This window comes from Emydura macquarii, unplaced genomic scaffold (genome assembly GCF_026122565.2).
Source record: "Emydura macquarii macquarii isolate MOO-44397 ecotype Brisbane River unplaced genomic scaffold, CSIRO-AGI_Emac_v2 contig_320, whole genome shotgun sequence".
NCBI classification, from domain to species: domain Eukaryota; kingdom Metazoa; phylum Chordata; order Testudines; family Chelidae; genus Emydura; species Emydura macquarii.
In genome coordinates this window covers 303,765-375,853 of record NW_027130457.1, presented here as the reverse complement: position 1 = coordinate 375,853, position 72,089 = coordinate 303,765, and the positions used below count along the sequence as shown (strand labels likewise).

General features: G+C 39.6%; 1 long non-coding RNA gene across 1 annotated transcript; it reads right to left on the bottom strand.

Moving 5' to 3' along the window:
• Window positions 1–17,679: 17,679 nt before the first annotated feature.
• LOC137167148 (uncharacterized) lies at window positions 17,680–51,943 on the bottom strand. Its single transcript, XR_010924026.1, has 5 exons — window positions 51,495–51,943; window positions 24,057–24,128; window positions 19,738–19,819; window positions 18,905–18,948; window positions 17,680–17,871 (listed from the first exon to the last, which is right to left on the bottom strand). It is a non-coding gene; the product is annotated as an uncharacterized lncRNA (long non-coding RNA).
• Window positions 51,944–72,089: the final 20,146 nt, after the last annotated feature.

The window sequence follows — 72,089 nt, the reverse complement described above, 5'->3', positions numbered from 1 at the left end:
AATAGGTTTTACAGAACATAATGTAACATAATTGTTACATAATAGTTAGACACAAAATTCAATAGAAAATGACATACTTTATACACCATTCTGTACAATTCCAAAACAGGAATATAACTCTTTATTTACCTTTTGTTCAAACTATCCTCTAGGAAGGGTATCACTTTATAGAAAAGTCCTGTTGAAATTAATATAAAGGCAAATGGTAGATAGCTTAGTGAATTCAAGATATCATAAATGTAAGCCCTCAATGTAAAGAGGTTTCTAAATATGGGACTGTCACATCTGAAGACATGTCTATTCATGGTTGGGTTAGAAACTGCACCATCTCTTTTAGCATTGTAAGCAATTTTGCGTAGTCAAGTTCTAGATATATGGAAGAAGCTTAATATTGTTATCTGGAGTTGAGCCCAGGGCTTTACTAACTGATAGTGAAATCAAACAGGGAAGTACTGCATCCTTGGCTGTTTTAGGTTGTTGATAACTCACTAAATGGAGGGCCAGAGGCCAGCATTCCCAGGTGAAATGCTTCACTTTTGCTCAATAAATTATCTGTTCAGATCACAAATATTGTTAACTATTGGTGTCCCTAACCAGACATTTATGAGAAATGGTTAACGGAATTGGTTGAAATGCAAAAACTTGTTCAAATAATATGTCAAATTCACAACAGGAGTTTGATTTGTCATTTTTGTACATCAATTTGCCTGGGTCATGGATCAATACACCATGTGCTAAGCACTGTACAAACAGAAGAAAAAGGCACTCCCAGCTCCCAAAGACTTACAGTCTAAGACAAGAGAAAACAGATTGCAGACAGACAGATGGGGAAGTACAAGGCAACAATGAGACAATATTGTCTCAATGGAAAGACATTGTCTAAATGGGAAGGCATACAACACACAAGCAGAGTGAACGATGTGATGGGGCAAATGTCAAGATAGTTCCACTTTTTTTTTTTTTTAGAGGGGGCAGGGAGCTTCTTCAGAGGGAATCAACCAAATGGAAAGAAAAAGAAGAGGAAGGAATGAGGACAGAGTAGGGGAGGAGAGAGTAGAAAGGGCAGGTGTGGATAGAAGCTGAGGTGAAGACACTGTGAGGAGGGAGGGGAGGATTGGAGTAAACATCCAAACAGCACAGGGCACAAAAAGTGAGACAACATTCTACTGTTTTGTCTAAAATGCTTTGGCTGCTTCTGATCCTACCAGCTGGAGTTTCTTCCTTGCTCCTCTTCGCAGCCCACAAGGTCAGTGGGAGAGGAGACACTGCCTCGGTCCTACTATATCCCAATGCCAACTATTAAAAGTGTGTACACATTTGCAGACTAGGTGGCAGTAAGAAGCATGCAAATTTCTCTTTTATTCATAGCTTGTGTTGAAGCACTATGCAGCCTACTTGGTTAACAAACCCTACTTTTTCATGATATAGAGAAGGCCATATTCTAGTGGGTTACCTCTGTATAACTTCATTGGCTACACTCATTTACACAAGTCAATCAAGTTAAGAATCTTCCCCCACAAGTTTATTATCTGGCTGTTCAGTTAACGGCATTGTCCAATAATTACACAAGGTAGGAAGTTACAGTAAGAAGCCAAAAATATCCTGCACTCTGACAAGAAGATAAAAATGGTATTCACTGCTGAATGAATACAGCAACACATATCAAACTACTAATAATGTTTCTCTGTCAATGAGACCAAGAAGAAGTTCATCATGGAAGTGTCCCTGGGCAGAATCCAGTTTTTCAGCCATCACCTTCTCTCTGTGCAGCACAGCAGGCAGCAAAAGCCACTAACTTAGCCATATATGAAGAAAGGGCCCTCACATCAGATTTTTGGTGGATGTTCCAGCAGTGAGAGTGAATGAAATGCTTTCATTTCTTTCCCTACACCAAATGCAATAGCCTTTTCAGTTCACATATCAGAACCATGATTTTCCTGGTGTGAGTATATCAAAAATCCCTTACAGTGTACTAATGGCATTTCTAACTGTCTCATTCTTGCATTTCACCTATAATTGCAAAGGATTGGCTAAGAACTGTCCCACATCCAGTATAGAAAGAGAATGGACACAAGACTATGCTCAGTGGCATTGGTGGTGGACCAACTAATACTGCCATTACATTATAAATTAACAGATGATATTGTAATATATTCATATTTCAGAACACAAGTCAGCAGGCACAGATAAAACCTATGATATTAAAGAACTGGGAGTTAGTTTTGGACATCACAAGGTATCTCAGCACCCGAAGTATGTCTATATCTCAAAGTGATTTATTTGTTATTTTTGAGCTTCAAAAATGTTGGTGTCACATTGAAGACCTAAAGAGACAGCCACCTTGGCATGCTGATGTGTACTGCACATATCCATAGTAAAGCAATATCTATATGTTGCCACTCAGAAAAGGTAGAATGGAAATGTTTTAACTTTTGTTCTTGGGGAGGAAGGACATACCTAATGATTAGGATTTGATTAAGTTGGATAAAGCTTCAATGTTTAGCATAACAGAAGGAGAAAGGGGAAAATGAGGACCACAAGTGGACATAGGAACGCAATAAGTAGTTATATAAACATAAAATTAGCCACAATACTGGAAACCAGGAACATTTAATTTTTAACCCTGCCTTGACATGAACTCTGATTTTGGGTAAGCCATTTAATCATTTTCCCCAATGTTCCCATCTGTGAAATAAGGGTAGGAAACATAACTGTTCCACAGTGTGCTGTGGGATTCAGTTCATTACTGCATTTCTTCTCTTCAAAATGTTTTACAAATGTTGTCTAAGAATTATTTCTATTAATATTAACACAGTTGTCAGGAAAGTCATCTGAAAATTAGTAAGCAACCCTAAAGTTTAAGATTAACAATCCACCCGGACTATGGAGAAATTCTGGAAGTGTTCAGTGACTGAACAAGTCACAAGTTTTGCTTGTTACCCTGTATACCCATTTTGGGAATTATCCATCCCACTACTGCATGCACTTGATTTTTTGTTCAAGGTCACTGCCAATATCAGCAGAACACTTACCATCACCGGTTGTTTTCATCTCTTTAATCTTGGTATTAGAGGGATATATGCTATACATGTTCACTAGCTTCTATACAATTTAAAAGGACTGAAAGCCAAGTCATTATAGGGAAGCAATATCTCTAAAACATCAATGTGGATTATAAAGCCAAAGATGCAGAACGCATAGGGGGATAATACGGAGTTCACCATTTAGTTCTGTGCATGTAATTTGTGAAGGCTTCTAGTCAGTCTCACATTCCAGATGAGACACACTTAGCATTCCAAGGATATGATTTGAGAAAGGTGAAAGAATAATACAAGTACCAATTCTTTGAAAAAATGGTCAAACAGCTTTCATTTCTTCCACTACACTTTAATAAGTGTAATAGCCTTCAGTTCTTTCATTTAGACATAAAGTCAATAAATATATGACTACCTCTAATGCAGTAATTCTACACAGCACAAACCTATAACGTACCCACTGACTCATACTAGGAGATGTAACTGGCATACTCTGAAGATATGTGTAGACATGTTTGAGACTTTAATTATGGACCTGATTTAAAGAACATAATGGAGTTCGCAAAGGACTTCAGTTCTAATAAGTTTGAAGTGTAGATGCATAACTTTTCTTAAGGCCAATTCTGGCTCTAAGACACTACAAGAATAAGAAATCATTACTGTGCCATCTGTGAGCTCCTTTGGCATAAAGAATTGTAGAGAAGGAAACACAGGTTAACAGTTTCTGTACCATACCCTGTTCTGAAGCTTGGCTGAAGGGATCCAGGATACTGACAGCTGCCACTGGTGATGAGATGTGGAAAAGAATGGGGCAGATGGTTGTTTTTACCTCCCCCTCACAGAAACTGCACTGCTCCTTTAAGAGAGAGCTTTGATCTGTGCTGCAGGGTAGACAAGCAGCCACACAGAGTTTCCACTTGGAACTGGATGAGGGAGGCTGACCTATATCCCATTAAAAGGTCCAGCAGTCTTGTCTGGGCTTCGAATCGGCAGAAGGTGCGTAATAGCACAGTAGCAGTCTGCCTGCTTTATGCTTCACTGGCCCCAACGGCTTATATCAGTTCTGTCCTGTCTGTAGATCTGTGTATTCACCTTGAAAGGCTTTTCCTTCAAGCAATGCCAGAAAAGAATGGAGGGAGTCCAAGAGGTTTCCCCTGCACCATTTCCTCCACCTCCGCTAGGCCTGTATTCTGAGCACCCAGGTGTCTGGAAGATGGTTCTTCAGGATTAAATAGCTGTAACTTTTCAAATGCTTAATATTTTTAGTTATTGCAAACCTGATCATACTATGTTAAAGTATACTTTAATTCAGGCTAAAGTTATGCTTAAATGGGAGGTGCTGCCCTCACACGAACATGCACTAATAGTTTTATTTTGTTTTTCTCTCTAAATCCAGACACTAATGTGTTTTATGCCAGGACATGGAGACAGCATGTCCCTTCTAGAAGTCCTAATTCCCTTTGCTTTTACCGTGTGATACAATGGTCCATTGGGTGGGAGCCCGGGGAATGGCAATTCCTTGTAGAGATAAGGGGGGCAACTAGTGGATACCTGGTGCACCACAAAAGGTTGTGTCATCATTTTATAGGGAGTAAGGATAGCATTCAATAGTGAATTAATCTGTTCATCTGTCACTTCACTGTTATTCCCAGATTTACTAGTATTCTCTCTGTTTTTATTTGCAAATTTCCAATATTTGGGAGGCAACATTAAAGCAACTTCCAACCCTAGACCACATCTGCAAAAATATAGTTTTGGTAGCCTAGAAAATCATGAATTACACAGTTCGTTCTTTCTAAGGATAAGACCAAGATCTAGCTAGTAAGAGCGAACCTAACCTGAAAAGTTTGACACTTGTTTCTTGCCTTTTACACAAGCCTCTCATTGACACAAGCAATTCAAAGAAACAGCTACAGTTTTTGGATCCTACGTGTGGTTTACTTTTGGCTCAAAACAAATGATGTATATCCAGAAAAGTAGTCTCAATTACTTCAACAGAGCAATCCACATTAGTATGTATGGATTACTGACATGAGTACAGTTTGCAGACACTGCTTCTGTTTTTGCCTGCATGTTCTGATACACATGGTAACAGACTGCAAGTTATGGCACAAAGTGCAACAAAACACTGGGTTCCCATTTGTAAGTTATTTGTCACACACTGAGGGCTTTTCATTTTAAGTTGAGAGATAGGGCTACAGGATCAGGACCATTATGGCTATGTCTACACTGCAGCTAGGAGGTGTAATTCCCAGCCTAGGTACATGTACATGTGCTAAAAGTAGCAGCATAGTCCCAGTGGCATAAATCACATGTTTTAGTTAATTAAATATAAGAATAGGGGTCAGGAGGTCACAAGTTCTATGCTTTATTGGTCAGTGACTGGTCTTAATACTGTAAAATTGTAATCCACTGGTCAGCATATAGTACAGGTCCCACACTGTGTCTAATCCGCAGAGAATATGAGTTATGAGGATATGATTGTTAGTGTAGACTGTAGCAGCTTATGCTTTTAGCTCTGGAAGTCCTCAGTTCAATCCTTCGTGTGTAGGCAAAGAGAAAGGGCCATCGCACTATTATATAGTATTTTGTAAACATTTAGTCATGAAGTACATATATTCTCACTACCACTTTTTTACAAATGGAGGTTCAGGGCTTATAGATAAGAGCTGAGGAGACACAGCAGGTTACCATTAGAGATAGAATTAGAAATCACATCTCTTGATTGCCAGGACCATGTCATACACACAAGGCCATAGTGTTTATCAGGCAAGTCACTTGGCTTGGATTTTCAAAACAGCTTAAGCCTTTGGCTTCCTTAGAACCAGTGCACAAGGAACGTAAAGGAGTGCTACAGGATCCTGGGCTACTGCATTCTGGTAACCCCTGGCTGGTAGAAAAGCCCTTGAGGACAAATACCAGGAAACATACTGTAGAGCGGCCCAAGGCAAGTGTGGAAAAGTCTCCAAGGAAGCACAGTCAGATACTTTGCAACCCCCCCCTCCCAGTACTACAGCACAGAATCTGGCACACATTTAAGATTCAACCTCAGGTAGGTAAGTATTAGCCCTTTGATGGAAGGCAATAAGTCAACATTATAGGCCTCGCTAACCACTCCCACATTACCATCTGAGTCACTTCTGGGTTATCATTAATAGCGCCAGGATGGACAGGAATGCAAAACCATGCTCTGAAGTGTCCCTAGCCTCAGTTTGTCAGAATCTGAGAATGGGCAATGGGATGGATTACTTGATGATTACCTCCTCTGTTCATTCCCTCTGAAGCATCTGGCATTTGCCGCTATCGGATGACAGGATTCTGGGCTAGATGGACCATTGGTCTGACCCAGTATGGCTGTTTTTATGTTCTGAAGCACTGTCTGCCATAGTAACCACACATCTCTATGCTCCCTGCTACTGCATGAATCACCATATGAGGCCCATATCTTGGAAAGATGTATTTGACCTGTTTTTAGGATATGGAAGGGAAGTTCAACTGCAGTGCTGCAGAAACATGCTTCTAACTTTAAGTGAGATATGGGTAGCATGAAAGACATTGTACAGTTAGCCATTCTATCCTTTAAAATCCCATTCAATCCCCAAACCTTTTTTCATTCAGTTTTTCTTGTGTCCAGTAAGCCAACAGGAGTTTATTTTCCCTGCTTGAGAAAAAAATAAAGGCTAACATCTTTTTCCTCAGTATCAATAGCTGTGAACACTTCCAAATGCTCAGGAAAACATCCAAAGCTCTTCAGTTTCGTTAATTTCAGAATCCTCAACTACGTTACACTCAGCCTTTTAAAAAGTTCTTAAAGACCTATTATGTGGGTGATATCCACAACAGTATGCCTGAGAATCAAAACCAGAAATCCTGTCACTGATCCACCCTTACTGAACCTAGATCGCATTCTTTCACCAAATATTTCATTGTGTAATCAAAAATCACAAGGTATTCACATGGATTATTTTGACAAAATGTTTTAACACAGAAAAACTGTAAAGGCATCACCTATTCTTGTTCTGAGCCTGTCAAGGGGCACACTCACCGCAGGAGCACCTCCTCATGACCAGGAGTGCATAGCAGCTCTCTCCCCATATGATGCCTCCTGCTGACAATTATTCAGTCACTCTTCCCACAATTTGGTCCTCCAACCAAGTCATGCTTTAGTCCTTCCCTCCTGGGTAACAGAGAATCCAATCAAACTACATGCAAACCTTATTGCAGGTCTACATCCCAACTTTCTCAGTGGCTGGTATGGAAGCCCAGGTCCACTCTGTTCTCTGGGTTCTAGCCAGGACCAAGAATCTGGCAATCAAGGTCTACTCCTTCAGACTCCTTGCTGCCTCCCTGGACAGCTTCTTACTTCTTCTATCCCTCAGAGAGAGACTGCAGCCTCTCTGCCTGCAGTCTCTTCTTCTTCTTCTTGGGCTTTGTGGCGTCGCACACATGTTTTCTGAGTCTCTGACCACCATGCACTGTACTTAGTATATTATTTATAACTTGGAGTCTCACACTTTTCTTGGTAATCTTAAAGAATTGCAGAGGCTTTTTTTTTAATTGGGCCCAATTTTCCTTGTATTCTTGATATATGTCACATGGAAAATTTTGCTACTTTAAGGTCTCAGAGTTTTCTGTATAAACACCTCTTTTCACTGATATAGTCTTTATAATCTCAAATGATATGTTGTTTCCCAGACTTTACATGTTATTCATAATCCATCTTTATGCTTGTTAATTAGAAATAAATTACTATTTAATCCACAAATTTGTTAAAATTCTAAATAGAGCCACTTTACTCTTTCTCTCAGGGTCTTGGATTATATCAACATTTTCAACAGTTGAGTATATTTCCTGGAATTCTTCCCCTTCATTTTATTTGCCCACAGTTCTTGCCATTCCTTCCTTGTTCATTTTTTATTTGATGCTCAAATTCTAGTTTTTTATAGAGATTCCTAGATCAACTTGTTTGTGATTAGTAGCACTTTGCACCTGTTTGTCCACCAACTCATTGCCTAGTATCCCTATGTCCCCCAGGATCCATGCTATTACTATGGTTATATCCATTTTTGCCAGTGCAGGACCTGAAACCCTGATAAGGAATCAGACAGGATGGCCACAGCAGCTGGCCACATATCTAAAGCCTGATATAGCATAAGTATAATCCCTGTTAGCTCAGCTGTAGAGAAAGATACAAAATTAGTTAGCTTTATGACTTTCTTGAGTCCAAATAAGAACAGCATCATTCTGCTACAAACTTCCTGACTTTATAATCACAAGCCAGCCCCTACCCAGCTGCTCTTCATTATCAATTAATCCTGGCTTTTTTCTCTCTCACAGGTGCTGCCAGGTATGTTAATTGGCCTCTCAGGCCCACATTAATACCTTCAGGGCCTATGTCGGATACACACTCCATCACAGAACCACATATGGTATAATCTTTAACCCTACAGGTCAATTTTGCTTACACACTTTAGATGTCACCAGCTTTCACGAGAAAAAAAAAGGGATTTAGGGGAGGACTGTAACATGAAAATAGCCTCACAACCTTAGACGATAGCAATCTTGTTATCAGCTTTCAACAGCTCTAAAATTCTTTATACAAACTAATTAGATAGAGTTGTAGCCTATGACATTATTTACACCACTATATAACTTTAATTGTTCTCAGGCAGTTCTGGCCCACAGGAAAACAGCAACTTACATGGATACCAGTTCAGCACTTGTTGGCATATTTGAACTGGGAGAGTAACTGATTGTTTAGTTCACGGGCAGTTCAAGAAATTGAAAAACGCAAATCTCTTGCCTCAGCTTGAATTGAATCCAAAAACTGCAAAACATTTCAGCGAATAAAAAAAAATACATTTGATTCAATAGTCTTTGGAGCAGGGATTTGATCTTAGTTATCCTATATCCTAACTCAGTGTCCTCACCATATCAATGTTATTCATAGTGGAAGTTTTTAGTCAATGAATAGCCAGAATGACTCTACAGCCCAGTAGCTATTGCACTCACCTAGAGTGGAAGACCCACAATAGAGCTTCCCTGACCTTAAATATCTTCGATTTGCAACCCCTAACTAAGAGGTAGGAAGTCTTATAGGTAGCTCCTGTAGGTCATATTGTTGCTTCTCATCATATGCCCTTTGGTTCTTTAAAATTGGCAGCCATAGTCCAAGGGCTGTAACATGCACACTGGTGCACATGCCTGGGTCCTATGATCCATGGCCTGTTACAACTTAGTAATAAACTAATGTCACAGAGTTATGATCTCCATGAAGTTTCAAGATGAGGAAAAAAACCCAGAGTATGAAGTTTTTATTCCAACACCTTGATATAAAACCTTTTTTGACAGCAATTTCTCTTTTGTACTTTAACATTTCTTTTCAATTATGTCTGTATGAGAAGAGCGCCTTCAAACAAATGTATTGTGTCTAATCTGTATTTCTAAAATTAACTATAATTTATCAAATTTAGCATGCAGTGGTCTGAGAGGGTTTGGTTCCCAGATCAGCTACAGTAGTGAGTTTGTCATTAGAATGAGGGCCTTGAGGAGTACACAAGAAATAATCCAATACCTTCTTTCTTATTAGCAATTTTATTAACAAGACAAACAAAACAACAAATACTGCTATATAATGAAACAGAAAGAGAGATAATAAAGAACGTCCAGCATTTGCATTACTCACATCCTCCCAAAGTAGGTGAGATGATGGATAACTCAAATGTCAGCAGGCGATCATCATTCTGGTGTTTCTCACGGCATACAGGCCAGATAACAATTTTTTACAATATGTTACATGGACACCCACTGCATCTTATGCATATTCATGAGTTCCAACCCTGTTTCCTTATCTGAATTTCCACACCCCACTTCTGTTAGGGTCCCCAATTCCCATAGGTAAATTAACCATTTACATCATATTTATTATAATTTATGTCAACTGACTGCTATATATCATTGTGGTCAACCTTTGTGAGTTTTAGTTATACATACATCTTAAAAATATCCTAAAATATCATTAGCTTGTGTTTGTGGTGTCTTGATTCATGCCACTCAGCTGATTTATCACACTTGCTGCTATATTTCATCTTGTGACTTAAGGTATCTTGCCTGTCAGTTACTTGTTTCAAGTAAAAACTGAGCCCTTAATTAACTCTAATAAGTGACCTATCTTGCAGGCTCCAAGCCTGCTGCTTCTTTGCTTGATTACAACATCAATCAATAGTCACACGTTACCTAGATACACTACAATATCAAATTAATGTTTTCCTTTTACAGAATAAATTCATTGTAAATGATTATCTTTAAATGTGTGATAATCCTCTTAAAATAATATTTTCTGATTACTCACAGTTACAGATTTTTGAGACTTTATTCCTCTGAGAATATATATAAACACCAATAAAAGACCCTTGTACTGCAGAATCTTTATAGAAAAAGCTACCCAACTACCCATCTTTCAGTAGGGCTACACTATTAGTCTTACAGTAAATGTTTGTCTCATTTTCTTTATAATACATGTCTCTAGGATGACAGCTAAAAGGTTATATACCCCATAAAACCTATGTTTGTACTATAACCTTTTAAATATGATATGTTTTGATTGGCTAACTATTTTCCCTTTTATCCTCAGAGGTTGTAAGTGCTGTAAAAGCAGAGAATGGTCAACCATTAAAATAAAGAACACTGAAAAGGTCAAAATCGCACTGTACTGCTGGGTTTTTTTATACAGTGTTTAAAGAATTAAAAACGTCATCCTTGAGGTAATGACTACTGGAGAAGAAAAAGTACACAAGTAACACAATCTTCAAAATTTTAATTTGCATGAGGCCTAGCTACTACTGCCTATCCCAAAGTGAATTTCTATCAACTGACTAGCCTGTTACCAAAGTCAATGTTGTTTTTATGCTGTTGCCTAGAAATAAGCTTATTTGCAGTTCCAAAAAGTTGAATTACTCAGCAGGGTGAAGACACCTATTTTAATTCAAGGACATTGGTAGCAACAGACACTCACACAAACCAAAGAAGAACCAGATAGTGTCATAAGCATAGTGCATTGAGCCTGCCCCTTAGTGTTTATGGTGGGATAGATGACAGCGTGTAGCATGCTGCTAATTACAAGAATAATTTGGCAAAATAAATTTTTACCAGGCAATAAAATCCAGTAAAGTTCAGAGAACTCCAAGGTAAACATAAACTAACAATTCACAATAGTTGTACAGAAGAAAAGTGAAATAATTTCCCCCCCCTCCCAAAAACAGAAGTCTCATTTTAACATTACAGTCTGAGCTGGGTGCTTATGAACATGTATGTGTCAAGAATGTAGGAGCACCAAAGTTACTGTCATTGTACTGAAGAAATTAAATGACATAGGGGTGTAGTTATAAGAAGCAGACATGGCAAAACAACATTTCCAGCTCCAATAAAGCTATGCTGAGGGCAAATGCATCACAAATATTCGAGGACCATATCAACTCAGTGGGCAGAGTTTGTCTTTTTAGATGGTAATGGAGAGAGAGAGAGAGTTGTTAATTTGGTATATGATTTGGGGGCCATTAGTTGGTCCCATTGCCTCAAATTTGCAGCTGTAAGAGCAAACTGGGCCTGATTTTCATTAGTGCTGACCACCCAAAAATCCAGTTGAAGTCAATGGTAGATGCGGGTGATTCACAGCCAGGAAAACCAGGTCCTAAATAATCAAAATATTTCTGTGGGTTTTGCACAGAGGAAAAAAAAAGCAGCTATACTATTTAAGAGACACAGCCTCCTCTTCTGCCATGTCACAGCTTACCCTCCCCTGACTACTTTGGGCCATCACACACCCTTAGCAGAACAGTTAGGGAGCAGTCTCTAAATACAACGACTATAATTCTTCCCAGCCTTTACAATGGCTGCACAAAGGGCAGGAAAGGCTAACTCCCTTCTATTTCTCCACCTGCACTGACCCCCAAGACCAGGGTATCCCTAAATAACTTGCCATAGACATAAGTTAACTTATCACTGTCAATGGCTCACGTTTTATCAGATGAATATTCAGCACGTTCTACCTGGCAGAACTTCCACTGGAGTGCAACCTCACGTTGGCCTCCAGACATGAGCCATATTAAGCATCTGAAAAAAGTGTTTTAAATGTTTCAAGAATTCCTACTTTGGAATCTTGATACTGGTGAGGGAGACTGACTAATCTTCCTTTGACCTGTAGGGATACTTTGCTTTGTGCCACTGGAGTGTTATGTGCTGAGCTTCTAATGAGATGTTCAATTCAGACAACATTTTACCATATTTTCAAAATAGCCAAAAGGTGAACTGGCAAAAATAAAAAAATTAGACTTGTAGAGCAGCAACAGAAGCTGCAAGATGAGCAATAAATTGACAAGAAAAAAAAAAAAAGCAAACCTACTTAATTTCAAAGTGGAAAGAAGTCTTCCTACATCATAAAGAAAGCTTTCCTCAGTGTTTGAGCATTAAGTACACATCTGTCGGCAAACATGAAGTATTACACAGCTGCCAGGCATGCAGTGTCATTATTGCAAGAAGGAACGTGCTCGCACTAGATTGTTTTAATTACCGCTTGATTCTGCTTCCCCTCCTCAAGCTGAGCAGTATTTACTCATATCAGTAGCCTCACTGAGCTTCATGAGACTATTCATGGAGTAACAACTGCTTAGCATGAGTATGTGTGATAATCCCTTGAAGTTTTCAGTTACAAATGTACATCAGTAGTACTGACGAGGAAGACGAGACGGTATCTGACTTATCTAGTGATCAATAAAGAATTAAGTGTGAAGATCTAAAACTACTTTTACCAAACTGTTCCATTTTGGTCTGGCTGCTGCACAGCTATATCATTAATATTTAAGTCAATAATGTCCACTTATAGCATATACTGACGACTACATATGTGACAGTGTTTAGATACCATAGTGACTGGGACTTTTTAAATAACAATGAAGGGAAAGATACAAGGCACACCATAGGTCTGCAGCGTGATGTTGCTCAGCACTAGGTACACATTCCCATTGTGGACCTGCTATACATACTGGCATACACCTTTTAAAAGCCAACGGTGGAGCTATATATTGCTCACTGCCTTCTTTTGTTTCTTTTGGATTTTTGTTTTATTTTGTTGTTTATTTGTTTGAGCAGGGAGAGGGGTTTGGAAGATTCTTGCCATATAGTTGAAATACCTTATTGAATTGAGTCTAAGTATTCCTAGGGGTCGTACTAAATGCATAGTTTATGTATTATTGTGGGCCAGGATTGTACGTGTTATCTCTGGGCAGAGATGTGATGTAAGGCCTGCATGATCAAATTTCTAATCTGAATTTGTCTGGCTTCAGCATCCAGCCACTGGTTTTTGTTATACCTTTCTCTACTAGATTAAAGAGCCTTTTAGTACCAGATATTTTATGCTCTTGATGGTACTTAAATACTGTAAGCAAGGCACACCTCAATCCTCTTTTTGATAAACTAAACAAATTGAGCTCTTTGAGTCTCTCACTGTTAAGGCATTTTGTCCAGCCCTTGAAACATTTTTGTGGTTCTGTTCTTCACCCTCTCTAAAAATGTGGACAGGGGAACTGTATGCCGTATTCCAGTATCTGTCTCATCAGTGCCATGTGCAGAGGTAAAATAATCTTCCCTGTTTATACATCCAAGGATTGCATTAGCCCTTCTTTGGCACAGCTTCTCATTGGGAGCTCATATTGAGTTGCTTGTCCATTATGATCCCTAAATCCCTTTAATTCCATCATTTTGTAGATATGACCTGCATTCCTGGTTCCTAGATGTGTAACTTGGCATTAGCCTCTAGTAAAACATATTTTGTTTGAATGGGCCCAGTTTACCAAGCAATCCTTATCAGTCTGTACAACTGTCCTGTCCTCTTTATTACTTAGCATTCCAACTATCTTTAGGCCATCCACAAATTTTGTTAGCAGTGATTTTATACTTACTTCCAAATCACTGAGGAAAATGTGGAATAGTGTCATGTCTAGTAATAGTCACTGCAGAATCCCACAAGAAATATCCACATTCAATGATCATTTCCATTTGACAACTACTTTTTAGGTATGTCCATTAGCCAATATTTAACCTACCTAACGTTGGCTTAAACCAAAGTCTTGTCTATTGTGTGTTACCATTAAAAATCCCTTGGTGGCACTTGGAAAAATCGTGGTTTTGCCCTCTGTTCCTTGGTGAAAAATGTCACATTTCCACACTGTTGCTGATTTGCTGTGTAGCTGACCACAACTCCTCCTCAGAGGTGTTGGGTTTCAATGATGAGGCACAGCTCTTGTATGTTTATACTTTGTAATGATTGGGGAGATGAAACAATGCATAGAAATAGAAGGTAAGCTTATTTTAAATGTTTTGTCTAACTCTCAACACCAGAAATCTAGCCATAAACAGATGAGTCTCTAACTATTAAACAAAATAATCTGAACATCACAAGTAATGTATACTTAGAGAACCAGCATTTTCTTTTCTTGGGACCTGAAAGCATAAAGCTGCATCCTTGAACACCCATTGTGTGAAAAGTCTTTAGTCGGGGTTAGTAAGGGTTTGCAGGATTGGGCCTTTTTGTTACAGTTCTTCATAGTTTGTATTTGCTCTGGAGATAATTGATGGCTAAGATCCGAGCAATTGTCTTCAGAATTTTAATAAAATATTACAGGAAATTAACATGTGTCTAGAGAACATATATACACGTAATATATGGGCATTTTTTCACTTCTAGTCCCTGGGTTTTGTTTTAATTCATGTATAATATTAATACTTGGTACCCATTTGAATCACAGAATCATAGAATATTAGAGTTGGAAGGGACCTCAGGAGGTCATCTAGTCCAACCCCCTGCTCAAAGCAGGACTAACCTCAGCTATATCATCCCAGCCAGGGCTTTGTCAAGCCTCAGCTTAAAAACCTCTAAGGATGGAGATTCCATCACCTCCCTAGGTAACCCATTCCAGTGCTTCACCACCCTCCTAGTGAAAAACTTTTTCCTAATGTCCAACCTAGACCTCAACTTGAGACCGTTGCTCCTTGTTCTATCATCTGCCACCACCGAGAACAGTCTAGCCCCATCCTCCCTGGAACCCCCTTTCAGGTAGTTAAAGGCTGCTATCAAATCCCCGCTCATTTTTCTCTTTTGCAGACTAAACAAACCCAGTTCCCTCAGCCTCTCCTCATAAGTCCTGTGCTCCAGCCCCCTAATCATTTTTGTTGCCCTTCACTGGACTCTGTCCAACTTGTCCACATCCTTTTTGTAGTGGGGGGCCCGAAACTGGACACAATACTCTAAATGCGGCCTCACCAATGCCGAATAGAGGGGAATAATCACCTCCCGTGACCTGCTGGCAATGCCCCTCCTAATGCAGCCCAATATGCTATTAGCCTTCTTGACAACAAGGGCACACTGCTGACTCATATCCAACTTTTTATCCAGTTACCCCCAGGTCCTTTTCTGCAGAGCTGCTGCCCAGTTCGTCGGTCCCCAGTCTATAGCTGTGCAAGGGATTCTTGCTTCCTAAGTGGAGGACTCTGCACTTTTCTTTGTTGAACCTCATTAGATTTATTTTGGCCCAATCCTCCAGTTTGTTTAGGTCACTCTGTATCCTATCCCTACCTTCCGGGGTATCTATGACTCCCCCCAGCTTAGTGTCATCCGCAAACTTGCTGAGGGTGCAATCTACCCCATCCTCCAGATCATTAATAAAGATGTTGAACAAAACCGGCCCCAAGACCGACCCATGGGGAACTCCGCTTGTGACCGGTTGCCAGCTAGACATGGAGCCATTGATCACTACTCGTTGAGCCCTATGCTCTAGCCAGTTCTCTATCCATTTTATAGTCCATTCATCCAACCCATACTTCTTTAACTTGCTGATAAGAATACTGTGAGAGACAGTATCAAAAGCTTTGCTAAAGTCAAGGTATATCACATCCACCGCCTTCCCTACATCCACAGAGCCAGTCACCTCATCATAGAAAGCAATTAGGTTGGTCAGGCATGACTTTCTCTTGGTGAATCCGTGTTGACTGTTCCTGATCACCTTCCTCTCTTCCAAGTGCCTTAAAATGGATTCCTTAAGGACCTGCTCCATGATTTTTCCAGGGATTGAGGTGAGGCTGACCAGTCTGTAGTTCCCTGGATCCTCTTTCCTCCCTTTTTTGAAGATGGGCACTATATTTGCTTTTTTCCAGTCCTCAGGGACCTCCCCTGTTGCCACGAGCTTTCAAAGATAATAGCCAATGGCTCTGAAATCACCTCAGCCAACTCCCTCAGCACCCTCGGGTGCATTGCATCCGGCCCCATGGACTTGTGAATGTCTAAGCCTTCTAAATAGTCTTGGACCCGTTCCTTCAGCACTGCAGGATGTTCGCCTCCTTCCCATTTTGTGCCACCCAGTACAGCAGTCTGGGAGCTGATCTTGTCTGTGAAGACAGAGGCAAAAAAGGCATTGAGTACCTCAGCTTTCTCCACATCCTCCGTCACTAGGTTGCCTCCCTCATTCTCTAAGGGGCCCACACTTTCCCTAATCTTCCTCTTGTTGGCAACATGCCTGTAGAAACCCTTCTTGTTCCCCTTCACGTCCCTTGCTAGCTGCAACTCCAATTGTGCTTTGGCCTTCCTGATTTCATTCCTGCACGTTCGAGCAGTGTTTTTATAATCCTCCCTAGTCATCTGACCAAGCTTCCACTTCTTGTAAGCTTCTTTTTTGTGTTTAAGTTCGCCAAGGACATCTTTGTTAAGCCAAGCTGGACGCCTACCATATTTGCTATTCTTTCTGCACATCGGGATGGTACTGAGGGTAATGTATGTTTTGTAGCATGTAGTAGCATGTAGTAATTATATAGATGTAAAAATGTGTTCTTGGTTACAGTGCATTAGTTACCAAAAATATTTTTATTAACCCATGCAATATGTAGCATGCATCTGGGACTAATATTTGTACAGTTACTTTGCAATCCTAATTAGTACTGGTCTTTAGACATGCATTTAGTGTAAATCATGCGTACTAACAAATTCCTTTTCATTTGCCTCCTTCAAGTAAGGAGCATAATATGATTAAGGTTCCATATATATCAGTAACTTCTATATGCAGTTAAATTTTCACTTCCTCATGATTTCTGACTGCACAATAAAAATCTGAAATATGTAGTCTTGCACTGTCAGCTACAATAAGTTGGGTTCTGCTGACAGTTTCCTTGAACACAGATTTCAAATACATACGCATGAAATCTCATTCTCTTGACTCTCCTGAATAACAGAGCTGCCTAAATCTTCATATGCTTTGCACACAGTCTCTCTCATTCAACAGAAGCTGCATCTCTCTCTGTAGGCACTACAGCCACAAGCTGGCTTTATAAAGCAGAGAGAGAGAATTACCTTTGCAAATGCTGATAATGCAGGTATGACTCCAGTCATTGCTGCATTCATATTGGATTCTCTACTGCTAATGCCACTAGAGACTGTGAGCAAACACATTGGGCTAGGCTATGCATATATGGGTTATGCATAAGGATATCTTGAACACACAAAACATAGTCATAGAGCAATAGGATTGAAAGCCAGAAGGGACCACCAGATCTAGTGTGATCTCCTGTATATCACCGAAGACCAAGATTGCTGTATCTCAAATTTTAATCAGGCAACTGTTTATTCTGAGTTTGAACCCAGTTCCTCACAGGGGGCAAATCATAGGATGACAGTTGCATGTTTTTTTCCTATGCCCCAATTGGCCCATTTGCTCAGTATGGTTAGCCCAATGATGTGGAAGCCATTTTCATCTGGTAGCTCAGACACTGCATTTTCGGTCAAGCCCTGATCTAGCTGGGAAAGAGAAGGTCATATTACTGTGAGTTCAGGATATAGTGTCAGCCTTAATTTTAAATCATAAATGGCTGTGATAAAAAGTGCAACAGCCAATGCTGGCATGCCAGAGTGGACTAAGAAATAATATATGAGGACAGAAGCTAGAAATATGATCAGGTAATAACAAAAGGATATGCAGCCTGGAAAATGCAAGTTAATGCCTTGAGGGGAAAAGTATGAATGCAGAGATTCAGTGGGTAGGATAAACTAGGAAATAGCAATACTCAATGAGCTAGTGGTGACAGTGCACAGCCGATTAGGTAAAAACTTGCAATGCACTTTGACAGCAATATAGGAATGCAAATTTGTATTACACATGTGAAGGCTTGATCAAAATTGACTACTGAGGACACTAAGATTTTTCAGACGTAACCAGGGTATTTAGTCACTCACCTCTTATTAATTGTGATAGGAATTGTATGACTAAATTGTTTGGGGGTTTTAAAATAGTGTTTAACAGGAAGGAAGAAAAATTGTGTGGGTGATGAAGGGGGAGGGAATGTCACACTAGGTTGAAAGAAAAAAAAAATAGGTCTAATCCAGGGGGAAATAGTGTGAGGTTAGATGGAAGAGCACAAGCTGTGGAAGCCCAAGGAAGAAGGACAATTAACAATGGGATGGACAAAGCATTAGATAATACAGCATACTGCCTCTAATGCTTAGACTGTTGCATAAGTGCTGGATAAATGGTAAAAGTATGTATAAGGCATCTGATGCCAAAGGTTTTCATGAATTTATTCATGTATTTGTGAGCAGGTGTTCTTGCCCAGCGTAAAAAGGCGTAAACACGGACTGTAATCCAAAATCTCCTCCCTTTCTGAGGTTTGGCTTTAGTAACAGTGGAAATAGTAATATAGTGGATCAACCCAAACTATATTCCAGACTTGGCTTTTCCTAAGCTTCCTCCTCAAAGACATCTGTTAGATTAGTTTTCTGCCCAGATAATCACTCCCACATCCCTTGTAACCAGGATAAAATTAATAAACCATACCTGCCACACTGAGCCAGCATCTCCCTGTAGGATTCCATAATCTGCTGACAGGATGAATCAAGAGTAAATATCTTTTTAAAGGAGGGAGCTCCCCTTCCTTTGCTCCAGAACACTTGATCATGAGCAACATCTTCTAAGATGTCCTGAATTATTCCCCTTAACTACTTCACTAAACACAAGCAAATTTAGTTTTTACTTCCAGTAGCCACTTTAAACATTTGGGAAAAGAGCTGCGATCATCTGCTTTTACCCGTGTTTCTGTTCCAATGCAATTCATGTCATTGTGTTCTCTAGAACTAGGCTCTATTCTCACTGATGCCCTGGATTCTTCTCCCAGAGCAGGTGGTTAAACATTGAGATCTGCACCATCTGTAGCATTCCAGGCCAGCTTTGGACAGCTGCTTCTTAACACTTCCCAATACTGAGATGATATTCTAGAGCCAAATGAAAGCCCATTTCAGAATCCATGTTTACCTCTCCCTGGTACTGCTGTCAAAGTGTTTCTGGCACTTGTTCTTCACACACTTTACTCTCCTCCCCTCAGCAGAAAACTGACCATCCACCACTCAGACACCCTTTCTCCTCTAATCGAGATGGCCAGGGCAGCTTTCCATTGCTCCAGCTCTCTCCTTACCATGAGAGAATCAGAAGGCAGGACACTGCCTCCTTTTACTCCCTAACAGGATGCAGAGGCTCAGAATTTAGAGTAACTTGTTCTTTAGTCATGCATTGATTTCAAAACTTAAGTTTTATTCAGTGTTTTTAAATGACCATTATAAACATTTTAATCTGCCACAGTGCAAATTTTATTAACTTTACTTCCTTAGCATTACCTTTTTCAGATGCTGAAAGAATTCCCTGATGGCAGATAAGAGGGGAGCAATTATTCCTTTGCTCAAAAAGCTTGAGACTTTCCTAATAGGAAAAATATATAAGTGCATCATTGTGTTATCTCGTGTGTATTTGGAGCACAGGGAAAGTTTAGTTTGTTTTCAGTAAAGCTGTGTGTCAGGCTAATGTTACCAAGTTATTAAGTAGCGTTAAGAATAAATAAAAGGCATTTGAGAATTAGAAATGTGAGAACTGGATAAAGGAAAAGAGAAAATCAAGTGTAACAAACCCATCAAATACCCCAAGTGTTTGTCTGGCATGCATCATTCCAGAGAGAGAGAAGAGGAGCAGGCGGATAAAAGAATGAAGATCAAATATAAAAAAAAATACAGGGACCAAAATACATGTAGTAACAATAACAACTCACTAAAATCTTTAGCATACGCTGACATGTGGTGCTTTTACAAGGATATAAATGGGATGGGGGAGAAAGGTAATATATACATGAAAAACCAAGACCATTTATTGGTACAGTAGATATTTCCTTTATTACAATACAGGCTTTTTTTATGACTCAAGTAAAAGCATGAAATAAAATATTGAATGTTATTGGGGTATATAGTTCTGATTTACTGCTTAAAGTTGTTTTCGGGTCATAAACCTGATTACTCCCCAATGTACCATATGTGTCCACTTGAGCTTGCTGGGATTAACCAGATGAGCATCCATTCAATCTCCTGCCTCTTATGTTACAGAAAACATAGTGACCATTAAAGTGGTGCTGTAACTGTGAATAAAGCACTTTTGTTATTAATATGTATTGAAGTAGCAGCTAGGGACCCTTGTGAGGATCAGCACCCACTGTGCTAGGTGCTGTACAAAACAGGAGAAAGCAGTCTCTGTCCCAAAGAAATTACATTATGTTTTGAGACAAACCACACTGAGGGCTTGTCTGCATGGTGCATTAGTCCACACCAAAGTTTCCCATTTCAAACAGTACTACATTAATAAACACTAGGAAACTTTTAGTGTGCACAAGTAGGTCCACATGAGCCAGTTAGTAAATGGCATGCTTGTAGGCACTGAAATTTACAACGCTCCAGTGCGGCTTAATCCATCATGCACACATGCTCCAAGTGTTACACACAAAGTTACATTAAACTGCCTCAGTTCTCATCTTTAAAAGGGGATATCACTTCACTCCTCCCTTCTGTCTCCCCCCAGGGGAGGGACTTTCTTACTATGCATATGTACGGAGCCTAGCACAATCAGGCACCAATCTTTTTTAGTGTCTCTAGGCAGTACTATAATACAAATGTAGCAGGAGTAATGAAGATGAAGTCTCACCATCTTGATTTCTTTCCTAAGAAGTCAATATATGCCTGACTGTAAATATTGTGTAACACACACAATACTATCTCCCAACTAAGCATTACTTCTAGGACTAACACACTGTTAGCATACTGCTCCTCCCCTTATTGTATAAATGATATCTTCAAGTCATTGATCATATATAGGGGTGAATTCGCATGGGCCAGGAGGCAATTTTTTCATATTTTTATTTTATTAATATCCATCTGTGCACATAAATTAAACAGATTGCACTGGGTGATTCTGGCTGTAAAAACAACAGAAGGGTTAGCAAAAATATCTAATACACATAGTTTGAAAACACTGTAAGAGCATGGAGGAATGTGTAGGCTCTAGGTGATCTGGTACCTTAGAGAAAATGCCCACCCCAAAGCTGTAAACGCCAATAAAAAGTGTAGTGAGCATGCTGTGAATATTGGCACTGTTCCAACTTGGGATGCTGTTTTTCACACACTCAGCAGGAGCACTTTTGCCAGCACATTTTCCTTCTCAGTGGATTCTCCTGACCAAAAAGGACACAATGATCTTCTATGAGCCACATATTGGCTCTTTATTGTATATTCTGCACTCATTCCATATGGGGGGCTCCCTTTTTGTCAGTGAGCCCTACCAAAGATGAGGAAGTTGACCTACCATTCAGATGGCCAGTTAAAAATCAAAAACAAACAAAACAATAAGAGAGAGATCCAAAGTACACCAAGTTAAAGAAGCATTCATTAGCGGCAATGTGAAAATCTAGACAGAAAACATGTAATGAGATTCCTTTCCTCTAAGGTTGCTTTGAGCCTTGCCCATCAAAATGGTTTGGCACTCTAATAGTTCCTTAGAGAATTTCATATTTATACAGTAAATTACAGAAGATGGATGCTTCTTGTTTAGTATTGGATGAACAATGAAGAATTGCATTACTACTAAACTGGGCGATCCCTTATAGGTTGTAAAACCAGTATTAGAATAGAATTGGTGCTTCTGGGGTAAAATCAACATGTTATTTTGATTTACTACCATGAAATAGTCATTTAAAATGTGGTCATCTTTTTGACCATGTGTGCCAACAAGCAAAACAAAGGGAAGAAGCAAGTTTGTGGTATGGTCAAAATGTACAATACAACTGAATTTAGAGTAAAAGTGAGAGTAAGATTATGACTATTCAGTTCAACTATAAACATATACAGTAAAGTATTTGAATTTGTTTGGGAAAGGATGGGCTGATAGGGGGGACATGACAAGGACTGGACTGTTTTCCTCTGGGATTATCAAATTAATGTGATTCTCCACCCCACCCTGCCCTACCCCACCAAAAATTTCTCATGATCATAAGTATTTGGGGTACTTAATTCTCTAATGACTAATTTTGAAATAGCTGGAGAAGAAATTAAATAAATACAATGAAAGCAAAAAAGATTAATCAGAAAGCTACAATATATAAATCACACAGAATACAAACAAAAGGTTTAGTTTGACAAGTGAAAGAAAAGACACACTTTTGTATCCAGGTACCGTATAAAAATAATGAACAAATATCATGCAGCGCTGATAAGGTAAACAGTGTCATATGCCATAACACAACACCTTTGGAGCCATCACAGATGTGTAGATGTTGAAGAGTTGTGTGGTGGAGATATTTTTAAGGCATCGTGATGGATCAACTGAGCATTGATGGTTCAAGCAAAGGACAGTGTGGTGTACCTGTTGGTGGGGTCATGAACCAACTCATGCTTTTTTTCTCCTAGTCGGGAGGGTAATGGGTTACAAGCACAGGAAGATTTTCTGGCAACTGGGAGAGAAGATCATAGGGATAGCATGTTGGGAGCTTTGGAAGGAGTCTAGTGTTGAGGGCAGTTAGGGAGTGCATCTTGGGATCTGTGGAGTCTTAGCAGCTTAAACACATACAGAGCTTGCCTCAGCAATGGTGCATTTGGCATACTACAAGGGACTGAGTCAAGACAAGATTTTGGTATAACAGCAAGCCAGAAATCATTTGAGACCCACAATTACAGCATGTTACTGACAGCAGATATGATATCAACTTAATAAAACTCTTGGTTTGTCTCTAGTTGAGATGTTCTTAATACACAGCATTTATACCAAGGCTTGTTTTGCTATGCTCTATAGTTTTTAGTAGACACCATTATGACATTTGTTAATGCAAATCAACACAATAGGCTTTGTATATTAACACTATGTTCCTAAAAGCCATATGACACATAGGACCCGAGTGTGACATTAGTCACAGCCTCTCTTTTGGGAGGTCAGGAGGGATCATGCTGAAGAAGGAGCCCTGGTAGGAATTGGGCTGACTAAGTTGGAAATCCTCCTGCAACTGGAGAAGAGAAGAGGATGGGTGAGGAGTCTATCATACGTTGAAGGGTATGGGATGCTTTCCCCTAGTTTATCTGGCCAGTGTAAGAGGGTGGGCCATTTACCTGCTATTCCCTCATTTTTCCCACTCCTTTTAAGGAAGTCATCACCTCCAGTGGTAAAAGGGTTAAATGGTGCTACAGCTTCACATTCCAAATGAGACTTTCATCAGCACAAGGCCACAAAGGAAGCATTGTGTAGGTGTGTATAAAGTCTTGTCTATTCATGCAGAGCCAGTCACAATTTATCCGACAAATAATGAGTATTCGTATTTTCTGCTTTGTAAGCCACTTCATCTTATTCATGTTGTCTTTACGTAGAAGACCACAATCTACACTCAGCTGCAAAAATATAGGGAACAAGAAGTCTGTGCACTCCTACAATCTGTGTCTGAATTACATTACACTTGATAGTAAGGGCAGAAATAAGATCTCTACCAGATAGTCTATATTTCAATAGAGAAGATTTTTCCACACCACATTAAAGAACATCTGGAAATATCAGTTAATCAGGGAAACACTTACAGACCCCCAAGTATATCAGCAATAAGGAAAATGACTTAAATCTTCAGTGCATTTTGTCCATTTACCTGGTAAATGATTAGCAGGTCAGCTTCACAGCACTTGGAGATAGGAAATGAAGAATACTGAGTCCAATGAATCTGCAGGAGGAATATAGAGGGGGCAGAATGTAAATACTCAAGATCTAATTTTTCTGCGACATTGAAGTTCACATCTTATTTTGCAAACACAACATGGGATCTTTAATGAACACAAGTTGTCCAGGTATTAATTTGTCTCATGCAAAACAAAAGGAACTTGAATAGCATTTCATCACCCTCCTCATCCACTGATTCAATACTACATCAGAGGAGTATGTGCCACCTACTAAACAACTACAAATAAATTACAATCTGGCCCAGACCATCTCTGAGCAATAGTCTGTTGTAAATGGATCAAACAGTTGAGTCCCACATGCTCTTAAGCAGAACTGGTTGGAAATTTTAAAAAACCACAAAACCTAATTTTATCAGAAAATGCCAATTCGGTAGAACAAAATGTTTCACCGAGTCTGGTACAATTTGATGTAACGTTCCTCAAAAAACAGCAAAGCACTTGGGCATTCTGCCTCTATCAAAGCCTTAGGACTAAGGGACAGGCATCGCCTCTCCAGCTTCTAAAGCTGGGGAGTTGCTGAGAGGAAGAGCTGACTAGCTCTCTGCATCTCCAGCAGCAAGGCTGGAAGGTTCTTGTCAATTGTAAAATTGACAAGAGACTTCCATGAGGGTGGCTGGAAAAGCAAAAAATGCATTTTGGTTTTCCAGAAACCAATTTTTTCTTGAAATTCCTTCTCACAATTTGTGTGTGTGTGATTGTCACTTTGTCCCACTTTAGGACACAATTGTTTCCTCAAAAATGTGAACATTTTCATGAAAAGGGATTCCCCCCTTTTCAACAAACTATACTTCGCAAGCCCCAGGGTATGGGTAGAGTCTAGCCACTAATTTGAGCTTTGAGTCTCTAAGGCATACTTCCACACACACACTACTCCTGCCTGAGCCATTACTTGGAATGTGGGACTTTGCAGTCCACCTTCCCTAACACTTGAAGTCAGTGTCTGAAACCACCTCCTGAGCCCCACAGTTGCTTACACTGGCTTCCCCATATTTCCATCTAGCAGTGGGCATTCTGACTTCTAATTCAACCCCTTTCAGGGAATATGTGTTAGAAAATCAAGGAACACAGGCTTAGCAAAGGAATTTCTTAAGCACAATCACTTTACTCTTAAAAAGGACTGGAAAGTTACAGTTCTTTGCAAAATAAGGAAAGTCCCAGGACGCTCCCTCCTCCTATCTGATTCACCCCTTCTGTGAGTCTGAGGTCTTGTCAGCCATTTCAGGCTACGCAGAGTTCCTCCTGCATTCTCACTCACTCTCTCCAGTCCATACTTCTGCACGTGGCCCTCCTCCACAGAGACACACCCTCCTTAAATATATTTTCTGTCTCTTTTGGCCACGTGCCCTGGCTGAGAAAATCCAGCTCCTCCCCAGTTAGGGCTCTGTGTGGAGAATGCACTATTACCTGGGGAAAAGCCAGTAGTTGAGAGACTAGCAATCCCAGTCAATGACCCTAGATTTCTTTTGTTATGGATTCTACTTGGCTTGAGTTACCTGAGGGAATCCTAGCCTGAGATGATCTGGCTGCAGACATACTCCTTTACAAGGTTCAAGTTAGTTAAAGTTCAGCACAAAACCATAAAATTATGACAGACAATTTGTGTCAACTTGAAACTATCATAAATACACAAGAGAATCAGACTGATGTCAGTAAGATTTCTCTCTCCTGTTTCAAGTTTTAATCTACAGTATACTACATAAATATGTGGTATATAATTGGAGCTATGCATCAAAGATTTCAGATCAATGTGCCTAAAATTAGGCTTATTAATATGTAATGGATTTGCACTGTGTGATGCGCTTACTTACTAGAAAAGATATTATGGGCCTGATTTTCCAAAGTGGTGGGAATTTATAGATTCAGTTTCCTTAATTGAAATTGCAGTTGCTCAACAGGTGTTTAAAAAAAAAAAAAAAAAAAAAAAAAAGACTATATTTTATTATTTAGGAACCTACATGTTGATTTTGGAGCCTAACTTCATGCACTGAGGTTTGAAACTTTTGTCCCTTGTGGCAAGGTGGTCCTGTTTTGCCCCGTGGGTCTGCGCTCCTTACGGCTATGCCGGTGGTGCGGCTGGATGGGAGCGGGGAAGGGGGGGGGCTCGGTCCCACCCTCCACCCCGGACCCCGACCCAGGGACCCTGCGAGGAGTAGCCTCAAACAGCTTAGTCCAAGGGGCTACTACCTTCCCTGGGTCGCTCTTCTGTAGCCCCCCGGCTTGTGGTTCTCCTTCAGGCTCTCCTCCGGTCTCCACACCTTGCAGCAGCAGCTCCGTTCCTCTACTGACTCCACACCTTGTAGCAGCTCTACTCAACTCCCCCTCAGCTGCCCCCATCTGCCTGACTGGGAGGCTTTTAACTGCTGGGGCAAGTTCCTTGAGTGGCCTCAGCTGGCCTGATTGGCCTAATTGGCCTAATTGCCCTGGAGTGGCCGCAGCTGGATCACCCAGGGAACAAAGATTTGCAAAGCCTGGGGCTGATATATATGCCTTCCAGCACCCTCCTATAGCCCTCAGGGCTGGCCCCGTCAAACCCTGTAATGTTAACTTCTTTGGAGATGCTTCCTGACTAGCTGTCATATGTGTTTTCCCACAAACTTGCGAGTCCAACAAGTCTGTTGGAACTTTTCTGACCCTTTTTCCATGCACCTACAATATCACTGTTAAATTTGAAGTACTTTGAAACTCCAGGATAATCTGCTGCCAAAATACTGCTTAACTTGTCAATTTAATGGAGTGGAAAAAATACTTGTTATTCATTTAGTAAAACTTTGGGTGGAATCTAGTTGGGAATTGCTTCCATGACATCTCTCCCACAGAAAATGTTAGGCTAATGGATTTGGCACTTGTGTAGGCAGGCTGAAATTTTGATAGGTCATATACATTTGCCCAGTGGATAATTGGGCACATTTCCTAGTTTCCTTTTCAAGAAAGAAATTTCCATAATATACAGCAAGAGACAACGGGGTTCTGCAGAATGATGTCTGGGCGCTTTGGGTATGCACACTATGTATCAAGCATAGATACCTATTATCTCACTATCTGAGCACCATAATGCCCTAGAAGTGTGTTTTTCTTTGGCTAAGTGAAAGTCAATTAAAAATACTGTGTCCATCTCACTAAGCTCTGTTTCTGAGGATACACAGAAAAGGTGTACAGTGTATGCCATCTTCTGGCATTGATGTCTTCTAGTGCTGATGGGAAGGCTAAAGTCATGGGCTGATGTACGTGACTCTCCCATGCTTAACTCAGAAATTGAATTATTACTAGGAAAAAAAGAACAGGATTTGTAAATACTGTCTAATTTTTTATTAAGTAACTGGCTTATAGTTACCAGGATAATCAATCAATTTTTAAAAAATAAATAAATCCTGGTAATAAAAGGACAGGCCACTGAGACTTTCCAGACTGTTACATTTGTGGTCACAAAAAAGTTGCTCTAATTGTTCTGAATGTAAAGTTGATTTGATGAGCTTTTTTCTATTTTGGATTATATTAAGAGAGCCTTGGTTCTTCCCTCATTATTTTTTCTAAGAAGCTGAGGCCTGGTCATCTCACTGTATCAAGATATTAGGCATGGCAATGTATGAGAGAATATGCTGCTCTGTTTGATCCACTCTATTCTGAATTCTAGACAGCTGATGCTCTTTGGATTCCATTTTGAAACCAACCCTTTACAATCCATGGCTCACATATTCCCCATCCTTTCAGAAGAGCTGGTACTATAGGACCGCAGCTTACAGCTGCTGAATGAGGACAATAGTTTGGCAAACAAACAAACAAACATTTTCTGAGAACTACCTCTAGCCGCAATAGGAATATGGCAACCTTTGACCTAAATAGGCATTTGAAAATTGGCCTGTACAACTCTTACCTACATTTTTATTCTCTTCTCTCTGTCCATCCTGCTTTTTTTTAAACTTCTGCTTTACCCTCAAAAATTGATATTCTGCATATATTTTATGAAGTAACTCCTTATTTTACAAGTACCTGTTACCAATTCACATTTATCTCATGATCTCCTTTAGTAGCAAACAAAAAAGGAATAGAACAATTAACTCTATCTTTAGGAGAACAAATGGGCAAATAAGTTACTTCTAATACCCAGCAGAAGTAATTAATTGCATACACTGTACTAAGGCAAATTCACTCTTGGTTCAACAGAAGTCAATGAAGTTACATCAGGAATTAATTTGTCCCTGAAAGTTTATCATTGCAATGGAGTGTCTATCCCCACTGCCAGGAACTAGCTGTCTCAGATAAGGAGCTAAAAGATTTAGAAGTTGATTTTTTTACAATAAACTTTGCACTCTACAGGTTTATTATAGGATATTAAATTACTTGGTGGTGGTGTAACACACAGACTTGGCAAGTCAGTCAACTGACTGGAAAAATGTCATTTGATTGGTCAAGAGTTCCTATTATTTGATCAAAGTTCTATGGACATGTCCCATGCCAAGGCATGCACCAGTGGTTGGCACATGGCTCTGTATGAAATCATGGAAGAATTAAGGGCCATATCCTGCTGTGTTATAGCCATGCAAAAACAGTAACAACTGTTTTCAGTTCAATTACTTTGGATTTACACTAATGTAAACTGAGCTGAATTTAGACTTTGATATATACTTTATATTATTTAACACTTATAAAGAATTGATGTGGTCAGGTAGGGCAACAACCAACATAGTAAATTGTTACTTGCTTAAGAACATATAAAGATCATATTGAATTAAACCAACAGTGGCTTCCGACAGTGGCTAGTGCCAGACGCTTCAGAGGGAAAGAACAGAGCATGAACAGAACAGGGCAATTACTGAGTGATCCATTTCCTGTTGTCCAGTCCCAGCTTCTGGCAATCAGAGATTTAGAGACACCCAGAGCAGAGCACCCTGGCCATTTTTGCTAATAGCCATTGATGGTCCTATGCTCCATGAATTTACCTAATTCTTCTTTGAACTCAGTTCTAATTTTGGCCTTCACAACATCCTCTGGCAATAAGTTCCATAGCTTGACTGTTTATTATCTGAAGAAGTACTTCTGTGTGAATTACACCTACTGCCTATTTATTTAATGAGTGACCCCTGGTTCATGTGTTATGTAAAGAGGTAAATAATGCTTCCATATTCACTTTCTCTACACCATTCATGATATTATAGACTTCTATCATACCCCCCTTTCAGCTGTCTCTTTTTAAGATGAACAGTCCCAGTGTTTTTTAAATCTCTCTTCATTTTGAAGCTGTTTCATAACCCTAATCATTTTTGTTTCCCTTCTCTACACTTTCTCCAATTCGAATATACCCTTTTGAAGATGGAACAGAACTGCACGCAACATTCAAGGTGTGGGCATACGATGGATTTATATAGTGGCATGATGATATTTTCTGTCTTATCACCTTTCCCTTTCCTAATGGTTTCTAACATTCTGTTTGCTATTTTGACTGCCACTGCACATTGAGCATATGGTTTTCAGAGAATTATCCATGATGACTCAAATCTCTTTCTTGAGTGGTAACAACTAATTTAGAACCTATCATTTTGTATGTGTAGTTGGGAACATTTTTTCTAATGTGCATTATTTTGCACTTATCAACATGCTTGTGGACAAATCTGTTGACTTTTGCTCTTTAGAAAGCATTTTTAAGGTGAATAAATCAGGCTGAACAGCACATTTTGAAAATGTTTCCTTGTCTGTTTCACTCCTCAGGAAACAGCTTTCATCTATTATGATCTTGTATTGATTATACCTTGAGATTAGCCACTATGTGAGGCATATGGAAAACATGTCATAGTGAAAAATTCAAGGAGTTCAATCTGTTTTGCTTAACAAAGAAAAGGTTAAGGGCTGACTTGATAAGTCTATAAGTACCTACATAGAGAACAGAAATTTCATAATAGAGGGCTTTTCAGTCCAGGTGATAAATTTAGAACAAGATCCAATGGATGGAAGGTAGGCAAATTCAGACTAGCAATAAAGGCACACTTATTTTAACAATGGGGGTAATTAACCACCAGAACAATTTATTAAGGACTGTGGTGGATTTTCAATCATGATTGAATATTTTTTTCTAAAAGATAATTCCTGTTTGAATTAGAGGTTCATTCAGGGGAGTCTTATGGCCTTCATTATATAAGAGATTACACCAGATGGTCACATTGTTCCCTTCTAGTTTTATAGTCTATGGCTGAGACAGGAAATGCTATTATAGGGTTAATATTGCTATAAATATTTCACTCAAGAAGTATTTCATGAAATAGTAACACAATGGTACTTCACATAGCATTTCTCCTTCATAAAGATGGCAGTTTGGAGTGATAGTGACCTTTATAATCTTGCCCCACTCTTCCATTTTCCCCTGCTGGTTCTGATTACATTTCACTTGAGACCAGAATCCATCACCACTATTCACATTGGATTAATATCTTGCCCTTGAAGAGAAAGGATTTAACATTTTTGAGGTTCTGTCCTATTCATTGTGGGAGGGATAAGGAGTGTTATAAACATTTTAAAAGATCAGAATTATAGTTTTCAAATTTTGAAAAGCTTAGTTTTTCTTTACTCAGGGGATGAAATTCATCTCTTGTGAAGTACAGAGTTCTACCAGAGATGACTTTATACATGTGTACTGGTAAAAAGCTCAGCATCATTATTTTCATGACTCATACTGTAAACAAATATAAATTAATACACTTGAGACAGTGGATCATGTTCTACCCAGGTCACTGCAAATCCATAAGTATCTCCATTGAGTACTCAATGAATACTTCAGATTTTAGTACACTGGTATAACTGGAAGCTGATTACAACAGGAGTATCATAAAAATTAGCACAAAATTAACCCAATCTCATTACTTTTTGAAGGTTGAAATATTGTGGTCCTTTACAGATGTTATACCTGTCTCCAAAAGTTATATCTAGAGACAGATTAAAGAGTTTACTAAATTTACTAAATCAACTTGGTTTAATCCTATTTTTGTACTTAATGGGGATGCAAACTTTTTTTTTTGGTCACTTCAGCATATACCTGGATCTCTCAGTTAACAACCACTAGGGAGACTAAGAGCTAGCTAACTACTGAAAACAGCTATACAGTATATTTTTAAGATTTTCTGTAGACAGCCAACATTTCATTGTCTTCAGGGCATCACTTCATTATTTCCCATTAGTAGATATAGCAGATGTCCCAGCTGAACTGGAGACATGATCACCCGGAACAAATCACATTTTCACTACCCACATATTGCATCTTGTTGACTCCACACAGGTAATGCCCAAATTTTAGCTGAATCTCCGAGGTATCAGCTTCTGACTTAAAATCCTATATTCTGCATCAACACTTGACATTAAACAAAGGCTGATTATATTTAGTATGCTTATTTCAATAGTAAATGACAATGGAAGAAGACTGAAAAATAAGATTCAAAATTTAAAGCATGTAAAGATTTTATAAAATGTAAACTTTTTAAGCCCCTTTCAGACACCAACTGGAATTATGTTGAAATTTGAAACTTTACTTTCTATTTTTCCATTTAAAAAGAAATAAACACCAGAAGAAGAAATTACATTTGTATGAGAGCAAAATAAATGGATGAGCAAGCTCACAGGGAAACTGAGATGTTAGTATTTGAGGGTTCAGTTTACAAAACATTCAGTGGGAGTACAGGTTAGAATGTAAGGTGTTTTCCTACCTCATATCCAAATAGTGCCTAGCATAATTGTATCTTTATCCTTATTAGCATTTTTAGGTGTTACTGCAATACAAATAATTAAAATATTGTTGCCCCAGGCTGTACACGGCTCAGGTGCTAAGGAAAAAAACTTGTAAGACTACTTGTAACAGTACCATCTGGTGACTCCTGCCACAACACTATTATTTATGCTGAGCATTGGATTGAGAGCAGCATCCCACCTACCAGCACAGAGATTATTAAAATTTTAAAAAGAGAAATCTTAGATTTTCCTGCCTTTCATGGAGGAGTCATGGCAGTAAGCAGCCTTAAGTGTGGTGGAGTAGTAGCAACAAGTAGGAATGGACAGAAGTGCCCTGATGGCTGGATTGGCAGACAATTTCAAGTTGGAATGGCATGAAAGCACAACAGCATCACGAGTATAGCCACACATGAAAAAAATATTTTCCAAAGTTATGGCAGTAGTTTAAGACATATAGCAGAAAAGACCTCAATGTACTATGTAAATCCTTATATCAACTGTATTGTAAAATATGATTTGCCTGCCTACAAAGTTTGCCCCTTTCTAATGCAGCCCCTACATGAGCACTGTAGCCAGCAGCAAAATGCATCTGGTCCTAGATGTCAATGCCATCCTTGAGTCATATTCCAGAGAGAGAGAGAAAAAAAGCAATCGTTTTCCAATATTCAGTAGCAGACTCAATGTTCATTCAACTAAGAAGCCCTAGAGCTGTAATTATGAAGCAGGTGACCAACTACCGTGCACGCTAATCTTTAATCAACACATACTTGAAGCTTGGAACCCGTAGTACAGGAAAGTGACTCATTAATTTAATAGCTTAAAGGAAAATCAAATAGGAACACGTTAAGAATAGTCTGACAGTTCATTACCGTGCTAGAAATTTGGGAGAGTAAAATTTCTACTTATCTGGAACTTCTATGATGATTTTACTAACAACAAAAGAATTCATTAAAGAGATCAAAATGTCAAAGACTTATATGGAAGTGACAGAAATTTTCATTCTAGATTTTCATTTTATAGAGTTATTAAATATGTTTTAATTTTTTTGTTATGGCAAACTTAGACTGAGGCTTACTATGAAATACTGCCACTTTCACTGAAATAGCTAGAGGGTTAGATTCTGATCTTACACCAGTGTAACTCCATTACTTCAATGGAGCTACCCCTAATTTATACCACTGGGAGAGAGACTAAAGTCAAGCCTATTTTGTATGAAAAATGAGGAAAAAACAGATAGAGCAAAACTTGACTGGTGGATTCAATAGCCCTTTGAGGTTTTCTTAATGAATGATGTAGGCACCCTATACTTCAGGGACCTTGGAACTTAATCTGGAGTTTTACAGTTGGGAAGATCCTGGGAGACTACAACTCCCATGATGCCTTGGGGAAAAAGGAGAGAGACTCTTCCCCTTCCAGGGAGTCAGAGAAAAGCATGTGGGGACTCCATTCTGGTGCTGGGGTAGAGCGCCGTTGAGGCTGGAAGCTATTGGCTGACTGCTGCTGGGGTCCCAAAGCTGCTGCTGAGAGCCTGCTGGAGTTTTGATCGAGCAGGGAGCTTCAGAGGTTGGTGGCATTGCCCAAGCCAGGGCAGGGACTGAACCTGGAGCTGACTGAGGTGGGCCTGCAGTGAAGGTGGTGAGAGTGCCCCTCCCCTCTTTTGTTTGGGGCAGGGCTTATAAAGGAAGGGGCACAGCAGAGAGATTTTGACTGGGCCTGAGAAGAAGAAGAGAGAGAGAGTCCGTTCAAGCAGGGCCAGGACTGCAGACATTTGGTAGGGCCAACTCCAAATCTTCAGCTTGATACCTTGGCTGAACTGGTGCACTGAACCAACCGAGTGCTGTCTCCTTCGGATCTTTAAGCACACCCACGCAAGAAAGAGGTTAGGTCTCTGAACTCTAGGGGAGTGTACACTCTGGAGGTGAGGTAAATAATGGCAGTGTAAATGCCAGCTACACAAGTTTCATTTATTACTGTATACTATTTTTATTAATTGATTTATTCATCTGCCCCTGCGGATTTAAAATAACAGTGATGTTTAATTTCAGTCTGTTACACCATATTTCCTTAATTTGTTACGTAAAGGTGTGTTAACTCTAATTAAAGTATATTGGATGTTCAGTTTGCATAATTGCAATTGTTGAGTTAGACCTATGTCTCAGATTATTAGACTAGGTTTAGTCCTGGAAGCTCCCAAGACGTGCTATTGAGCATGTACAGGGGCCAGCCAGGTGGAGGCACCACCAAATTTTAAATTCCTTTAAGAGTAAGGGGCTGCAGTAGAGAGGTGGATAGAGGATTCCCACCTATCCTACATCATCACTGGGATATTCAGTATCTCCTTTGTTGTCAGCAACCTTAGGCACCCTTGCACACCTGTGAGTGTTGCCTGCTCCCAAGTAACCCAGAGTAAGAAGGGCATTACAATGAGTTAAAGTATCTTAAGGTCTGCTTCGATCATAATATATCCCTTTGAACTGTAATTCTGTAACTGGATATTCTTTTATTTTAGAAGCCAGTCCTGCCCCATCCTCCAAGAGTACGGCAGGCTCCATCCATCATACAATTACTGTTGTTCCACTGCAGTGAAGAGGAAAAATATAGCATGTGCCACCTGTGGAATCCAGCTCACCTGAGGCTCCCAGAACAGCTTCCCAGAGTGATTCATTAGGGTGGAGAAAGCAGATGGTAGGGCTGTGTCTACTACTCATGGACCTCATTTGATTAACCAATGCAAAAACCACAAAGCCATTTCAGTCCAGACACTAGAATAGATGTCATGGTGCAGGTAGACTCTGTTCCGTGGCGTTGTGGGAGCAATCCCCCAAGTCCACCTGAGAAAGTTCGTGTATAGCCCAACTTCTTGCGATGAGCCCTGGGAACTGCCTCTTGTCATTAATGAAGTAGCGCTTCTTAAATTGTACAGACACATGCCAAATGGAGAAAAAAAACGATGGCAAAAGGCTAACTACAGCAAGGGAGTGCAGTAAAAAGGGCATGAAAAGAATAAAAAATAAATAAATAGCGATTGCTCATTTTAACCATAAATAAAAACATTGCAAGAAATTTAGACATTAATAGCACATAAATCAGCTGCAGAAATTGATAATCTTATATTATAGTTCCTGGATTGAAATCTGATTCAAGTGGTCTCATAGACTTTAAGGTCAGAAGGGACCATTATGATTATCTAGTCTGACCTCCTGCACAATGCAGGCCAAAGAACCTTACCCATCCTCACCTGTAGTAGATCCCTCAACTTATGACTGAGTTATTGAAGTCCCCAAATAATGGTTTAAAGACATCAAGGTACAGAGAATCCACCAGCAAGTGACCAATGCCCCATGCTGCAGAGGAAGGTGAAAAACCCCTTCCAATTCTCTTTTCTCCAATTTGTATAATATTTACACTGATTGTGTTTGCTGTTCACTTCACCTGAACCTGAATTTATTTGACAATGGATACAGGGGAACTTGTGAGAACTTCTTAATTTCTAGGGTATATAGAATCAGGCTTGGTAGCAGTGAAATATTATGAGTATCTGCATAAATGAAAGCTAAAAATGGTTAAAAAATGCACACAATTGTTTAGGGGAGCTCAGGCTTAGTCCTTGAGGGGAAATGCAGTTTGGGTAAAAGCTGTTTGTGGTCTCCCTTCTGCATATGTACCACACACAGTCCAAACTTTGCCCTACATGGTCAAAAGCTGTTGCCTTTCCAAGTACTCTATATAGAAATTATGAGCAAGTTATTTCTCATTCCTGGGTTCAGCAGTACCAATTATTTGTGAAAAACAAACAAACAACCCTCCTGTGTATGGATCTTTAAAAAGAAATGGAAAAACTGCATCCATCATCCAATGTTTATGAAAGCAAGTCTCAGAAGAGTTAATGTTGAGTCTTTTGGGAAGGCAAATGGTTATATAAGTGGAGGGGTCTCACACAAGAAATGTAATGGAAAACCTACCCTGCAACAAGACAGAAGAAAATTATATAGACAAAAAGCAATATATTTCAATAACAGAGCTCTGTGCAATACAAGCAGCTAAATGATAGATTACTGTGAATAAATGTAAATATACACATTTCTGCATTCAGTTATTGAACTGGCTTCAGTAAATATATGCCTCTTGTAACCTCAGTGCAGAACAAACAGAAACTGGATTCTGCATAAGCAATAAAACTATATTAGTAAGTAATATTTTAAACATTAGTTTCAATAAGAATATACCCATTTTGGCCAAGATATACATGTTAGACAGGGAAATACCCCAGTGTGAATTTAACCATGTGCAATTTTTCTCTATTTAGCATAATTTTCCTTCAATCCACACATTTTGAAGGCCAAGTCTGCTTATAGAAATACTTCACTGTGTAATGTGAGCTTAAGCAATAACCTGATATACTGCCATTTCTTGAAACTTTCAGTCTTACCTGGTGGCTGGGTTTATGAGCTATTTAAATACACTTTAAGGCCCTGATTCAGCAAGGTATTTAAGCACATGCATAATTTTAAGCACGAGCAATGAAGTCAATTTTCAAGTGTTTACACTTAAACATATACTAAGGTATCTTGCTAAAAGGGGGCCTGTGTGTGTAACAAGGCTATATCCCTTCCTTCAGGATGACTTATCCTGCAACAGTGAGAGACAAGGAAATACCCAGTGATTCAACCTTGCGGAGTTTCTGTGAAATGTTCTTCTCAGGTGGAGGACAAGCTCAGTGGTGAAGACGAGCCACTGAGCAGTGCCTCCAAATCCTTCAAATCCCAGAGATCTATAGGGAAAAGAAGCTACAACCCCACAGAGAGCTAGGTCCTCCAAGAGGGCACCTGCCTATATACCCTCACCTCATCTTTTGAATCCCTAAAAGATACAACCTCAGAGTTATATTCCCACTAGCTCATCTCCTGCACAAGCCCTCCTTCTTCAGCGCTTCTTCGGAAACAGTGTAGGAGCTCATGCTACTTGGTATAGCATCACCACAGTGGAAGTTTCTCTAGAGACAATCAGAATTATTTTGCTGACCTCTATTGGTTTTTGTACCAGCTCGAAAAGCAGTAGCTCCAAGAATCATACATAAGCTGCAGGGACCAACAGACTTGTTGCTGTGGTCTTGATACAAGAGATTTTTAAGCTGCTCTAATTAATACAAAAGGCCAGTACCAGAGACAGCATGTAGCCATACAGCTGAAAATTCAGGCAGAGAGGAGGAGAAAATTGGTGAAGATTTTACCTGCTTTAATCAGAAAAACAAAACTGGGTGACAGATCATAATGATTAGACATGAAGAGTAATATAGTTAGTTTTAAGGTTAAGGCTTCTGATAAGTAGCAATTAATAATAGTTTTGAATAAGTTTCAGTTAAAAATTCAAAATGATGGCCGATGATGTCATCAGTTAAAGAGGAAAAAGAAACAAAATAGAGGTATTAGGAAATTGCCCAACATCGGGAAGGATGGGGTAAAATAAAGTTCACTCCTAATATCTGAAAGGAACGGTCCATAAGTGAGAAGGTGGAGCAAAGGAGAAGCCAAGTTTGAAGAAAACAAGTGAAGATAATTAGCATATCAGATAGCCAATTGGTTAAAAATGATATCATCTTGTAGGAGGAACAAGAGGAGGTCAGAGTTTGAGGTAAACAAGGCAAAACTAATTAGCATAGTGGGCAGTTAATTGGTCCAAAATGATCTCACCCTGGGTGGGAAGAAGTTGTTGATTTACATTAAGAAAGCAACCAATCAGAAAGAAACCGTAAAGGTAAGAAAAATTGCATACAAGGCAGAAAGCTGACAGGCTTGGGTTTGGGTGATCGTGGCTGCTGGAGGAGACCTGGGTAGCCAGCAGAAGACATCAGCAGACGAGAAGCCAAACTACCAATTTCAGGCAGAGCAGAAGGACACCAGATGAATCAAAGGGATTAAATCAAAAAGGAGTAAGTATGACTTTTCCTTAGAATAAGGAATGGATGTATATGACTCTAAATAAAGCTGCATGCCTGCACCTGAATGATCTTTAACCTCACCCATTCTATGACTGCTTGATCAACATGCATAGAACGTACGTTAGTTTAGAATAGTATTAGCAGTATGGTTAAGTATATTATTGTAATGTTACCATATACATATGTATATTGCTTACTGCATTGTCAAAAGTTTGATATTGAGTGTGCTAAAGATTTATATGTATATATATGCGGGATTTCTTCATATTTATATGCTGCTACATTGTATGTTTGTTATGCTGCCACCAATTAAGTATTCATAACACTGTAGCATGTGCTAAAGAAATACTGTATTGTGTTGTGAATGCTGTATTGAAATTTTAGAATTTTATGTTATATGTAATGGTATACCACATACAGTTTACAGTGTTTTGTATTGTCTTAAGCGACTTATTTCTATATGTTTTACTGTCTGATTTTCAATTTAAATACAAATTATATTAGGATTAGTAGTTAATAAAGATACATTTGTTATTGAAGAATTTACTGTTTAAGTGTCAGTCCTTTGAGCAGAGGGCTGTATCAGTGTCCTCTCAAGGGCGAACTGAGACAGGCAGGTCTAGGGAGTTTTTCAATGGTTTTAAATGAGAACCCTTAAGCCCTTGTAAATCCCCTAGGAGGGGACCACTTTAATTACCTGTTTATAGAAGTAAGGCTGGGGAGCAGTATTGTTGGTATACCCAAGCCAGCATAGAGGCTTGTGGGTCCCAGAGTTTTAGGGTAACAGTCTAAAACATATTTGACCAACAGGAAGCCATAAGAACAAGTTAAAAATCTTCTAATGGAATTTCTAACCACTTTCTAACCTTAATTTTGTTCCTTCCCAGTTCAGACCATCTGGCAAGGAGAGATTCTGTACCTGAGGCAGGAGAGTATAGAAGAGCCATTGTAACCCTCCCCTTCCTTACTTCACTGTCAGGTTCCAAAGGCTGCTGCTCATATTAGCAGAGGATAGCATACAAGCCATAGTTGGCTATATTGGTTGCTCACCTAAGCAACACTTCTTATTTTTAATTTGAAAAGGTACATCATAACTCAGGACATGGAGAAAACCATGCACAGATATTATAGTTACCTGATGCTGAAGGGGAAGGGATGTGAGGCCCCAGAGATAGGCACAGGAACATGTTAAAAGGGGAGATATTTTGGTCTCTTGAGCTCTCTCTTGCATTCCATCTACAACTGTTCCCAACCTGGGGGGGGGGGGGCTTGGAGGGCAGGCATTAAAGATTACAAGGGGTCCACAAGTCTTCAGTAATATTGAGGTCATTTTAGCCCCCTCGCCCTCCCAAGCTCTACACTGGGTACAGCAGCCTTGGGCTCTGGGCCGACTGGAGCAGAAGAGCAGCTCCACACCAGCCGGGTACAGCCCTCCCGAACTCCGCTCTGGCCAGAGCAGAGGAGCAACAGCCTCCAGACCGTCACTGACTGAGTGCCTGGCCAGAGAGAAGCAGCATCCCTGTGCCAGTGGGGGCCTGCAGCAGTCCTGGCCAACACACCAGAGCCCACCTCCATTACCCTCAGTCCATGAGGGATAGGAAAAGGCGGGGGGCATGTGGTGGCATCTGCACCAGGGTAGGCTTAGCTTCTTACTCAGGTAAGAGTAATTTATTATTCATTATTATTACAATGTAATTTAGTGTTATCATTATCATCATCATTATAATGTGTTAATAGGGGTTATGTGTTTATGGCTGGGGGGGGAGGGGGGGGAAACACGTGTTTTACCTAGTGTTAACTAGTGGGGCTCTCACTAAAAAAGGTTGAGAACCACTTGTCTACAAGACAACAACAAGCAGCCGAAAGACAGTCCACATGGCAAGGGCCTGGCTGAAGGAGTCAGCCAGCCTATGGTGAGAACCATCTGAAGACTGTAAGGTTATTTAAAGTATTAAACTAAGTGTAGAATGCAATTTGATTTTATTCCTTCCCAATCAAATCTAATTTATATTCTTCTGGCTTATAATCACTTAAAAATCTTTCTGTACTTAATAAACTTATATGTTTGTTTTATCCAAAGCAGTGCATGTGGTTTAAGTGTGTGCAGAGACTTCATTTAGAGTGACAGAACTGGTGCATATCAATTTCTTTGATAAATTGACTAACCAACGAGCTTGCACTGAGTGGGCAGCACTGAACTCTGTAAAACGGCAGTTCCTAGGGTTGCATCTGGGACTGGAGATAATGGCTGGGGGTCACACCATTATGTAATCCCATGAGTGGCTGGTCAGAAGCACTCATTCACTAAATCAGGAACCGCTTGCTTGAAGGTAGCTGGAAGTGTGCTGATCCTGGAGCAGGGATTCATACAGCAGGGCAAGTGCAAGACAGGCCAAAGGAGTGGGGGATTGGGGTGACACAGCAATATACCAGTCCAAATTGCAGAGGGGAACGTGACAACATCACTCTGTTGCTTCTATGCTATTCGCAGAGGCAAATATTATACTTGATAATATTCCACATGCAGAACTGCGTAATCACACTTTACCTTAGGATAATTAGTGACATGGATTGTAACTCCTCTATCATTCTGAACTCACAGTAAATCCAATTCCATTTTAGACATAGTTCATTCTGGAACCCTATAATTTGTCATATTGTCCCTTTATATAACTGCAACAACTAAATGCCCTTTTTTTAAAAAAAAAAAAAAAAAAAACCTTTTATATGATTTTTCTGGAAAGCATGCACACTGATATTCCCTTTAGAATTGCAGCTAGGAAAATAATATTTCTCAGTTATAGTTATGGAGGTGTGTGTGTGTGATGGGTTAAGGACAAAACGCTGCCTTTACCTTAGGGCCTTAAGGAATGATGCAAAGGGGTCTTGATGGTTAGGGGCAATGGAGTAGTACTAGCTAATGACTAACACAACATCTATCCTGCTCTTGAAGGTCAGAAAGGCAGTAGGAAGGCTGGGGAGATAGAAGCAAAATTTTGCCTCTGATTTATGTATCAGTATATAAACCCTTGCTGCTGAGCACATCATATATGTTGGCCATCAAGAAAAATGGCTCCTATCCAAAAGAACCCAATCCCTGACTGTGTACCAGCCAGTGAGATGCTGGTCTCCCATTCTAGCACATAGTACAAGAATCTATGCTATACTATGTAGGAGTGTTGTAAGCAAGATATGAGATGTAATTAGGCTGATTAGGTCTGAAGAAGAGTACCGTTCTGGACACCCCATTTCAAAAAAGATGTGGACAAATTGGAGAAAGTCCAGAGAAGAGCAACAAAAATAACTTAAAGTCTAGAAAACATGACCTATGGGGGAAGATGGAAAAACCTGGGTTTGTTTATTTTGATAAAGAGAAGATTGAGGGGGGACATGATAACAGTTTAAGTACATAAAAGGTTGTTACAAGGAGGAAAGTGAAAAACTGTTCTCTTTAACCTCTGAGGAGAAACAATGGGCTTAAATTGCAGCAAGAGTGGTTTAGGTTGGACATTAAGAAAAACTTCCTAACTGTCAGGGTAATTAAGTACTGCAATAAATTGCTTAGGGAGGTTGTGGAATTTGCATAATTGGACATTTTTAAGAGCAGGTTAGAAAATACCGATCAGGGATGGTCTAGAGAATGTTTCCTCTCTGAGGATTGTCACCTTGACATGGTGTCTTGCATGTCCCAATGACCCTGAGAGCGATGGCGTCTGGAGCTCACGCTCCTCGTAGGGCCAACCATGGCGGTAAGGTCGAGGGGGAGGTCCCAGACAAAGAACAATCCAAGGGAGTCTTCAATGGCGGAGAAGGCAGGGGAAACTTGTGGCACCAATGGCTCTGAACGCGGAAGAAAGCTGCAACGGGAAAGTGTCCCCGAGACAATCTACTACCGGCGTCAGTATCCAGTATTGACTGGACGGGAAGCTCTTTAATTTTGGTCGCTTCCAGACAAAAACAAAACTCACCACCAAGGACATTCACGACCTTCAGTTTGCGGACAACTGCTGAGTGATAGCTCACTCTGCACAGGATATGCAAGCGATGCTAGATCTCTTCAACACTTCTTATAAGAGACTTGGCCTGTCCTTGAACATCGCCAAGATGAAGGTCCTCCACCAACCTTCTCCAGGCCAGCTGAACATCCCTCATGCCATCCATGTAAACAGAGAGGCTCTGGGATATGTGAAGCACTTCCCATATCTCAGCAGCCACCTCTCCCAATGGGCTACCATCGATTAAGAAGTCCAGCACCAGGTTAACTGCGCCACTGCCACCCTCTTCAAGCTGTGACAACGTGTCTTCTAAAAAAAGAGATCTTTGGAAGTTGACGAAGGTCCTGGTTTATAAGACTATCGTGCTGAGCACCCTCCTCTACTGCAGCGAAACCTGGACCATCTACTGATGCCACATTAAAACCCTTGAGTGCTTCCACCAGCAGTGCTTACACTGAATCCTGGTGTCAAATGGAAGGACCACTGGACCAGCGCAAATGTCCTCCATGAAGCTGCATCCACCAGCATCGAAGCCTTGCTCTTGAAAAATCAACTCTGACGGACGGGCTACTGCATCTGGATGTCTGAGAACCACCTCCCTTGTCAGGTTCTCTTCTCTCAGTTTTCCGTTGGCCAAAGGAAACAGTACATGGACACGCTCAAGGTCATCCTCAAGTATGAATGTATTGACATCAACGACTGGGAAAGCAAGCTGCTGACTACTCGGCATGGCAACACCTGGTCCATCAAGGGGTGCGCCACTTCGAGGCCCAATGACTCGACACCGAGGTGGAACGGCAGAGGAAGGAGAAAGAGACCAACTTGGGCCTGCGAATCCCATTCCCCTGCACAACAACATGCCCCCTCTACTGAAAAACGTGTGCATCCAGAATCGAGCTCCTCATTCATCTGACCCATAGTGCAGGGGACTGGACTAGATGACATCTTGAGGTCTCTTCTATGTATGGTGCAGAAAGGCTCCTTATACTGCATCTAGGCACTTATATGGTCTGCATTGCTATAACTTCCAACGTTTAGAATTTTTCCCATTCTTTTTTTTTTTTTTAAATGACTATTAGGAATATGGATGACAATGTATTTTTAGATGTGTGTCTCCTTTGAAGGGATTTTCTACTCTATCTCATAATGGCACTGTGCTGGCATTAGCCCAAAATAGATGCCAGAAGGCCAAAGCCTCCTCATACACTGCTGAAAACCAGAATTAACAAGTGTAAGTGAGAGCATAATTAGACCCCCTGCATGTGGCTGTCACCCTATTTTGGGGATCTATTTTGTAAGCTCACATTGGGTCAAGGTTTTCTCCACAGTCCTATGTAGTAACTGCCCCACTTTTTTCTCTAATTTGCACTTATTCCCTTCCCTAAAAGCCTCCTCTCACCTTTCCCTTGCTCTTAAATGGTAAAAAGAGGGATCAATGTTAAGGTGCTGTGTAACATTTTCCCTTTCTTGGGCCACTCATTGAAACCATGTGGTGACTCACCTGCAACTTTTCCTTAAGGTGTTGAGGGCTACACTATGCAATAGAGTAGGGTTGCAATCTGTATTTCACATAGGTAGCACAAACTAACTCATGGGTGCTAAGTTAGAGAGTTCCTTCTGTTTGTATTTGTTTAGCACATGCCTCCACATATTTGGAAGAATAACAGCTCTAAAGAGAGGGTCTAATGGCTCATCTACACTGTGGAGCTCCATCAGCGCCACAGCCATTGATGCAGTGGCATCATTTGAGAGGGTCTGGTGAAGACATGCTGAATCGAGTGCCGAGAGCTTCTTCCATCAACTCCGGCTCTCCACCGGAATGAGATGCATAAGCTCTGTCGACAATAGAGCGTCTCCCATTGACCTAGTGTAGTGAAGACAGCACAGCTACTTGATGCAAGGTACATCAACTTCAGTTATGTTATTTGCATAACATAACTTATGTACCTTGCATTGATGGAGCCGCTCAGTGTGGACAGACCCTTAGAGTGGCTGTTTTTCTTGTTTTTTCCTCAAACAGACATTTGATATGACAATTACACCTGGAGAGGTGAAATGGATGCTAGGGGCAACTGTGTTTCTGCACCACTTTAGAAATGTGTTTACATTTTAGAACAATACAAATCCAAAAATTATGGCTTCACAATATTGCCCATGAACTAGGAGAATGAAAAATGAACAAACTACATTAAAATGTGCCTAATGCAGTATCAAGGTTTCCTGCCTTTGAGTGCCAGCAGGCTAAAAGCTCCCACTTTTCCTTCTTGTGGCGATAGATGGATGTGTGCTTCCTCCCACATCACTACCACAGCTCTTTATTATGTTTTCCTCATCCTCTATAAGAACCTAACTCCTTCCTTTTCTGCCACCTACCTAAATCTGCTAAAACACTGAAATTGAGAAGGCTTCATCGGAACAATTTTACAACATCGATTCACTTCAACTATTTATGTTTTACATTCTGCAGACGTTGGTGCAGGTACAATTTTACTCAATAAACTGACCATAAACAAAGGAGGTCACAAACAACAGTGTAGGTAATTGGAGAATTTTAATCACAAGGATGTGCAGGAATTCTCTTTTGCTGTTTTCCAATCAGCTCTAGTCAGTGCAGAATTTGGCCCAGAGATTTCAAACGCTGTGAAATATGGAATTAAAACTTGCTTGGTCATATTTTCCTGCAACACAGTATCAGATTTCAGGACTAAATCAGGACTAACTCTTAATTCTTTGTTCTCATGTTTCTCCACATAAGTGAGGGACAGAGCCACTCTTTGTGGTCCATTCCCTAATCTGGTTACTTTATAAATGTCAAAGAAATTCTCCAGTTTCATTCTGTATGAAAGTACCTGTGCTTTCTTATTATGGAGAGAGTATATCCCCCAGAAGTGGGAAGCATGCTCAATTACCAAGGAATACAGAAGGCAACTGAGGATGAAGATATTGCAAAGAAGCTAAATGATTTAACTACACCAGTTTTCACCATGGAGTGTGGCTATAACCAGACAACTGAAGCCTCTTAGATTATAGCTACACAGCAATTGAGGGGTTTGATTGCCACATGTTGACATACCTGAGGTAGCTCTGATCTCACTAGCTCAAAAAACACTGAATAGCACTGAAACCACGGCAACACAGGCAGCAGCCCAGGCTAGCTGTCTGAGTATGCACTCAGGATCTCAGGTGGGCTTGTACTCATGTAGCTAGCCTTGGTCATCATGGCTTCAGTGTTATTATTCAAGCTAGATAAACCAAAGCTAGTTCCAGTATGTCTATACATGCTACAGTCACACCACTGATTACAGTGTAGACATTTCCAGAGATGCAGAAAACTGGAAGGAATTAGTAAAATTTAATATATTTATATCTTAATGTATTGCTCTTTCTTGGATAAATGCTGACTCTAAATTCAATACAAAGGAGTGGACGTTTTCACATTTATCACATTAATACTTCAGATTTCTCTGAATTCTATACTTAAAAACACAAAAAGACTTAAAATTCCCAGTAAACCACATATCACTTGAGTGTAAGGGATCCAGAAGCCCCTAAACTTCCATCTGATATAGAGAATTAGTTCTGGATTTGTAATTGTTGACAACTGTGCTTGGACCCCAGTAAGAGAAGCATATTCTACAACAGACACTGGTAGCAGGCTAAAGATTATTTTTTTTAAAAGGGATGGGAAGAGAGGGTAAGAATGCAAAGAATAATCTTGGCAACCCTCCTAGTATCACAAGACCATATCTGTATATAAGGTTGTGGTCAAGGGACTGGGACAATACTTTCTCTTCCCCTCAGGTCTACCCCAAACTGCTAATGCAAGCTTTAAGGAAGCACTTTCTAAAGCACAATTTATTACCACCCTTTATGGTTGATTGTGCTTTGAAGGAGTCATTTTTAGACTTTGTTGCTGGAGGCCTGATCATCACAAAAAGGGGACCTTTGATATGTAGGAATGGAAACCTTTATTGGTATTAGGGGAGGTTTCTTTTTGTTTTTTAAATTCCCTCTAAAAGTAACCACAGCATGTCACATGCAAGTCAATTTTAAATAAATTACACTACTTAAGTTGATATGCTATGAATATTGAATAAACTGTTTTCCTGAATGTTGGTTTACAACTCAAAGGACCTCTGGCTTATCAGAAAAAAAAAATCAACATTTAAAAAGATCCAGCTCATTTAAAATGAAAAACCTTTCATGTCTTTTTGAATATCTTTGACAGCAAAGCCTAATTACACTGGTCTTGCAAAGGGAGTATTTACCATTTGCAGTCCCAATCTCCTTAAAGAAGCTATGAACTGATATATTTAGTATCTTGCAAATTTGAAAAGACGATGAATAAAGAGTACAGTGCTGAAAATGATAATCCGTTTCCTTCCTAACATGTAGGGATGCAGAAAACTGGAAAACTTCATAAATCACATGTATTATGGAGTATTTAACTTGGAGGTTAGCGTCACAATCTGTACTGGGGCTATAGTATTTCTAAAGTGTATTCCTCTTTCTGAGATTTAAAGTATAATTAGAATATTTCTCCCAAATTTCCTTCCACTGGACTAATATTCTGTAATGTCATTGATTTCAATGGAGTTACTCCTCACTTACCCCAGCGTAAGAGACAACAGGATCAGACATATTTTCTTTAAATGATCAACAATCTTGAATTCATTAACCTGAATCTTCTCATTCACAATGGTTCAAGTCAAGAGTAACTACTTAAATCAGTGGAACGTCAGTGGTAAAACTAGTTAAATGAGATCAGAGTTTCATTTTTCACTCTTAATTCTCACTCCAGTTTAATATCCCACCACTCCCAGCTTTTTCCCCGTTAGTCTGTTAAACATAACTTGAGGATCACTGTGTTACACTAACCAGTTATATTTTACAATAATGGTAGATTATATAACAACAACTCAGTTTTGATTTATACACAAATTCAACCTCTCAGAATGAAATTGGAATGGCTCAGATTATGAACACTGGTTATAAGAATTGGGTTTGTTTTTATTTAAATACATTTATAGTTGTGTTACTTAGTGCTTATTAATGTAACAGCATGTAATTATAAAAGACCCTAATTCTGATCCCACCAAAAATTAATTAAAACTTTGCCATTTTCTTCAATGGGTGCAGGATTACATCCCAGTGTTGCTACAGACCAGAGAGAAGTATGGTCTAGTGGATAACGAATGGGACTGGGACTCTGATTAACTGGGTTCTATTTTAAACTGTCACATATTTGCTCTCTGAAGTTGAGCGAGTCCTTATCTCCCTGTACCTCAGTTTTTCTATCAATAAAACTGGGATAATAGAAAATGTGAAGAGGAGTTGAGAGACTTGGGTGGAATTTTCGAAGTGTTTCTAAATCACTTACACTCTTTTGAAAATCCACCCCTAATTCATAAACATCTGTAAAGTACTTTGAGACCCTCAGATGGCAGGCATTATAAAAGTGCAGAATATTTTTATACATTACTGTTTGTGAAGCATATATTTCAAAAGTTCTTCTGTAAAGAAGCTATAAAATAATCATCACAGATATGCAATGCAATTTCTGAGTAGTTAAGATTTTAACAAACAGTTTCTGGTAAATTATCCATTCTGTTTGAAATAACATATGGTGTATTACTTAAATTTGCTTTTCATATCTGCTGCAATATGGGATACTAAGTATTTGGCATAACCTTTCCAACAAACTAGTTTGGCACAGTTTCTTAGGCACATATCTTATACCCTCTCCATTTCACTTTAGACTCTGTACCCATGCAGTGTCTATTACTTGAATGTTCCCCCTTTCCTCAAGTTTTCCCAAGCTATCCAATTCACATGACGAAAAAGTTATACTGTCTTTTTCTCTTACAGACATATCTTTTTTTAAAGCCACATAAAGTATGGGTTTTTTATGCCAGCTATCAATTGATGGGTTAACAGATCACACAATAATGGGGTTACATACCATGAAAGAATCTTGCATATGTTTTCAAACTTGAATGTGCAAAATAAGGCACCTAAACTGAAATGTAGGCACTCAAATATGTGGTCTAAGTTTCAAAAGTGCTGAAGATGAATAGCTCCAATTCAGTTCACTGGCAGTTGCAGGTGATCAGGAGCTCCAAACTGTGCCACCATTTTAGGTGCCAAAAGATATGTTTAGATGCCTCAGTTTAATAACTCAAATTTTAAAGACTGGCCATGCTGACCTGATCTAGAACCAATTCCTTGTTTTCATCTAAAAAGAGAGCCTATATCATCTTCATTGCTAAGAGAACTCGGCGGGCCTTTTGCATGTCTTGATAAGAATATATGTTTTATTTCAAAACTATTACAACATGATTGTTAATTCCCCTCAAACACTAGACCACTCATGTACAACTTTATTTACCTAGTAATTGGCATGTTAACATTTGTCATCATCTAGGTTTTATTTTCATACAAAACGAAGTATTCAATGACAAGAAACCACAGCGAGGTGCCTTACTGCAGCAGAAATGGCCAGCTATTGGAGATTGAGATTCTGTTGCTGAAAATGTGTTTGCTTATGCTGCTGCTAAGATCAGTGCCCCAAGCTCCCAATGCATTTAATAAAAGCAGGAACAGGCCCTATGAAAATGAAATGGGGACAGAATAACTTCCAACCATGGAAGAAATTTCATTAGTGAACTAAGCCTCAGCCTGAAATGCCTGAAGCCTCAGATTCCCTGAAACCTCAGAACGGAATGCTGCAAAAGCGCTCCCATCAGCCTCTTTCAAATGCACAGAAGATAAATGAGTTCCAGGATATTTACTTTTTCACATTTTCTTGGCTTGTTGCATGGAATCTCAACTTCACATGCTGAGAGAATAAGATCAGCTGAAAGAACAGCCACTTGGTGCAACATATGCCACTCTAAACTAAAGGTCTGAGTAGCAGTAAATATCCCCCCATGGCTTCTAGATATAATGGAGAAGGAGTAGGCACGTACCCAGAGGCCATTAATGTCTTCATAATGGGAATAAGAGCCATTCTGCCTTAGATGCAGAGAGAGGTACACCTGGGCACAACATGGAAATTGACATATTCTTGCCTGCCTGTTCCTCCCATATGAACTGATGACTCTGAACTTGAATTCTGCCAGTGACCCTTTCTCCACCAGCTGCCAAAGAAGCTAAGTGGAAGCAACTCAAGAGTAATGAATCTCCCGCAAACCTTTTCATTCTGTGCTATTTTAAATTCAGAAAGGACTACAACAATCACTTAGGATAATCCTAGAAGATCAAAAATTGTTTCCTCTTATGCCTGCATTTGTTTTAGCCCTGAGCAGACAACCTATGCTTTATTTAATTCTTTATCAGTAGAGTGTGAAAGCATCTACCAATTATTTCCCACTGATACCTTCTCCAGGAAATGAACCAATAAAATATTTATTTGAATTAATAATATTCCATTCCATTAACTGAAGATTAAACTCAGTCTTTCAATTTTGCTTCATAAAATCTCTACTATCATGAAATTTAAGTGAAAGGATTAATACATTCTAATTTTTAGTATAAATCAATTGTAATAATCTAATTCAGTCACTATAACTAAGATGCTTATGAAGACCTGTAGCCTCTTAGATAAATTACTTATTCCCACATTTGTGAACAGGTTTAAACTCTATTCTGACTTCTAAGAAGTGGTATCTAAACTAGTAAATGGACCATACCATGCCTGAGGGCATTTTCCCCTTCCCTGCTGTTAGAAGTGTGGTTTTATTATGCCATTAACTTCCTTTTGGTATTTGAAACCTTTGTGTGAAGAGTTTCTCGGTTTGATAACTAACATTGCTGCATTTACTGAGGTCAGGACCATCCACGCTCCACTCAGCACTGGGACTACAGTTAGCTGGAATTATACTAGTCACCAAAGACAAAAGAAGGAATTATATGATAAAAACTTCAGTCTCTACAGTTTTTCACAAAATGGTTATCACTCTTGTGATTGTTACCACAGCTGAGGAGAATCTTTATAGCAATAACGAAGTGAAAATCCTAGGGGCAACAAAAATCAGAACTAAGAGTCTTACCCAGTTCATTCAGTGACTCAAAAATTAAAGACAATACATCACATTAATCTCTCACAGGTTTCCACAGTTACTTGCCTAACATTGCAGTGCTGTTTAAAATGGCATAAGCAGGAACATAGACACAAGAAGCAGCAAACAGTTGCTGGATTATAAATTAATAATACTGTCTTCACAGCAGGGTTTGAAAAGTGTAGAGTAAGTCAGGCCTGGGGCCAAAAAAAATGAAAAAGAAAACAAAATATTTAATAGTTGCTTATTAATTGTGCACAGTCCATCCTCTGCACTGACTGAGGTAAGGATGTTGTGGAAAATAGAAGGTAAGGGGGATAAATTAAAATTGCACAGGCAACCTTAATTCACACATTTCTTAATTTTTAAGTGCTTCCTTACTGTTTGCAACCTTACTGTTCATTTATATATATGTTTGCTGTGTATAATATAGTAACTATATCAAATAAAGAGCACTCCCAGACTTCTGATAGTTACCTAAAGTGCTGGTAGTTAAGTAATTATTAAAAGTTCTTTGGTTGCCCCTTTTATAGCAGCTGTTCCCTGGCATCCCTTTCACTTAGGCAGACACAAACACCTGTAGCTGTTTTACAGCTAATGACTTCATTGTACTGTTCTCTTTTCTGATAGTCAATATTAGACTTCTGTTATGTGTTTACTTCTTACATCTCAAATCAATGGTATATTTTCAAAGATTTATTTTTAGTTTTTGCCTTTAAAATTTTCAAAATCTTGTTCTTGTTATGTTTATGTTTTATGTGCTTTAAGGGATATGTTTGTCTCTGCCACATTACATATTTGTATACTGTTATACAAACATATCTGAGCCCCAACAGGCGATAACGCTGAACATGTAGGCTTAAAAAAATATTAAGATATTTCTGAAAACAACTTGTGCTTAGTATGGATGAAGTCTATGAGCCTGGGGATCACATGCATTTACTGCAGATGTGGGTTTTTGAGGAAAAGAGAAGGCCGCCTTGACACTTCTCAGCATCCCTTTGCCAAGCTATGTATGGAGCAGCTCATAGAGTCAGTTAAAAAAAAAAAAAAAGCAGCAGCCATCTCGCAACCCTGTTTTGTAGTTTCTTAAAGAAGAGGAGAAAATGACCAGTTAAAAAGCAAAAGCCTGGAGCACAAAGGGAGCAGAGAGAATTTATCTTCTTCCAGCCCAGCCAGACAAACTTCTCAACATTCAAATCTGCCAATGGGTGACAAATAGGCAACACCTGTGCTTTGTTGGATATAACACACTGAGTGACTGACTAGAGCTGTTTTTTAAGGGACTCTTCACATGGCATGCAGAAAATGAACAGTTTTGTAAGCAGTTACTGAAGGGAGATGGAAGGCTGTCCCTACTCAGAGTATCTGGGAGTTAGTGGAGAGGCTTTTCTCCTGAACTTCTCATGGGCCATCAGAAGGAAGGGCAGTTGAGAAGGAAAGCATGATCCCCGCCCATATTCTGCCCAAAATAACTAGTTCAGGCCAGGTCCCCAGACAATTAATTTAGCCACCACAAACCCATGTAGTTTTAACCTGTGCCTCACTATAGAGCTAACTCAGGACTCCCACTTCAGAACCACTAAAAATAATATAGCATAACATACAACACACTCCTCTACCTCATAGTTAATTTATGCTCAATCCTACCTCTCTTCAGGTCTCCACAGCTAAGGCCTCCAAAGACATGCTTGTTGTTGTTCTGGACCCAGCTCCTCTTTCCTGCTTCCCTCTCTAAGGACCAGAGAGGGCAGGCTAGGCTAGGCACACTTCACAGAGAGCGCATAGAGGAAGTTGGAGGAGCCTCCCTGAGTAAGAAGAGCCCAGCTGTTCAGGGCTGCTCATTTCCTCTTACCCCCTCCCCCTCTGTGAAAAACACAGCAGGCAGCTTGCTAATTCTCATCCTTCACTGTGCTAACAGCACCTTGTGGACAAGAGTGTTGGCAGGTGGTGGGTTTGGAGTCCCAAAGCTGCTAGAGGAAGGTTTTCTTGTCCTGCTCCATTTCTGCCATTTGTTGCTCCCTGCCCTGGTGAATGCCTTCTAAGAGTGCAGAGTGGGGAGGATATAATGGGCATTAAGGGGAGCATTTAGCACATAAAGCAGGATGCTTTAGCACTCTGGGGGCAGGGAAGCTCTGCTTTGGGGAACATGTGGGCCAGGAACCAATCTGCCTGGCATAGGTGCTGGATCTAAGGGTGCTGGTGGTGCTGCCGCACCCCCTGGCTTTAAGTGGTTTCCATCATATATTGGGTTTACAGTTTGGTTCAATGGATCTCAGTACCCCTGCTGTACAAATGATTCCAGCACTCCTGCTGCCTGGCTCAGAGCAGTGTGTAAAACTCTGTAATGTGCTCAGAATTGCCACAGCTCCACGCAGTGACAGCTAGTGTCGCATTGCTCCCTGGGGTTGTGTTCATCCCACAGCTCAGACTGATAAGTCCCGTATCAATGCAAAGGGAATGTGGGAAGCTGGTTTGTTTACAGCTGCTTTTCTTGCCTTCCCCAGTCAGTAGAATCATCATCTCCACTTCCATCTTATCCTTTCTACCCCACTGACCTTACTTCCTCTGCCCCTGGCTGAATGTTTTACCTTGCAGCCCAGCCAAGTGCATAGATAAGCTGGGAGCCAAAGGTGGGCATCCACCCATGTTCTGGCAACACCAAGCAACAGTATCCTGCTTGCCCTGTTTTAAAATCACAGTAATGTGCACTGCGGGGTGAGGAATATAGGATCATGGAGCAAGCGAGAGACGGCCCTTTCTTTTCCTGGGGGGGTCCCCTCGCAGGCTTGCAGTGGGAAGAAAGACATGGAAAAGAATCTGGGCAAAGTAGGGAGCCAGAATCCCAGGGAGAAGGTAACAGAAATATAGGGATGAGAGAGGAAATGGGAGAAGAGTATTCAATATGGAAGAGAGAGAGAGGAAGGAAGGAAGGAAGTATTAAAATAGGGAGAGAGACCTAGTCAGAATATGAAATAAAGAAATAGGAGAAAGCCTAAACTTAGAGATATCTGACAATAAACTACAGTAACACAAGGTTAGATAGCAACAAAAAGCACAGGGTTTTAGGTTAAGAGGTAGTCTTTATAGTAATGCTGCTGGCTACTATTCTGGTCCTTATACTTATGTGCTTTTTTTTCCCTACCTACTTTTAATGTTTATTTTAGGCTTGTTTTACTTCGCCATCTTGTTGGCAGTTTAGTCATTTTTAGAGTGACATGTAACTAGTTTTAGAATAATCATTCTCTTTCTCAAGGGAAACCTTTTGTTCCTTCTTTGGTATGTAATAAGGTGGCAGCTCCTTGAAGATCTGCTCTTTTCCCGAAGACCTTATTTGCTATTGATCATGCATCCTGTGGAGGGGGTGTATTGTCTGCCTATTGAATAAATAAATAAATAAAATTACTAGTTATGTCAGTGCTTGGATTGAAGGAAAAATAAATAGGGGTGTTCCCCGACTATGTTGGTGTTCATTCATGTTTCTGAAGCTGCATGCATGTCTTTGACCCTTGACTCATAAAGATGCTTGTAAAGTGCAAACTTGGCCTTTGGTATGCAGACAATACAGCACTGGATGACATGGATCTTTCTAAACATTTCCTTTTTATCCCCTAAATCCTAGTCCTGCACCACTTTGCAAATTGTTCAGCTCTAATATACCTATCTCTGTGTGCATATGTACATAATGTGCAAGTAATTTTTTAAAGTCAAAATATAAATTCTCAAATGTGCATTTAATTTAAGTATGTCTGGCACATGGTATTACTTTTCTTACTTTATTACAAGATACCATTTTTTGTATAAATCAGAAAACAGATGAATACATTCCTCAGTCCTGTTCTTTCAGTTCATTCAGCTCTTGATTTATTACCACAAGATAGTGTTGTGCATTTCCAGCTGATCATGCTGGCAAGTGCAGCTGTCATGCATAGGTGTCCACCAGATAACTTGCACTCAGTAATGGGAAGCATGAGACAGAAAATTGTCTACCTTGGTTTCTCACAGAGCTCATTGGGATCAGCAATGTATGCTACAGTTGAGCATTTTAAGATGGAACCTAAGGATTAGAGGGGCAGAACTACTGTTTATGCTGATATGCCAGCCACTGATCCAACAATGACAACTGCTAAGAGCCGCTCCCACAGCTTACTCCTACGACTGAGAGGAATACATTGATGGGTGAGAAAATGGTGGACTTCTAATGGTCATAATAAGGGCACATCTCAGTGCTTCTTTTTGCTTGTTTTGGAGCCCATTTTATAGCATCTCAGAATTTGACACACAGTTTTCAATGTCTTTTAAAAGTGCTTTGATTCCTACAGAGTGTTTCTCAGAATGCCATTCCATTCTAAACAAAGTTAGTATTCAAATGGTTCTTACAAGCCCTTAGGAAGTGCTGGGAATGGCTTGTAAATATATTAGGAGGGAAAATATGTATTATAGCCTAAGGCAACAAGTGAATAAAACTCTTTATTTAAAAGAAGATAATATTTGTTTACAGTGAACAACTTTATTGAATTGTTATAATGCAATACTGGAGGCTGTCAATATATGACATCATGTTTTGTTTCTATAAAGATTATGTTTAGGGAATGACTCTGTTACCAAGAGAATTTAGAGTATGGTGTTAACCCTAAAAATTGCTAGTATGGTAGTTCGCTCTATTCTTATCAAAGAATCCTATTCCTAAAACTAATCATTATTCTAAGTGTTGTATAATGTCCTGATACTGATACCACTCTTTTCAATTACCCAAATATTCAATCCATCAATCTCAGAATTTTTTTAAACCCCCTTTTGAGGCTTTTCTACAACCCTTTTCACCTGATAATTCTGCCTAGCAGATCCAAATAACTCAAGACAAAAATTTCCGGCTACAACGCCTCAATCAGAGAGAGGCAACTGCTGAGAGCAGAGGGAGCTAGAGTCTGTCCGTATAAAATCTGCATGTACTCTTAGTAAAGCTTAGCATCAGAGCTCCTGCTTTCAGATGTAATTTGTTCCAGTAATTTGACCTGTAATATATCTAGGTGCAAAGCTTAATAAAAATACTTTACACTCAGAAGTTTCATCTAGGTGTGTGCCTGTGTATTTTCTCTCTCAGAATGAGAGACACTTTGCAGATAGAGAGAGGGCCTGCAGTCATGCTTAATTTAAAATAATTTTATGAAAATAGGCATTTAAGACTAATGTAACTTTCTAGTTTTGTTATGTTAAATCCTTGGAAATTACTGGTGTTCAGAGAAAAAACAGCACAGAACATAGAGATATGTAAACCCATGGAAAGACTTTATTGAACTACACTAAAACCAGCCAGGACCGGCTAAGCTATCCCCTAATAGTCTAACCCTGTTGTTATTGAAACATGATAGGCTCTGTTGCTACAGCAACCTAAGCAACTAGGCAGGACACAAAATACACAACATATTCCTCCCCCCTTAATGAAAATGCCCATTTAACAGAACAATCAGTAAACTAGGGAATGAGGGTAGACTGCCTCATTTCCTGGCTAAACTCCCAGGGATTATTCTGCCCTGTAAATGTGGGTTTGCCCTACCTAAAGATCCAGCTGATGAGGAGGCCTTCTGTCTCTAGGTGGCTTACGGTGGACTTCTGGTGTTCATACACCGGAAGGTGTTATTGATGTGGGTCTAACAATGGGCTCAGGACTCGTAGCTCGAACAGGTGAGGATGCTGTATCTGCTCGAACAGATGAGGGGGCTGTATCTGCTGCAGAGGTGGATGGAGGAGGGGAGTCAGGAACAGGTGACTCTTGAATCGAGGATATCTGACCTGCAATGGTGAAGTCAGCCAGTTCAATTGGAGATGTGGCCTTGGAACTTGTATGACCTGGCAACAACTGATCTACACGCTGCCACCTGGTGAGATCATTTGCAGTCTGGACAGTGTAGGAAACAGGTCCTGTTTGGGCGATGACTGTAGCAGGGACCCACTGAGCTCCAGAAGCATAGCTTTGAGCTAAGACAGGCTGTCCAGGACATAAGGTTTGGTCTTTTGCGCTGTGTGAACATCTGATGACTTGGCTTTGCTGTTGACGTTGCACAACTTGTTGTGCTTTGCAGGTTTTCAGCAGATCAAAGCAGGTGCACAGCTGTCATCCCATAATTAGAAAGGCCAGAAACGCTTTGGTTGTAGCATGAGGTATGTTTCTATAGGACAGTAAGAAGGTGTCCAGATGCTTTTGAATGCATGCATGTCCCCATGCAGATTTTAAAGCTTGTTTCATTGTCTGCACAAACCTTTTTGCTAATCCATTGGTGGATGGATGATACGGTTCTGAAGTGATGTGATGTATCCCATTTGCTTACATGAAATTATCAAACCCTGAGAGATGAACTGCGGTCTGTTGTCACTCACAAGTTGTTCTGGAAGACCGAAATGACTAAAGATCTCATGCAGTCTCTGGATAGTACCTTCAGAAGTAGCGGATGGAATTACAGAGACTTCCGGCGATTTGGAGTGGGCATCAACAACAACCAGGAACATGCTTCCTTCAAATGGGCTGGCAAAATCAACGTGAATGCACTGCCACGGGTTTTCAGGCCAGTCCCATGGGTGCAGAGGTGCTAACTGAGGGGCATTTCTCACACTCTGACATGAAGTACAAGCTCTTGCCTTCTTTTCAATGGCACTGTCCAGGCCAGGCCACCAAAAGTAGCTTTGTGCAATTTCTTTCATGTGCACTATTCCACCGTCACCTGAATGTAGCTGTTCCAACATCTGCAGTCTCAGTGGTGGTGAAATAATGACGGACGTTCCCCACAATAAGCAACCAGAATTGATTGATAACTCCATCCTCCTAGACGTGAAGGGACGAAGGTCGGGTGAGATCTGAGAGTCCCGTAGAGATGTCCTATGCATCACTAGGTGCATAACTTGGGACAGTACTGGGTCAACGCGAATTTCCCTCCTTCCCTTACTTGAGTAGCAGTGATGGGTGTGTTCTCTACCTGTTCAAAGTAGAAGATTTCTTTCTGGCCAATATCTTGATGTTTAATTGTTAAAGGCAGTCTTGAGAGACCATCTGCGTTGCAGTGCAGAGTGGATCTCTGATATTTGATCTCATATGTATGTGTGGAAAACAATGCCAATCTTTGCATGTGACTTGTAGCCAACGGTGGAATGCTTGTGCGTGGTCCAAAAATGGATGTTAGAGGTCAATGGTCTGTGAAAAGTAAATACATCTGACTCAGATCAATCTTGCTGAACTTTTGTCCACCAGCCAAGCCAGTGAAGAGGTCATCAATGCGGGGAAGAGAGTATTGATCTGCACACAACACTGAGTTAACAGAGACCTTAAAATCCCCACAAATCCGAATGGAGCCATCTTTCTTCAATACTGGAAAGATTGGGGTTGCCCATTGGCTGTGGGTAACTGGTACTAGGACTCCATTTTTGACCAAGTGCTCCAGGTCCGCTTCAACTTTTGGCCTGATGGCATATGGCACAGTTCTGGCTTTCAGACATTTTGGTTGGCTGCTAGGCTTAATGTGCAATTTCACAGTGATTCCCTTCAGGCTTCCCAGATCCTCTCCAAAAACAGCAGTGTGTTTCTTTAATACTGCTGTCAGACCGGTTTCTTCTTTAGCTATCCTGTGCACTTCTGCCCAATTCAGCTGGATCTTCCTAAGCCATGATCTTCCAATTAAGGCTGGGTAATTGCTAAATTGCTTCTGTTTGTGGTGGAAGGCAGTCTGTCCATTAAGCTCCATCTTAACATCAGTAGTGCCCAACATGGGTACAGCTTCTGCAGTGTATGTTTTCAGAATAATTTTTGTTGGCTTAAGCGGGAGATGCTTTAATTTCTCTTTATACACAGTGTCTGAGACCAGCAAAACTGCTGCACTGGTGTCCAGTTCCATGCATACAGGTTTACCTTCCAACAGCTGGGTTTCCTAGTATTCATGTGAGCCAACTGCCATGGACAAGACGTGGAATGGCACTTCTTCTGACTGGGTGTCACTTTGATCATCCTGAGTCTGCTCTACCACATGCAGATTTTCCTTTTTGGTCTGCCAGACAGCAGGCTTCTTTTTCTCCAGTTTGTCTGTTTTGTTTGACTCTTCTTTCTTTTGTTTGCAGGCATGCTCATTATGTCCCTTTTGCCATAGTGTCGACACACTAGTTCTTTACACCAGCATTCTGATGCATGGTGACCAGGCTTTCTTCAGCCATAACATTCCCGGCTCTCCACTGTCTTGCCGGTAGGGTCTTGTGACACCTTATGCAGTCTGGTCGATTCACTGAGCTGTTATACTTCTTTTGCTGCCAGCTCCATAGAGACTCCATAGAGACTACAATGGCCTTCTGCAAGGTGAGCTGGGTCTCTATCAATAGGCACTTCTGTATTGCTTCATTGTGCAGACCACACACTAACCTATCATACAGGGTGTCATTTAACATCATTATAGTCGCAGTGCTTAGTAAGCTTCTTCAGAGCTGCTACAAACTGCACAATTGTTTCACCTTCTTCTTGATTCCTTTTGTGGAACCTAAATCTCTCTGCAATTACCAGCGGTTTTGGAGAAAAATGTGCCTGCAGGATTTTCACAATGTCACTATAAGATTTTGTCTCTGGCTTATCAGGGTGCACTAAACTGTGCAGTAAACTATGGGTTTTCGCTCCCATGACACTTAAGAAAATTGACACCTTCTTTGCATCTGTAATTTCATTTGCAATAACAAAAAACTGAAAATGCTCAATATATGAATTCCATTGCTCCAGAGTCTCATCCAAAGATCCCAGGGGCCAGGTAAGCCATTGCTGCCTTTTTTTCCCCTCTTGTCTTTTAGTGTCTTTTATTCATGTGTGTAGGGGTCATTCACTCACAATTGCTGGGGATTTCCATTCACTATCACTGCTTTTGTTTCTTCTCCCTTCCTGGTTTGTGTGCTTGACTTTCCCTCAGCACAAAGCATAGCCTGCTTTGCTTTCAGTTTCACAGTCAGTGAAAACAACCCTGTCTCCAGAACAGCAAAAGGTATTTCTTACATTTACTTTTGCTTCTTTCTGGTGTAACACAGGTCCGTCATCCTCGTTGCCACTTTTGTTATGTTAAATCCTTGGAAATTACTTGTATTCAGAGAGCAATCAGCATAGAACACAGAGAGATGTAAACCTATGGAAAGTCTTTATTGAACTACCAGTGAAAACAGCCAGAACTGGCTGAGCTATCCCCTAATATTCTAACTCTCTTGCTATGGCAACATGCTAGGCTCTGTTGCTATGGCAACCTAAGCAATTAGGCAGGACACAAAATACACAATAAGTTTGATAATACTTTTCGTAGCTATAGAGCTTTGCTGACAGTTCTAAAAAAGATATAATTAAAATGATCCAAAATTTCAGAAATACTTTGGGTCAAAACTTGTCTTGATTTACAAATGAAAGTTTCTTGATTGCAGTAAGTTCACACTGGGTCCAAGTCAGTACAGAAATGGCTTATATAAGTCTATAACAGAGCAGCTAGATCTAAACTGGTAACCTGAGTTAACTGCATAGTTACTGGGAAACAATACAGTGTAAGTGGATAAGATGTCATGATTAACTCCTGCTGCCATTGTAAACTGGCTAGTTCCTCCTGAGCTTTGTAACTATCAGGACTCTTATTAACTGTTCAACACTTTTTATTTAACCCTATTTAATAGGAAAGCAGACAAACAAACATAGTTAACATATTTTGGGATCTGTTGAGTGATACTGACATTTTATTTCACAGGTTCCACAAGATAGTTTTTTTATATATGTATATTAGATAAATAGGGCAACAGCCTGACTTATCCACATATGGCACTCTTGACAGTACTGTAGTGCTGTAGGGGTGGCAGATGGAGTAATTGCACACTGCTTATGTGGGAAGTAACCTTTAAAAGAAGAATCTAATGCTACATAGAATGTGCTATGATTTTAGGAAACTTCTAACTTAAGTTCCCAGTAGATAACAACTTTCAGTGTTAAGTCTGCTGGACTGTGTAGGTTAGTTTCCTCTAATTAATATAGCTATACAACACTCTTTTGACGTTCAGCTCCCACTTATGAGAATATTTTTGGGTTGAGATGCTTAATGAACAATTTAAATGCTGCTTATTATTTCCATATATGGCTTTGTTTTCCATTGTGAAATGAGAAATGTATGATCAAAGAAATGCCAGGCAAAATGCACTAGAAATGACAACTTCTAAAATTTATTTTGTTGACAATCAGCTTGCACTATTTTTAAAGTACATTTTTGGCAAGCAACACAAAAACAATAATTAAAATAATAGATACAATAAAGCATTACATTTTATTTGAAATACTCACTTTGTTGTTGGACTAATTCTTGATATACAAACTTGCAAAGTAGCTTCTCTGTTCCAGAGCAGGCTTTGGTGGCTTACAGAATTCTTTCATCATTAGATTCATTTGCTGAGAGGTTGTTTACAATACCATGCGGGGTTGTCCTTCACTGACTGTATGTCAGCCTTCACATGAACAGCCTGTGGCTTTAGTCTCTCAATACTTAACTTGGGTCATCAAACAAAGTCCAACAGGACATAAGAGGAGGACAAAATTCTGTAAAGAGTATATTCATGTGGATTGGCTTTTCATGTGAAAAAAATTGCTATTTTATTTAACATTAAATTATTGGAAGACTTCTATACAAATTGAATGTTCCAGAACTTTAAAGTTGAAGGATGTGTCAAGGCTTACAAGGACACCACAGTGTTGAAAGCTAACCTTGGATCCAGTCTACTATGTAACATTTGGAGTTATGGAAAAATAAACTCTCTTCTGTCCATATTCTTTCACTGAAAGAATGGCAACTCATACTCTAAAGAGCACCCTAAAAGTCCTTTGTTTAGCTATCAGTTGAAAGAAAAATTTCAGACTGACTCAGACTTTCCCCAATTCCTCCCTTTACCATTATTTTTAACAGTCCTTCACTGGCAAGGGGAAAGACTATGCCCTCCCTTCCCACATGCTGGAAACAAATACACATGCTTAACTTTTCATGTGTGTTGAAGTCAATGAGATTACTCATGTGCATAAACGCAAGCACATGTATCTATTTTAACAAGAGAGGGCTTAAATGATTTCATATGCCCTTTCCATCTCTGACTCGTGAATCTGTGATAAACTGTGAACGAAAAGCTGGACTTTGCAAGCTCATCAAGACTTAAAAGATGAGAGAGAAATTTGCTTCTTCATCCTTTTTCTTCTACCTAATAAAAATTCTTCCTTGTCTGAGTTGGTCACAGTATAATAGGTGAAGAGCCTTGTCTTCATTCCCAGATGAAAGAGGCCCACAAAAGTGAATATTTAAATCCACTGGACTACTTAAGATCTTAAGGTGTAAGATCTACTTACATCTTTGAGGCCTCATATATGCTACATTTGCAAACAAAGTGGTGGGATCCCAGTAAAAAGGTTGTTATCTGAGCTCCACCGCAGAGTTACACAGGCTCTGAACTGCTACATAACACTGCTTTTCTAAAGCCTTAGATGTGCCATTTACTTCAAAGAGGCTACTTATGGTAATAAACACTATCCTTGGTAGCATGTGCTTGCTATAAGACATTAAAGTTCTTAGTAGGTTATAATGTCTTTTTATTTAATCTTAGGTTAATGTCCTATATTTAATATATTCATACAGCAATTCTACATTGTCTTGTCTAGCACTAGGATTCCCTTCTCTTCTCATTCAAAACCTAGGAGAGCTGCATCTAAGGTTCCAGCCTCCTATTATATCATTGTCCATGTCCTTGAACAGAAAAAAAAAGAGGGACTTGTCAAGAAAAAGATAATAATGCAATGAGCAGGCCATTTAAATGAATAAACAATTATCAACATCCAGACAAAAGTCTGCAAACATACAAATGTATTGCTTTTTATGGTTTCAGCATAAAAAAGGTCCAACAGATGGCCAAAGGATCAGTTCATACTTATTACAAATTTAATCTAACAAAGCCTGATATTTCTAATGTAATATTAAAACAGAACCTCCCACCAAAATTGGAGCCATCTTTTCACAACATAAGGGAGCCATAAAGGGCAGAGACAAAAATAACTTTGTACCTTTAAAGTTCAGCTTTAATGGAGGATTAAATTTGTGTTTTAATTACTAGAAGCAGTGAAAAGCCATGTCCCTAAAATTGCTGATGAAATCAATGCCAGACATGCTGCGTTAGATGCATGGAATATTCAAAGACTGTTACACTGAGATGTGGGAGATGCTATAGACATAGATGATATGGATATAGAATATCAGTATCAATATTGTAAATCTTATATATATCTTTATGGACTGGCTAGTGATTGTATTCTGGCTCAGTGCAAGAACTAAACTCACTGAGGAGTAATTAATGCAAATCTCTTAGGCAGGTTACAAGTCTGTGGAAGTGTTATCCCTGGGGGAAATAATATATACTGGGTTGACTTGGTTCAATAAGTCTGACAAACAAAGGATTGAAAAGTACACTTTATTGTTGCTTCTGCATCTCATATAAGCCAGCCTCTTTTGTTTCTGGGATTTTTTTAGCCAGTACAGGGTAGCTTCTTTCTTTTTTGTGACTTTTAGGACATTTATACAATGCTCTTGAATAATTCAATTATTGTTCACATTTTTCTGTTTAAATTCTTTCTCCCCAATGATTTGGCTCACAATTGTTTATATAACAAATGGAAAAAGTGGAATTTGATAGCAATGAACAGAAGCTGGAAATTGTAGAAAATTGATAAGGGAAGCAAAAGGACACAGGAAACAGTCTCTGGTTAGCAGAGCTAAGGACAATAAGGAGGATTCAAGTATATCAGGAACAAAAGGAGACCTAAAAATGTTAGTGCATTATTAGATAAAAATAATAAGGCAGATAGACAAGTGTTCAACAAATGTCTGTTCTGTATTTGAGAAAAAGACAGCTGATGTAGTCATATATGTTAAATTCTTAAATGCTTTCCATTTCAACAGTAACTAATGAAGATATTAAGCTGCAGCTTCTAAAGATAGACATCTTTAAATTAGCAGGTCCGCATAACTTGCATCCAAGAATTTTTAAAGAGCTGACTGAGGAGCTCTCTGAACCATTAATGCTGATTTTCAATAACTCTTGGAAACTTGACAAAGTTTCAGATGACTGGAAGAAAGCTAATGTTGTGCCAATATTTAAACAGGGTAAATGTGTTGATCCAAGTAATTATAGGCCTGTCAGCCTGACTTTGATCCCAGGCAAAATAGTGGAAATCTTGACTAATCAAGAATTAAAGGAGAGTAATATCACTATTGGCAATGAACATGGCTTTAAGGGAAATAGATCTTGTCAAACTAACTCGATTTTTTTTTATCAGAGTACAAGTTCTGCTTATAAATGTAATAGTGTTGATGTAATTTACTTAAATTTCTGTAAGGCATTTGACCTGGTACCACATGATGTTTTGATTAAGAAACTAGAACAATACTGAATCAACATGGCATAAGACGAATGGATTAAAAGCTAGCTAACTGAGCAGTCTCAAAATGTAATCGTAAACAGGGAGTCATCATCTAGAAGGTATGGCTCTAGTGGGGTCCTGCAGGAACTGGTTCATGGTCCTAAGTTATTTAATATATATATCGATGGATCTAGAACAAAATATAAAATCATTACTGATAAAAAATTGTGGATGACCAAGTGGGGGAGTGGTAAATAATGAAGAGGACAGGTCACCGATGTAAAGAGATCTGAAGGAATTGGTAAACTGGCAAAATCAAGAGTATATGTGTTTCAGTATGTCAAATGCAAGGCCATACATCTACATCTAGGAACAAAGAATGTCGGCCATACTTACAGAATGGGAACTCTGTCCTGGGAAGCAGAGACTCTGAAAAAGACATAAGAGTTGTGGTGGAAATCAGCTGAACAAGAGCTTGCAGTGAGACATGGTGGCTAAAAGGGATAATGCCATTTTTGGATTTATAAGCATTACCTCTGTGTTTGACAGTGGTATGACTGCTGCTGAGGTACTGTGTTCTTCAGTTCTGGTGTCCATAGTTCAAGAAGAATGTTGATAAATGGGAGAGGGTTCTGAGAAAAGCCACAAGAAAGATTAAAGGATGGAAAAGATGTATTATAGTGATAGACTGAGCTCCTAGAGTCTACTTAGCTTATCAAAGAGAAGATTAAGGAGTGACTTGATAACCATCTATAAGTTACTATATGGTTAACATAATTTAGATAGTAGAGGACTCTTCATCACAGCAGACAAAAGTGTAACGAAAATCCAGTAGCTGGAAGCGGAAGGTACACATATTTAACAGGGGGGATAGTTAACCACTGAAATAACTTAGCAAGGATTTTAGGAGATTATCCATTAATGGAAACTTTAAATCAAGATTGGATGTTTTTTTAAAAGATGTGCTCTAGTTCAACCAGTGCTGTTGGACTTGACTCAGAAATTAATTCAGGGACATCTTATGACCTGTGTTATGCAGGAGGTCAGGCAAGATGATCACAGTGGTCCCTTCTGGCCTTTTACTCTGTGAATCTGTGTAAAGAAATGGCTGTGCTGTAGGGAGGAGCAGGTGAGTCAGTATCCTTGGCAATATTTAGGAAGCTCTTCGTGAACCAGTTGTCATTATTGACAAAGCAGAATAATGATTAAACTTCTGTTAGCCTCACTGCAAAGCCCTTCAGTGTGTGGGTAGTTCTAAATGTGTGTGTGTATGTGTAAAATGTAATTTTCTTTATCTTAATGTAACAAATATACATGTACTGAACTTTTATACATAAAATGGGCATTAACCTCTTAAACGATTAGGGGGCTGGGGAACAGGACTTATGAGGAAAGGCTGAGGGAACTGGGCTTATTTAGTCTGCAGAAGAGAAGAGTGAGGGGGGGATTTAATAGCAGACTTCAAATACCTGAAGGGGTTCCAAAGAGGATGGAGTTAAGCTGTTCTCAGTGGTGGCAGATGACAGAACAAGGAGGAATGGTCTCAAGTTGCAGTGGGAGGAGGTCTACATTGGATGTTAGGAACATCTTTTTAACTAGGAGAGTGTTGAAGCACTGGAATGGATTATGTAGGGAGATGGTGGAATCTCCACCCTTAGAAGTTTTTAAGGCCCTACTTAATGAAGCCCTGGCTGGGATGATTTAGCTGGAGTTGGTCCTGCTTTGAGCAGGGGGTTAAATTAGATGACCTCCTGATGTCCCTTCCAACCCTAATATTCTATGATTCTATGGTTCTTTCAGAGAAAGATAAACCAAGTTTCAAATATTAATGTATCTATAGATGAATCTTTAGATTTTATAGTAAAAAAAATTCTTTAAATATATAAAGTGGTATCAAACATTCAAAGCCCATGAAGTTGCAGGTTAAGGATGTCACAGTATATGGTCATCTTTTAGTGTTGCTTTGACTATATGTTCTCCAGAGGCAGTTCATAGACTCATAAACTACAAGGTCAGAAGGCACCATTATGCTCATCTAGTCTGACCTCCTGCACAATGCAGACCACAGAACCTCACCCACCCACTCCTGTAATAGACCCCTAACCTCAGACTGAGTTACTGAAGTCCTCAAATAATGATTTAAAGACTTCAAGGTACAGATAATTCACCAGCAAGTGACCCGTGGGCAAGATTCACCAGCCAGACACCCAGAAAAAATTCTCCGTAGTAACTCAGAACCCATCCCATCTAACATCCCACCACAAGTCATTGGGCATATTTACCGTCAGTAGTCAAAGATCAGTCAATTGCCAGATTAGGCTGTCCCATCATATCATCCCCTCCATGAACTTATCAAACACAGTGTTGAAGCCAGCTAAGCTTCTTGCCTCCACTGCTCCCCTTGGAAGGCCGTTGCAGAACTTCACTTCTCTGATGGTTAGAAAGCTTAATCTAATTTCAAGTCTAAACTTTCTGATGGCCAGTTTATATCCATTTGTTTTGTGTCCACATTGGTGCTGAACTTAAATAACTCCTCTGCCTCTCTGGTATTTATCCCACTGATGTATTTATAGAGAGCAATCATATTTCCCCTCAGCCTTCTTTTGGTTAGGCTAAACGAGACAAGCTCTTTGAGTCTCCTCTCATAAGGTAGGTTTTCCATTCCATGGATCATGCTAGTAACCCTTCTCTACACCTGTTCCAGTTGGAAATTCATCTTTCTTAAACATGGAGACCAGAACTACACCCAGTATTCCAGATGAGGAAATACCTCTCCTGATGCATCCTAGGACCGCATTAGCTTTTTTCATGGCTACATCACATTGACAGCTCATAGTCATCCTATGATGACCGAATATGCCCAGGTCCTTCTCTTCCTCTGTCACTTCCCACTGATGCATCCTCAGCTTATAGCAAAAGTTCTTGTTTTGATTCCTAAGTGCATGACCTTGCACTTTCCAGTATTAAATTTCATCCGATTTCTATTACTGCAGTTAACCAGGTCATCCAGATCTTGTTGTATGATATCCCAGTCTTTCTCTGTATTTACAGTAGCTCCCAACTTTGTGTCATCCACAAACTTTATTAGCACACTCCCACTTTTTGTGACAAGGTCAGTAATAAAAAGGTTAGACCAATCTCTGAGTTGCATGTCTCCTATTTACATCCATCCTCAAATACTACAAAATTATCCACATCTCACTGCATTCGAGCAGTACTTCTCAACCTCCAAACAATGTGGAAAGCACATTCATATATGATCAGCATATATGCATATCACTGCTTTCTGTTGCATGGTGTGTCAGAATTTTGATGCTGTCTGTGCGATAGCCATTCCAGGAAACAGGATCAAATGGACACTTGAACATCTCTAATATTTCTTTCAGAAAAGGCAGTGGAACACTAGCCAGTGCAAGTACAACTCGAAGCTTGACATGCTTGTATCTCACATACAAAAAACTGTATTAGAATAATGTTATTTAGGTTGCAAAATCTAGGATTTACAAGTTAGGAAACTGCTTATTTACATTTTCCTGAGCAACTTTAATTTTAATCTGTTGTGGATCCTCACCTACTGTCATAATGCATATGAATAAGGAAGCTGAATTAAGGTTGCATAGACAACAGTGAAGCTGACATTTCCTAATTTCTGAGTGCTTGCAGTTTAAATAATTGTGGTTGCAATTTTTTATTTTCTAGCATTTTTAACAAAAAACAAATTGTATTAAGTGCAATTGTTACACCCTTAATCATAAAATTCAGTTTTTCAAAAAGAAAGGATTGTTTATTCCAGGATACAAGATTTTTGCTATAGGAGCTTCTTGCAGACAGAATTGTCCTCAGTGCCCAGCTACAGGCCAGCTTTCTCTTGCAGCAGTAGCATGCTCACTAAACACTTTAGCCCCTGCAGTAGCTCACTCACCATGACCTCACTTTATTATCAGAGGGACAGCTCCAATTTTTCTTATATAATTTATTTTTCCATTAACTTCCTCTGAAGTTTGTGGGGAGCTCCTGCCCCATAATGTGTCCCTGGTTGGTGGGGGGAGAATGGGTAACTAGAGTCATGTATTGGGTCTCGAGGATGGTTGGACCCAGCACATGACCCCATGAGAGTTGAGTGAGTTCCAGCCCATGCAGTGTCCCGAGGGAAGGGTAAAGAATGGGTCATAGGGACCAAGTGCTAGGTCCAAGGCGGGTGGGGTGTTCAAGGGAGTAAGGAGCTTGACCCAGTTTCTGCCTCCTTTGTGAAACCACTCAATCAAGCATCATCATGTGGTTCTACAATACTGTTGCATTTTCATAGTAGAATTTTCTAGCAGAATGTGCCATACACTGTAGTGGAGAAAGTATCCAAAAGCTTGCCAGTGAGCCGGTATCTTCCATATCAAGTCAAAGCAGAATCTTCATTATTCTGTATATGACAGGTTTAAGTGGGCCATGTGGAAGGGAGAGGGTGTGCGTGTGTCTGTATGAGTTTACAGAAATATACAATATAAGCATTGCAGTGAAGGTCATTCACTATACAGCAATATTTGATTAAGGGTTCTGTGTGAAATTAACCACTTTCTCATGCTTTTATTTTAGGAGGGCTTTTAGCCTTGAAAATTTACACAGTTTTTGTGGTTTCCAATCCCCAGTAATGTGCTACCAATGATTAAATCTGACTTAGCCATTTAAATGGCATAGTTCATTACACATTACTCTTATAGGTTATCTTAAAGAGAGATAGAAGGAAGAATATATTTTTAGAGCCAGTTTGTATTTTTTTTGTTTGGTGTAAGAGGACTGAATCATTTAATATTATCTGGTATTCCTCAATGACATCTTAGTTCTTTCTTCTGTGCTTGTGAGGAAGCTACAATATATAACCAGGTGCAGTTGAACGGTATCTTTGTTATCAAAAATATCTACTACATAATCTTTGTTACTGGATCATTTCAGAAAGTGACAGTGATCATATAAATGGCATCAGTAAGGCAACTATAATTGCAGTAGAGGTTGCACACAATTCTGAAACATATCAAGTCCTACATTCACTTCCTTACAAAAGAATGATAGAATATACAAAGAAATATGTCGAGGGGCCAGAAGAAAGCAATATAGATTAGGATAATGTTTCAGAAGCTTTTTGCTGTCTTCCTGTAGCTACTGTTGCACTTTCCTACAATGAGGAGGTTTAAAGAAGCAGAAAATGTTTTAAAGGTACTATATAAATATAGAGATCATCTGTTATGTCAAAAGAGCCCTTAATAATGTGGCGTCTCTATAGCCTGGGTGCATACATATGTCATATCATACGACAGGGCATTGTTTGCTGTTCAGCCTTCTGGGTTCAGACATATGTCATTTCATATAACCTAGCAAACAGGGCTATTTCAAACAATGCCTTCTGACAATAGGTATGTGGCCAAGGAATTAGCTATTTGCATACTCTAGCAAATATTGTTGTATTAGTGTTTCATGTTTACAAGGATGGACTTTTATTTTTAAATGCCCACAGCTCTTGTGAAATGTGTCATCTTTCCAGCTGATGTTGTTGTGGGGCATGTGTTAAAGAACCCCTCTTTTTTTCCTTAGGGACGGGGCAATTGAAACCAGCCTGCAAGAAAGTAACTGTATTATTTCCCATAAACTCAAGCAAGGTAAGTACAAAGGAATATTGGATCTCTGATGATCAAGGTTCAGTGCTATCTTACATTACATATGTTGTATGAGTTTATTCATTGTGTCCTAGTCCCAATTGTGTTGATCTTGCATTATGAACATGCTCTTTTCATTTTTTTAGTTTTGCGTTTTTCTGCAATCTGAAGCTTCTCCCCCTCCTCCTCCCAGGCTAGTGATTAGCCATTTTGGGCAGTAGTTATCCCTATTGAGATCTGGTTTACTGGATCTTTCTTTCTGTCTTTCCTTTTTATTACTAATCTCATGACATGGAAGTAGGGAAGCTTCAAGTTTGCTCTACCCTACTTTTTAAAGAACAAGAGGAAGACTTATTCTTTGGTTTTAGCCTGTAGGACTCTGAACCTTGTAAGATGTTTGTTCTATTGGTAACTCAGAGAAATCCACTCTGTCCTTTTTTGGGGTGTTATTAATTTTAATCCATCTGTTTACAAAAAAATTAAACATTCTCCTTTAGTTTTTGCCTAGGCTAAAAGCTTCCTATGTTTACAAGAATATTATTTAGCCTCCAAGGACACCAACACAAAAACAAGAGATTAGTATTATACAAGCAGAAAGCTTATTAGCTTGTCTTGCAAAGCACCATGTTCTTGTGCTGAAGAATAAAATGGCTTCTGCTTCCAAACTGACTTGCCATGGAATTGAAAACCACCATATGCTGCAGTGCAGAAATCTGAAAACCATTACTTCTAGCTAAATATCTTAGTAGCCCTCAGTCAAGACTGATCCCTCTATGCAAAGAAAACTTCTAAAGGGAAACTATCAACTAAAAACAAAATCAGACTTCTGTCTGAAAGTATTTTGTTACTGTTAACAGGCAGCATTTAAGATTACTATAACAGAAAGAGATTAAAGAAAGGTATCTTTTTTTCCAGCATTTTGTGCATTTGACGGTATAGACAATTTCACTGTTTTCTCTCTGCAGTCAATCATTTAGTTAGTTTCCCCTTTCTTTTTGTGGAACTTTCACATGGTACCAGGCTAGAGAAAAGCATTTTAAACAATAGGAAAATGTGACTGTCAAGCCACAAATAATTTTCCAGGGAGACTCTGTGGCAGATGTAGCACCCAAAATTACTTTAAACTCATTGAATTCTTTTTATACATCACATCAAGGCTTGATCCTGCATTCTTTGCACTCACAAAGATCCTCTTGGAAACTAGGTTTTTCAGTGGTAATTAATGCAGAATTGGTCATGAGGCCTGCACTCTGTGGTTTCTGAGCTCTATGGTATGCTTTGAATATTTAAAAACTTCAGCTTTGGGACTTATTCCTTCAGGACTTGTGCAGGCAAAATTTCCATCAATTTTAGTAGGAATTACGTCAGCAATGTGGGAATGGGCTGTGAAACAGCTACTTAGTTTAAACATTCAAGGGTAAATTCTGCCACCCTACAATGAACAATATTTTACCCCATGAGGAGTCCCAGTGAAATTAAGAACTATTTGTGGAGTCAAAGATACTACTCAGCATGAGTATGAATGAACAAATCCAGCCCTTAATATTTAAACCATTAAGTAATACAGGAGCTGTCAGCCTCTCCTCCCTAACAGGAGCAGTAACTGGTAGGACTGGACCATCTAACCATCCATGGTTGCAATTTCAGTGGAGGTTTCTAAAATAAGTATTGCTCTCTCCAATTTTGAGTGAGATACAGACTTATCTTTAGATGCTTGTGTAAAATGTCAATAACTGCACCTTCATGTGCCACTTCTGTCTATCTACTTTTAGCGGTCTGTAGAGAAGAGAAAATAGTGTACATGTAATCCTTCTGCCAGATGGAGTTGGCAGCAACAAGGGCCAGGTTCAATATCTGGGGGTTCCACTTAACAATACAAAACAGAACCAGCTTGAGCCTCTGCCTGGTAATCCAAGGAAAACTAAACATCTTTCCTGGGCACCTATAAGAGGCAATACTTCCTCACTTGCAAGCACTAAGCATCTGTATAATAAAGAGAACTTTTATTGAAATGGAAAGGGAACCAAGCATTCATTTGAGGAAACATCACAATCACATTCAAAAGCAAATGACCAGAAGCAAACCTGACCTCACAGTGCTTTGGGCAGTGTCCTTTACCTCAGTTTCCCACCTGCTGGTGGGGAAGTCTGATGAATGAATGTCCCTTTAACACATCACTCCCCTCTCCCTCTGCTGCACCCCACTCACAGTTGGGTGTCCTTGGTTAGTGAAGGCCCATCTATTCAAATGTGCATCGACATGGTTTGCATCCCACCCCAAGGAGATGGGAGTCAGGTGTTGAGGAATGCCTCTGCTGCTGCTGCCTCTGCAACTGGCTTGTAACTGCTGGTTAAAAGACAGAAAACAAAGGGTAGGAATGAATGGTCAGTTTTCAGAATGGAAAGGGGTACATAGCAGGGTCCACCAAGGATCTGTACTGGGAGCAGTGTTATCCAGCATATTCCTAAATGATCTGGGAAAGGGGGTGAACAGTAAGGTAGCAAAGTTTTCAGACACTACAAAATTACTCAAGATAATTAAGTCCAAAGCTGACTGTGAAGGGTTACAAAGGGATCTCACAAAACTGTGTCATTGGGCAACAAAATGACAGATGAAATTCAATGTTGATAAATGCAAAGTAATACACAATGGAAAACATAATCCCAACTATACATACAAAATGATGGGGTCTAAATTACCTTTTACCCTCAAGAAAGAGATCTTGAAGTCATTGTGGACAGTTCTCTGAAATTGTCCCCTCAGCAGCAGTCAAAAAAGCTAAAAGAATGTTTGGAATCATTAGGAAAGGGATAGATAATAAGACAGAAAATATCATGATGTCATTATATAAATCCATGGTATGCTCACACCTTGAATACTGCATGAATCTCAAAAAAAATATATTATAAATGGAAAAGGTACAGAGAAAGGCAACAAAAATGATTAGGAGTATAGAACAGCTTCCACTGAGAAGAGATTAAAAAGACTAGGACAGTTTAGCTTGCAAAAGAGATAGCTCGGGGGGGAAGGGGATATGATAGTGGTCTTTAAAATCATGAATGGTGTGGAGAAAGTGAATAAGTAAGTATTATTTACTCCTTTACATAACACAAGAACTAGCAATCATCTAATGAAATTAATAGGCAGCAGGTTTAAAATAAACAAAAATTA